Source organism: Trifolium pratense, linkage group LG3 (genome assembly GCF_020283565.1).
Source record: "Trifolium pratense cultivar HEN17-A07 linkage group LG3, ARS_RC_1.1, whole genome shotgun sequence".
Taxonomy (NCBI): Eukaryota; Viridiplantae; Streptophyta; class Magnoliopsida; order Fabales; family Fabaceae; genus Trifolium; species Trifolium pratense.
Window position 1 is genome coordinate 34,198,953 of NC_060061.1, and position 70,286 is coordinate 34,269,238.

The window sequence follows — 70,286 nt, forward strand, 5'->3', positions numbered from 1 at the left end:
ATTGTGGTGTGGATTCTATCCCTTTTCGCTTTCTTGGCATACCGGTAGGTGCTAATCCGAGAAGAAAGGCTACTTGGCTACCTATTATTGATTCCATGAAAAAGAGACTTGGTGTTTGGAATAGTCGTCTTTTATCTATTGGAGGGAGAGTCACTCTCATAAATTCTGTTCTTTCTAGTTTACCTCTCTATTTCTTCTCTTTTTTTAAAGCACCGGTTTGTGTGTTGAAGGAAATGGTGAGCATTCAAAGGAATTTTTTATGGGGTGGAGGAATGGATAGATCAAAAATATGTTGGGTTAGTTGGGATAATATTTGCCAACCAAAGGATAAAGGAGGGTTAGGCATAAAAAATTTGGAGTCATTTAATGATTCACTCTTATGTAAATGGAAGTGGCGGTGTCTGAATGATTTGTCTGCTTCTTGGTTCAATCTTTTGCATTTTCGTTATGGTTCTTTTGCCGCTAATTTCTTATATGGGGAAGGGAGGGAGAGTCTCAAACATGCTTCAATTTGGTGGCGGGATATGTGGAAAACAGGAGGAGCGGAGGAAGGGTGTTGGTTTGTTAATAATATTAGTAGCATTCTCGGCGACGGTAACAATATAGCTTTTTGGAAGGAAAAATGGTTAGGAAGGGAACCGTTAAGTGAACTGTATTCATCTTTGTTCCAAAAATCAACTCATAAAGATGCTTGCATTTCAAATATGGGGATATGGAATAACAACATGTGGTCTTGGAAACTTAATTGGATGGAAGCACTTGATGATGCAGATATTGAATCCCTCAATGAATTGCATCAATTGCTTGAACAAGTTCGGCCTAACAGAGCTTCTAGCGACAGGCGAAGATGGTCATCAAATTCTGATGGTTCTTTTTCGGTTCGATCAACGTACATGGTTTTGCAGGACAAACGTGTAGGTACTACTCTTGATACAAATACAGTGGCAGCATTGAAAAGATTATGGAAGAACAATGTTCCATCAAAAGTTAGCGTTTTCGGTTGGCGGTTGTTACTTGAAAAATTACCAACCCGGGAGGCTTTATTTTGCAAAGGTATTATCACGAATAATCATGAGAGAAGTTGCGTATTTTGCTTCAAAGAGGTAGAGGACATACAACACATCTTTTTCACTTGCTGCATTACTTCACAAATTTGGCAGAAAATATTTGTTTGGTTGGGCACTAATGTGATCTCTTTTGAGGACGTCACAAGCCATTTCACTTTGTTTGGTGAATTAGCAAAAGGCAACCATAGCAAGCGAATTCGTCATATAATTTGGCTGGCGACGACATGGAGTATTTGGCGCATGCGTAATAACATTATTTTTAGAGGAGACTGTGTCAACATATCATCTTTAGTGGAGCAAATTGTTTATTTTTCTTGGTTTTGGTTTATAGGCCGAACAGGGAACAATGTTAATTTAGTTTTTTCTGAATGGCGTAATAATCCTTTAGATTGTTTTCAACGCATCTAAAGTGATCTATTCTGAATTGTAAGGGTTGAGTACCCCTTGTACTCCTTATAATTCATTTTTTTGCTTATCAAAAAAAAAAACGATCACCCTTATTTTGGACTGATTTGCACCATTTTCATCATCACCAAATTGCATTTTTTTTTGGGAGAAGACTACAAATTGCATTGCTAGTGAAATAATGAGTTTTTTTGATAAAAAAAAAATAGTGTGAATAACCAAATAAGAAACTCCATTTTAAAACAAACTTAATTAGGAGATTTAAATTTAAAGATGTGATGTAACACAACACATGCCCAGCACTATTCTTTCAACGACATTCATTCAAACAGAATACTGAGCTCGCATATATGTTTTCTTGTCTATATCTATATATGTATGATCGTTTCTTGTCTCTTGAATTGAAAAGCATTTTGATAAAAGTTTAGCAATTATTAAGAGATAGCATTATTATATCTTGGCTAAAATGTTTGTTGTCTATTATCTTTTCTTTTTTGATGTTTGATTCTATATTTATAAAATTTTAATTGAGTTTTTTTTATCTTCGTTTTAAATTTCAATGTCATGTTTACTATTTAAATTGTGTTAAAACAAAACACTATTTTAAAACAAAAATAAGGATTATTGTCAAAAAGAAAAACATAAATAAGGATCATATATCAATATAATTTTTAACCAAAATTCTGGGTTTAGTCCCTGGTTTGGGTATACAAAAGCTTCAAAACTCTTGAGAATTTGTCGTCCATTTGAGTATACAACAAGGCTCGAGGAATTAGTTTGCACAGTTACACGCAGAGGATACCAATTTACAACAAAAAAAATTAACCAAAAATTTTGTGTTTCTATATATGCATGGATGAATATAGACTATTTTAGTAATGTAGAAAATTATGGATTTTAAATGTTTAAAAGACCAAACTAAAACTAAAAGAATAAGATGCGTCAAAAATCTATTTTAGTCTTACTTTTTCCAGTATATATAGCTTTTTTTATCATCTAAATTCGAATTCAAGATCTAGCAGTTGTATGTGTGAGTTTTAATGGTACTCACCACTTCGTCCAACACAAAATAAGGCAAAGAACATGTTCTGATCAGAACTCTCAAGAACAGAACACAAACAATGGGACAAATAATTACTCAAAAAAAGGACAAATAATTAAAATATATAATTCCAAAAAAATAGTTGAGGAATGTTGTTACCAGTTGTTTGTATTAAATTATTACTTTTGGCCAAATAAACCGAAAGATTAGATGCTATATGAAATAATTAATAAAAAATAAAAGTGCTATGAGAATAGATACACCACTGAGATTTCTAATCAAAATGTGTGATTTCATCAAAAGCATAAATATTTCACTCGCATTTGTCGTGCAATATTTCATTTTGGAGAATGGACTAAACAACCAATTTAAGACTATATATATGCACATTATATATTGATGAAAATCATAAGGTTTAACTAATCATTCATATACATTTTCACAGTCAAAATATGGGTGAAATAGGTCCATATTTGGCAGTGTTTATAATACAATTAATTTATTCTGGTATGACATTGTTGTCTAAGGCTGTGTTTAACGGTGGAATGAAAACTTCTGTGTTTGTTTTTTATAGACAACTTATTGGAGCCATTGTTATGGTCCCTCTAGCTTTGATATTTGAAAGGTAGTCTTGAAAATATATATGTTCTTTTTTTTCCTCTAAATAACTAGTTTAGAAATTTATACACATCAAGTACGGAATAAGACTGTCTCCCGTGAAAAATTCACCGGAGGTAGTCCAGTGTTAATCATCGCCATTCAGATCTCACTACAGAGAAATGCCACGGCAGATTTGAACTTGTGACTCGGCATATCAAATTTTCATGCATTCTTTTTATACCATCTAAAATTATACTTATGTGACATATAATATGTTTTTACTTTATATTTGCTAACATAATGTATGGTACAGGAAACAAGCTGTGCCAGTGACATTCTCATTTATGACCATATTCAAGATTTTTATGCTTTCATTATTGGGGTAGGACAATATTAGTAGTACAGTAGTACTCTTCTTTAATCTTTATGTGATACTTCAACAAATGCTATTTTGACAAAGAATCTTAGGACTAATTAGGTCTATAATCCTACTTGGTTACTTTTCAGAATTACTTTAACTCTGAATGTGCATGGTCTTGCTCTTTCTTATACATCTGCTATGTTGGCTGCTGCAATTGTTAATTGCCTCCCTGCTTCTACATTCTTCTTTGCTGTTCTCCTCAGGTAAAATTTGGAAAATTACATTTATTTTCAATTACTCAATCCGTGACAAAATATAAACAAAATTTCACTTTTCAAATTTATTGCATAATTGATGTATCTGGTCATATAGCAAAAAAAAAAAACATCTAACAGTCTGTGTAACTACTTTTAATAAATAATTGATTTTGGGTAGTATGCTAGAGGTCACGAGTTCGATCCTCAGCTCGGTGAAATAGACATGTCTATGAAGATGTGGACTACCTGCATCTAGACAGAAAGACCCTATGAAGCTTCACTGTTCCCTGGGATTGGCTTTTGTAAATCTATGATTTGGGGAAACTTACAATTAATTGGAAAATGTTTCATGCACAACCATACACCCAAATATTATAGCAAATATGATTATGACCAGCTTATGATATATTGTAGAATGGAGAAGGTAAATATAAGGACAAAATCTGGAATTTCAAAGATAGGGAGTGTATTATTGTGCATGGCTGGTGTAGCAATCCTTGCATTTTACAAGGGACCTCAGTTACAGGTTCATCATCTCCTATCTAGATATCATCACAACAATCAACAACATGAAGATCATTTTTCATATGACAAAAAATGGATTTTGGGTTCTTTACTCTTGTTCCTAGCTACCATCATGTGGAGTTTGTGGCTTGTACTTCAGGTACAATATGTGTTTGTACCATTAATTTAATTTAATTCTCTGCCTTTTGAATAATTTAATTCCCACTGATCCAAAAAAATTATTGAAAATAAAAATAGGCTCAGTTACTTAAAAGTTACCCTTCAAAGCTAACATTCATGAGCATTCAGAGCTTATCAAGTGCAATTCAGTCATTTTTCGTTGCCATAGCTTTTGAAAGAGATATTGAGCAGTGGAAGTTGGGATGGAACATGAGACTGCTAGCAGTTGTTTACTGTGTAAGTATATAATATTAATATTAAAGTAACATGTTCTATTTATATGCACATTCTTTTCTACAGTTCATTTTTATGCTGCCAAGAATATTGGTCATGTAATCATGATTGATACTACTTCCGGTTCTTTTTTATAAGAGACAACAAAGTCGATAAAAGTTGATGTATCTGAACCAGATACATCAACTTTTGTTGATACTACCTTAGGAAAAAACATGAAAATGTGTATAGCATTAAATTTGATGATTATGATGTATATTATCCTAAAAATGTAACAGGGGACACTAGTGACTGCAGTTGCATATTACCTGCAAGCACTAGTGATTGGTAAGAAAGGACCAGTTTTCCCTGCAACTTGGAATCCACTGAGCTTTATAATCGCTACCATTGGTTCTGTTTTGATCTTGGGAGAGACACTGTGTTTAGGAAGGTGAGTTGCAATCATAATAGCTCTTAGTTTATCATAAATACTAAGGATACAAAAATGGGGAAGGGAATTTTTTTTACTAATAAAGTGACACTGATGATCATTTTACGACAGTCTGTGGGAATTTGAACTTCATACTTTGAGATTACAATGCTAAGCACTTAGATTGAGCTAGCTCCTTACATGCGCACTAAAAACTAGTCAAATAAATCATAAGTTAACTTATTGACATTGTCTTGATGCTTATACATTTGATTGGTTTGATTTTCAGTGTTTTGGGTGGGATTCTGCTGGTTTTAAGTCTGTACACTGTTTTGTGGGCAAAAAGCAAAGAAGGAATCACTCATCAAAATTCTTTACCTATTCAAGCATATAAAGAATGTGCAGACCAGGTGAAAACAGATGTAGCATGTAGCAAACCACCGCAATGACAACCATAGTTTTTCTTTTTTTGCTTTCTTCCCATCAGAATTCGAACTTTGGTCCGCCATGATGTTGGAGTATAATCCCTTCTACTAGGAAAAAAGATATTACCTAGGAGTTTGATTTATCTTGTGTTTTTACTTACTTTATTACTATATTAGATTACTTTATGTAAAGTTCTTACCAAAAATCGAATTCAGATTCTCCTGAATGATTCGTCCTCGCGGAAGTTCATTAACCACATAAGTGAGAAAAGTGCAGAATATATAAAATGAAAATTGTATTAGAAATGAAAATTATGATTACAAAGAAATTATATACCATGCTGGTAAAATACTATGCTAACTAACTAATCTAATTAATAAAACTAACCGTGTTTTGTGTTTATTAAATTGCACTCATTGGAAACCAATTTTAAGAACCCAATTGGGTTGGTCTGGTGGTATTGACTTGATTGGGTTGGTCTGATGATATTGACTTGAGACTTGAGAGTGTGCTCTTCCTTAAGGTCTCAGGTTCGATTCTATCTGGTGCCAATTTGGATGACTAATTTAGCTTGTTCAAAAAAAAAATTAACCAATTTCAATTTTGAGGATGCTTTCCTTTTTTATCCTCAAATAATTTTAAAAAGAGAAAACTTCACCTTTAAGTAATTGACCACACACTTTCATTGCCATGTAAACTTTTTAATTATTGCATGTGTTTAATTACAATTGTATTGTCTTGCTTCGTTAATTGGGAAGGTTTTGTTGTCTAAGTTACAAGTTTATATAGAGAGCCACTTTTGTAAAAAGAAAAAGGAGTAGCTATAAAACCGGGAAAGATAAATCTAACAGCGTCAAACTTTATGATGATTTTTGATGAGTTACTCTTCCACCCACCTTAATTTAAAAATATTATATGTCGAAATGTAATAACTTTAGTATAGAAAATTGAGTTTTTATTAGGTGGCACGATCAGATTGAAATGCTTGATTGAATTATTGAAAATAGGTGTTTTTGTTAGAAATATATATTATACGAGTTAGGATCCGTTAACACTAGGTGTCAAACTTTAATTTGACACCAAATCTCAATCGTTTATTTTTTATAATCAAAGACTAATAATAGTTTCCTATATTAAAACTCATATGTGTATCTATTTAGCAGATTCCTTATTTTTCGATGACATAAAAATTTGATTTGTTTTACAAAAAAAAAATTAATTTGTTGTTCTACAGGAAAAAAAATTGATTTGTTGTTATTCAATCTCCCCCATAGTGGTTAACTTCAACATCAAATATTTATCTAAAATTTATGCAATCGATTGCAGATGTTGAGTACTACTTTCGTGTTAGAAAACTCTCTGACTTAAATTGAGTTTGTATTCAATTCTTAGGAGTACACAATTTTTTTTTGACGCAAGGTGTACACAATTAAGAGTAGTTTTCTGGGTATGCATAATGGATTGTGTTATGTAGTTAAAGTTAATAATCAATTTTTTTTTGGTAGAATAACAAATTAAAAAAAAAATTGGGAAAATAAATCAAATTTGTATGCCACCGAAAAATAATGAATCTTCTAAATAGATACACACATGAGTTAATATAGGAAACTATTATTAGCCTTTGATTTAAAAAAATAAACGGTTGAGATTTGGTGTCAAATTAAAGTTTGACACCTGGTGTCAACGGATCTTAACTCATATTATATTACTCAAATTGTTTGAAACTTTGAATAAACTAATCTATATTGAATAACAGAACTTAGACTAACCTTCAAATCCGCATATGAACTGAACGGGAAGAATGAATCCTATAAATAAAGGAAGAATGAACTGTTGGGACGCCGGTTGTTCAGAGGATGAATTTGTTATCAATTCTCTTGTGTAAGTTGAGCTTCATGAATTTTTATTTTGAGTCCCACAACGGAAGTAATGAATCTGATGTGAGGATTATATGGGATTGAACAAACTTCTCCTTTAAATCATAAGTTTGAGGTGAAATTAGATCAATCCATATCACAAATACACCAAGATGCATGCTACAAAGCTCTAAACTTTTTTTTTATAATAATAATAATAATAATAAAATAATAAAATAATATGACATAGTTTATATGAGTTTAACTCAGGTGATATGAATATCACATTCGAACTTCAAAATACTTTAGTTTAAAAGAGTGATAGTTCATTTCTTCCGTGAGGAGTCGAGGACCAAGCAAGCAATAAGCCAACACATACCCTTAAATGTCTTATTGTCTTCTACGCCTCCAATGTATATGTGAAGCCAATTTTCTATATATATATATATATATATATGGGATTTGCTAATGCACACCCACTGTTTTTTATGAAGGTGTGCATTAGCAACATACACCTTAAAGTGTATTTAACTACTTTTTAGTTATCATTTGCTAACACACACCTTCTAAAAATTAAGTAGGTGTATTATAGCAAATGCCTATAGGAGTTGCTAACGTACACCCACTTATTTTTTAGAAGGTGTGCATTAGCAACATGCACCCTAAGGTGTATTTAACTACTTTTTAGTTATAATTTGCTAACACACACCTTCTTAAAAATAAGCGGGTGTACGTTAGCAAAACCCTATATATATATATATATATATATATATATATATATATATATATATATATATATATATATATATATATAAGACTTAAATTTAGTTTCTTTTTTTTTTTTGGTACAATAAATTTAGTTTCTTTATTTTGATATTTTTAAATTTTTGTTTTCTTTTAAAAATACTAACTTTTTGATCCATCTATTTTAAAAACCAACATTTTTTTAAGTTTCCTTCTCATTTTGGTGCTGCAATTGCTGAGAGGGGGACTTAAAAAAATATTAACTTTTAAAATAAGGAGACCAAAAATCTGATTTTTAAAAAGGACCAATAAAAACACCAAAAATACAACTTTAAAATGTCTTCCAAAAAATAATAACTCCTTATTATTTAAGAATAACTCCTTCAAAAAAAAAGTTTTAAAATAATAACAAATATTTTATATATCACGATCACCTATCCATCAGCCTGAAATACGACATTTATCAATGAAGCTTTTTGACACCAAAAACCGATCTAATCGAGTCATTGCAGTTCCGTCGACGTCATGAGTAAACCAAGTGAGTTGCTTCCCCACCACTTGAACATCTACTACCTTCATTAAGTCAACAAAAAGAAAGAAATCCACACCCTTTCACTTTGAATGCATCCCCTATTACTACCTCGTCTTTCCCCTACATTCAGAATTGCATTGAAATATTTTTTTAAGTACTTGATAATGCAATTAAATGCATGCACCTAAAAAATTGAAAGGAATATTCCAAAAAAGATTAAAAAAACAAACTCAAGAGACAGTATCAAATACTCCTTTAAATGAACTATAAACAAAAAAAAATCTAGGAAGTCAAATGTAATTTTTTTTTGGGTTCAAAAGTCAAATGTAATTAATTTTATTTGACACTTTTTTTTTTCACCACCAGTTTAATCTGGTTCGGGGATCATTTCTGACACTTTTGTTTTCTAATAAAATTTAACACATGTTTTAAATTCAATAGATTACTTTTTGTTTGTTTCTTTTGCTTATATTAGTAACTTGCTTGAATATGTAATTACATTGTGGACTCCACTCCTTTATATTAGTAACTTGCTTGAATATGTAATTACTTGCTTTGAATATGGAATTACATTGTGGTCTCCACTCCCTCATTGCCTTAAAAAGGAATAACTTGTTTACATATATATATGATAAGTGTATTTGTATATGAACTCATAAACATCTCCTCAAGAAGAAGGTAAAAAATGATTATGAAAGGAAAAAAGCCATATGTGGTTGTGTTTGTGATACAAACTATATATGCAGCTATGTTTCTACTCTCCAAAGCTGCATTTGATCATGGCATGAACAATTTCATCTTTGTTTTCTATAGACAAGCATTAGCAACCATTTTCCTCATACCTTTTGCTTTCATCTTCGAATGGTACGTACGTGTGTGGAAATTAATATTAATGTCTTATGTATTTAACTTATTGTTAATTTCTTGGTTCATGAATTTGAATTATATATTTCTTTGATGCAGGAAAATTGCACCCCCTTTGTCTTTCAGGACCTTCTGCAAGATTTTCTTCCTTTCTCTCTTCGGGTATATACATCAAAATATTAGAAATTATACTTTACTGCTTCGTGCAAAATATAAGTAAAATTTGGGTAAATTATATCAATTTTTTTTTTTTATCAATTTTTGGTTATATTTTAGAAGTACATTTTTACACATGATTTTTTTTAACTATAATTTTTACACATGACATTAATTATAGTTATAAAACAATTTTAAAAGTTTGAATGCATGCACAAATTCGAAAACAATTTCGATATTTAATTTTTTTTTTTTGTTTTTTGATAAGCGATATTTAAAATTTAGTAACATGTATTTTAAAGACACATATTAATGTACGTTTAAATTAACACGTAATATCCCTCTTAATTAAATTTCAGCATTACGTTGAGCTTGGATATAAATGGTATTGGTTTGATTTACACCTCTCCAACTTTGGCAGCTGCTACCACAAATTGTCTTCCAGTTATCACCTTCTTTTTAGCACTCATACTTAGGTAAGGAACATAGGGTTTTATTTTAGTCAATTATCATAATTTAACTTTTTAAGATAAATAGGTAAAAAAAATCGGATTTAAATTCCGACTTTTAAATATCGCAATATTCCTACTAATTAAACTATGTTCATAACGACAACCCCAGACCTTAGTACGGAACATAGTTCTTAATTAAAACATGATAATATATATAGTTTTCCATTTTATTAAATTATAGCTTAAGCATGTTGAAAGATTAGTTTACATATTCTATCCCTTGTTAGAACTAACTTTAATTGATTTCTTCAGTTGATTAACATTCCAGTTTTAGCTATATATTGCACATATTTTAATATTAATTTCTATGCATAAGATTCCGAGTGCACCATCCTTGGTTTTTTTTTATTAATAGGAATTTATGGAAAAGCATGAATTATATATGTAGCTATACTATATATATATATAGATGATTAGTCAATAATATGTAATATTTTAAACAAAAGAACTAGACAGATAGGTATATACTTTAAATATAATATGAAGGTATCTTGATAATTGATACCAAAAGAATAAAAAGATAAAGATATGAGGCAATTGTAAAGTACACATATCAGATTAAGATTTCATTCATATATTTTCAACAGCTCTTTCTTATAAAGTTTTCTAGTGATTCTTACCTGATATAATTTTTTAAAGCAATTTGGTCATGTGTGTTTGTATATTAATAGTTTTGTGCAAAGGCGTGTAACCAAAAAAAAAAAAAAAAAAGTTTTGTGCAAAGGTGTCAAAATGTGTTTATTGTAAATGTGTCAAAATTATTCGCCTTTCCTTATCTAGGTTGATCGGTTACTGTCGTAGCATTTTGTATTGAAATTATAGAACATGTCTAGCTTACAAAGATAATTGTTCCAAGAAATTTTGATAACGATTAGCTTACAAAGAAATTTACTGCAAAAAACCTTGTGAAATATTAAACGGTAATGCTATGGGTTAAGTTACTTGGATATGTGTGGAAGCGATGTTTTGCGGGAAAGGTTAATTCGCATAACTACTTAGTCTATGTTTGGTTACGCGTTTCCACTCCTCAAACTCACGTTTTGACCGCTAAACGTGATTCTTGTCTTTTGCCAACATGTTTGGTTTTGTCTTCAACAATTGATTCTAACTTCTAAACGCGAGTATACCAGAAGCCAGGAATCATAGCTTTCACGGTGACTCAAAATCAATTCTTGATTTGTTGTTGGGTTACAGAGTCATAATTTTTATTATTCCATCATTGCCCTTAACCACTATCATCAGTTACTCAACACATATTCACAACAACACAAATCCTGATGATGTTACCTTTCCTCTCTGAAATTCACAGCAATATATATTCATCTCCCAAATATAGAAACGGTGATGATGGTCCTATTAAAAGCGAGCAAAGACGAGCACAAATCCTGGATCTTGAAATTAGAGAATTGTGAAAGTGAAAATGGTGACTTATTGAGAAATATCATTCATTGATTTGGAAGGGAGATTGAGGGTTTGTATTGAAGGAAAAAGGAGGTGAGAAATGAATATGTTGAAAGCGTATTGAGAGATGAGGGAAGAAGATAATGGAAATGGTAAAGGGAAGGTACTAGAGAAATGGAGATAGTTGGAGTATTTTTTGTTGACAAATTTTTTAAATTGATTTTAATTAATTGGATAAACTCAAAGCGGTTGTCACATTTAATCAAATTAAACATTATATAATTTCGCTTATCAAAAAAAAAAAATTATATAATTTCACTTGGTCTTCATATTTATCTTGATATTGTATATTATACCCTTTTGGTAATTTTCACATCTAAAAGCAATTTTAATTTCAAATTACCAAACAACATTAAAAGTTGAGAATCACTTTTGAATAATATATCCAAACATAAATCAATTCTAACCAACTCACTTTTAACTAAAATCAATTCTGTTAAACTCAATTCTACCAAACTCAATTTTAGCCAACACTAAACCAAACACACACTTAGCATTTATATTAAGTAAGATAAGATAAGATGTGCATTCCAGCTTACAAAGACAATTCTTGCCAGAAACATCTATAATGATTAGCGGCATAAGTTATGGTGCATAAGCAAGGCTTATGCACACCATGCATAAGTATCCCAGATTGCTTAGCGCGCCTCCCAGTTTGCTTAATGCGCCCCCATATTGCTTAGCGCACCCCCTAGATTGCTTATCGCGCCCCCAATTTACTTAGCGTGCCCCCCAAATTGCTAAGCGCACCCCCCAAATTGCTAAGCGCACCCCCACCCCCAACATAAATAACACACAAAACCATTCCACAAGCAGAATGGTTTTAGATTACAACCCTCTAAAACCATTCGACAATAAAAATGGTTTTGGCATTATAAGTACATCTAATCTAAAACCATTCCACAATAAAAATGATTTTGGGGGGCGTGTGAGAAAATTTGGGGGTGCGTGAGAAAAAATTGGGGGCGTGCGAGAAAATTTGGGGGTGCGCTAAGTATATGGGGGGGGCTAAGCAATTTGGGGGTGCGTTAAGCAATTTTCATTATTTATGCATGGTGCATAAGGAAAAAGCTTATGCACCATAACCACTCCCATGATTAGCTATTGATTCACATCTGAGGAGAACGGAACGACCTTTAGAGTATACCTAATTGCCGCGGTTACGCCCCCAACAGATGAAATCACACCTCAAATTATGTATTCCAATCGTCCACACTAACACTAATTAAGTCGATATGGGGATCTTCTCAATTGAAAGATCCCCTAAATATCGATAATATGATTTTTGGGATTTCACTTAAAAGACTGGACTTAAAGCAGCAATGAGAGCAAAGGCAAGGAATTGATGCGGCTCGAAGAATGGGGCGAGTCGTAATTGGTTTAGTTGATATTTTTGTTTATGGTTCACATTCTGGGTTGGGATCATCCATGTAGTAAGCGGATGAATTTTGTTTTCAAAATGTTAAACCGAACGAACCAACTTAAAATATGGTAAAATATGGTGTCGGGTGTCCAAAATCTCAACTTGTTCAGTCTAAATATTGGATTAAGTTTTTTTTTTTTTTTTTTACAAAATGGATTAAATGTATTAACACGTTGAGTTCAATTCAATGCATTTTGTCACCAAAAGTATTTCACTTTTCAAGCATATATAATGAAGGTTACTTTGAAGAAATGATGCTAGGAGATTTTGAAATTGCATTTCTCATTACTAAGTATATGTTGGGATATGAGTAGTAACTTTCAGCTATGTGTGACATGTATATTCAGGGTTGAAAGTTTGAAAATAAAAACACGAGCTGGGATTGCTAAGTTGATTGGCATTGTGGCATGTTTGGCTGGTGCATCTACCCTAGCCTTTTATAAAGGTCCTCATTTAAAGCTTTTAAGCCATCACATTCTTGGATCCAATAAACAACATGATCAAAGTCATATTCCATCTAGTACATGGATAAAAGGTTGTTTCCTCATGTTGCTCTCCAACACACTTTTTGGTCTATGGATGGTGTTACAGGTAACTTTAATTAACTAATTAATTAATTGTCTCCCATTTGGTGATCCATCAACTCTTAATTTTAATTATGCCATCTAATTAATTTTCAATTTCACCAATTGATTGATTAGGCTTTTGTAATAAAAGACTACCCGCCAAAGCTGATCTTTACAACTCTTCAGTGTTTTTTAAGCTCAATTCAATCTTTAGTTATCGCCTTGGCCATAGAAAGGGACATTGAGAAGTGGAAATTGGGTTGGAATATCAATCTTCTTGCTGTAGCTTATTGTGTAATCCTCTCAATTTAATTTGGTTATACTTACTTTTAATATAGTAATGAGTAAATAATATATAATGAATTTGTGTTGGTAGGGAATTATTGTGACAGGGGTGACATATTACTTAATGACATGGGTTATAGAGAAGAAAGGACCTGTGTTTCTTGCCATGTCAACACCACTAGCTCTCATTATTACAATATTCTCCTCTGTAATTCTCTTGGGCGATATAATAAGTTTGGGAAGGTAAACTCCATCCACTTTTCTTATGATTGTTAATTCATAAATTAGAATTTTTATGGATCTATTATTGCACAAAATTACCAATAAAGAATGCATAATTGCGGGTCATCTAATTTGATGCAGGGCGGAGTCAAGACCCAGTAAGACTGGGCAGTTATCCAAACTCTAGTAAAAAAAATTGGTAATTTTAGGGTTTAATTTAGAGCAAAACTGACATTTTTATGGACTATTAGTTTAGGACAAAATTGAAATTTTTTGTTCAAAATTGAAATTTTTAGGGGTTAAAACTTTTTTTTTGTTCAAAACTGAGATTTTTAAAAGTTAGTTTAGGCAAAAGTAAGATTTTTTGTTGAACTATTTATATATTATATCACATGTGAAATTTTGTTCGGACTCTATAATTTTTTTTGAAGACGGATTGCATGTGTTTGATCAGTGTTTTAGGTGGGTTCCTCTTAATTGTGGGACTATACAGTGTGCTGTGGGGAAAGAACAGAGAGCAAACACCAAAAGTTTCGCAAGATTTGGAACAACCATCAGTTTAGAATGAGCTACACAACACTTAGCATAAGACATGCTAAGGTTGGAGGTACAAGTACAAACAAAACTACCACATTGTAGAAAGGAGGGAATGACATGAGACAAGCTCAACAACTGCCAAACAACACCAACACAGAAGGCATAGTTGAAAAACACAGATCAACTATTACAAATAAAAACAAGACAGAGTGAAAGCCTAATAGTATTAAATTGTCAGATATGTCAAAAAAAAAAAACACACACACTAAATATTGTCAGAAAATAAATACTAGTATATGATTGTGGAATTTTGATACTCTCCAATGTTTTTCTCATGTTATCTTTTTTTTTTTTTTAATTCAATGATCAGTAAATGACAAAGAAAAAAAAAATAAAAAGAGAAAGATGAAAAGTAAATAAATAACTATGATTGTGAGATACTATTGATAGGATCGAGATTTACTATAGTAAAGAAAACACATAATTTTAACACGGTTTCAATCTCAACTATTGATTATTGATCAGACAATTTAGATTAAAATAATTATTAAATCATTCAAAACCATCTCTGCCGCACATATTTGATCATATAGTCCAAAATGAGAAAGTTTATTGAAGAAAATCTGCTTCGCTATTGTAAAAAATATTTGGCAAATTGATTAATTTACAAGTGTGCATAATTTTTGCCACATTGATTAATTTATAAGTGCCGTATAATTTCTGGCTTAAAATTACATTTAGTCGTTATTGAAGTATTATTATTGACTATTTTACGATTGTTCTTTAAGAGGTTTTAAATTTGACATCTTAAGATTATTAGGTTAAATTCTTACCAGTGAGATAACACCTCAAATGTAGAACTCGACACTCCTAATTAATCCTCCATTAACTGAATCTCGTTAATAAAGTCAATTCACCTATTGTGTTAGATCAGTCATACAGAATAAAAAGCTTTGACTTTAAATGAACCCCACTAATAGACTGTGGAATTATTGTCTCTCAAATTAATTAATTTTTGGGCCGAATATCAAGTTTTAAAAAAATTGTAAATTAACATTTTTGGATGGAATAAAGTATGTTTAAAAAAAAAGCGCAGATTAGCAAAAAAAAAAATAAAAACAACGGTGTAGGTAACACTAACACTAACCTTAGGTGGCATTTACACTATGGTCAAGTGAACAATTTGTTCACCATGGTAAAGTTGACTTTTGACCTGAGATCAAATATAGAACACTGTTTTATTATAGGGTTAAATATGATTTTGATCTCTATAATTTCACATAATTTTCGTTATAGTTCCTGAAACTTAAGCTGTTTTATATTATTTCTAACAGGCTTATATTATTTCTAACAATTTCAATTTTCAGCTTGTTTTCCATTGATTCATTTTCAATTTTCATGCGTAATTGCTTCAATTTGATTCATTCTTTATTGCTCTTTATGCCTCTTGTGGGGAAAACCTTGCTTATTTGATATCCATATAATTATTGTCATGGTCCTTTACTGATGCTGGAAATGTCCATTTCAGAATCAAAAGCGTGCTGATGCAAAGAAAGCTCTAATAATATATATAGATATAAATATTAGTATATAAGATCTTGTTTAATTTGTTTTGATGGGTATTTTCAAAATATTAAGTTTTTATAATTTTTATTAATAGACTACAATTAAATATATTAGTGATCAAAATTGTGCATTTACGTACGTAACATGGTCAATCTAGATCTTAAAGAAGGAAGGAGTATTCATCTAATTAATATATACACTATACATGTACCAAAAAAATAATATTCACTATTAATCCACTATTCACATGACAACATTGTATATTTCCAGGGTTGAAAGTTTGAAAATAAAGGGGGTGAGAGACCATCTCATATCTTTCACTGGTGCACCACAAGTTTTATGCATTGGATTGAATCTGATACATGATATTATGGTGTATCGTCACTATTATATAATTTCTTTTTTTCTATTTTTACACACTCTTTTGTATATAGCAATACTTTTTTAGGTGAACATTTCCAAAATGTTTTCCCCGAATAAATCAGGAACTTTGTTTCCAAAAAAAAAATTCTCAAAAATATTTAAAACTTTTTTTCCCGATATCCGAATAAAATATTGGAACTTTTTCCAGAAAAAAGATCGGAAACCTTTTTCCGAAAAATATCCGAAACTTTTTTTTCGAATAAAATTTCGGAGCTTTTTTTCCGAAAAAAAATCGGAAACTTTTTTTTCTAAAAAAAAACTCTGGAATTGTTTTTATTTGAAATTGAAACTTTTTTTCCCCAAAATTTGGAAACTTTTTTTCCCAAAAAAATATCAAAAACTCTTTTCAGGAGAAATCGGAAACTTTTTTTTGCCAAAAAATAAAAATAAATATAATACTGACGATACACCATAATATCATGTATCACATTCAATCCAACAGTATTTAACAATTGCTCATGGTATGCACCGGTGAGAGATATGAGATGGTCTCTCACCATAGCACGAGCCTTTATAAAGGTCCATAAAGGTCCTCATTTAAAACTTTTAAGCAATCATCATCACATTCTAGGATACCATAAACAACATGATCAAAGTCATATTCCATCTGTTATATGGATAAAAGGTTGCTTCCCATGTTGCTCTCCAACACATTTTGGGGTCTATGGTTGGTGTTACATGTAATTAACTTTAATTAATTGTTCCTCATTTGCAGGTGATCCATCAACTTTAATTATATATGCCATCTAATTAATTTTCAATTTCACCAATTGATTGATTAGGCTTTTGTAATAAAAGAATACTCATCAAAGCTGATATTTACAACTCTTCAGTGTTTCTTAAGCTCAATTCAATCTTTAGTTATCGCCTTGGTCATAGAAAGGGACATTGAGCAATGGAAGTTGGGTTGAAATATCACTCTCATTGATGTAACATATTGTGTAATCCTCTCAATTTAATTCATCTACTAATTAATTTGGTTATACTTGTTTTTAATATTATATATTATTGCATTGTAACGCCTCTCTGTCCATATTTTATAAATTTATTTTTTGAATAATGCTTATAAAAAGGATGGAGTAGCTAAATAGACCATCTCCAATGGTGATACTTATTTTTTAGGTATTAGTATCTAATATGTACTTCCATTGGAGCAAAACATAAATAAGTAGTACCTAATAGGTACTGTAGGAGGGTTCCGGAGAGTGTTCGAGAGGAGCGACCACACAAGGCACCACAATTTTTGGGGCGCCAATTCTTTTTCCAGTTAGTATGTTTATGTGCATGCGGACAATCGTGTATACATGCGTGCGCACAATCGTGTGTGTGTGTGTGCATCTTTGTGTTAAAATAAATAAATAAAATAATTATTAAAGTAAATTTTAAAATAAATTTAGACTCTTATGATCTTGATAGTAAAATCTATTTGAAGAATTAAAAGTTATCAAAGAGATTTTAACAATTGAAAAATACTATAATATTTAACTTTTCTTTCACATTATATATTTCTAAACGACTTATAAAATAAATGGGGCACCAAAATTATAACTCGTATATAATGAATTTGTGTTGGTATAGGGAATTATTGTGACAGGGGTGACATGGGTTATAGAGAAGAAAGGACATGTGTTTCTTGCCATGTCAACACCACTAGCTCTCATTATTACAATCCTCTCATCTATAATTTTCTTGGGCGATATAATAAGTTTGGGAAGATAACTCCATGCACTTTTTTATGGTTGTTAATTCATAAATTAGAATCTTATTTTTAATTTTAGAATTTTTATGGGTCCATTATTGCACTAAATTACAGATAAAGAATGCATAATTATGGGTCCATCTAACTCGAGCGAAGCTGGGCAGTTGCCGAGGCCAAAAAATTTGGTATTTTTAAACATTAGTTTAGGATATAACTCAGATTTTTAAGAGTTAGTTTAGGGTAAAACTGATATTTTTTTGTTAAACTATTTATATGTTATATCACATAATTTTACTCAGACTCTATAATTTTTCTGATTCCGTCACCAACTTGATGATTGCATGTGTTTGGTGTTTGATCAGTGTTTTAGGTGGGTTCCTGTTAGTTGTGGGACTATACAGTGTGCTGTGGGGAAAGAACACAGAGCAAACACCAAAAGTTTTGCAAAATTTGGAACAGCCATCAGTTTAGAATGAGCTACACAACACTTAGCATAAGACATGCTAAGGTTGGAGGTACAACCGTACAAGTACAAACAAAACTACCACATTGTAGAAAGGAGAGAATGACATGAGACAAGCTCAACACCTGCCAAACAACACCAACACAAAAGGCATAGTTGAAAAACACAGATCAACTATTACAAATAAAAACAAGACAGAGTGAAAGCCTAATAGTATTAAATTGTCTGATATGTCAAAAAAAAAACACACACTAAATATTGTCAGAAAATAAATACTAGTATATGATTGTGGAATTTTGATACTCTCCGATGTTTTTCTCATGTTATCTTTTTTTTTTAATCCAATGATCAGTAAATGACAAAGAAAAAAAACTTAAAAAGAGAAAGATGAAAAGTGAATAAATAACTATGATTGTGAGATACTATTGACAGGATTGAGATTTACTATAGTAAAGAAAACACATAATTTTAACACAGTTTCAATCTCAACTATTGATTATTGATCACACAATTTAGATTAAAATAATTATTAAATCATTCAAAACCATCTCAGCCGGCAGCCGCACATATTTGATCATATAGTCCAAAATGAGAAAGTTTATTGCAGAAAATATGCTTCGCTATTGTAAAAAAAATTTGGCACATTGATTAATTTACAAGTGTGCATAATTTTTGCCACATTGATTAATTTATAATTGTCGTATAATTTTGGGCTTAAAATTACATTCAGTCCTTATTGAAGTATTATTATTGACTATTTTACTAATGTTCTTTAAGAGGTTTTAAATTTGACCTTAAGATTATTAGGTTAAACTCTTACCAGTGAGATAACACCTCAAATGTAGAACTCGACACTCTGCGACTTGAGGCTTTTGTAATAAAAGAATACCCATCTAATTAATTTTCAATTTCACCAATTGATTGATTAGGCTTTTGTAATAAAAGAATACCCATCAAAGCTGATATTTACGACTCTTCAGTGTTTCTTAAGCTCAATTCAATCTTTAGTTATCGCCTTGGTCATAGAAAGGGACATTGAGCAATGGAAATTGGGTTGGAATATCACTCTCTTGTTGTAGCATATTGTGTAATCCTCTCAATTTAATTCATCTACTAATTAATTTGGTTATACTTGCTTTTAATATTATATTATTGCATTGTAACGCCTCTTCGTCCATATTTTATAAATTTATTTTTTGAATAATGCTTATAAAAAGGATGGAGTAGGTAATTAGACCATCTTCAATGGTGGTACTTATTTTTTAGGTATTAGTATTTAATAGGTACTTTTATTGGAGCAAAACATAAATGAGTAGTATCTAATAGGTACTGCAGGAGGGTTTCAGAGGGTGTTCGAGAGAAGCGACCACACAAGGCACCACAATTTTAGGGGCGCCATTTTTTTTCCTTCCAGTTAGTGTGTTTATGTGCGTGCGGACGATCGTGCATACGTGCGTGCGTACAATCGTGTGTGCGTGTGTGCGTCTTTGTGTTAAAATAAATAAAATAATTATTAAAGTAAATTTTAAAATAAACTTAGACTCTTATAATCTTGATAGTAAAATTTATTTGAAGAATTAAAAGTTATCAGAGAGATTTTAAAAATTGAAAATTACTATAATGTTTAACTTTTCATTCTAGGATACCATAAACAACACATTTTGGGGTCTATGGTTGGTGTTACATGTAATTAACTTTAATTAATTGTTCCTCATTTGCAGGTGATCCATCAACTTTAATTATATATGCCATCTAATTAATTTTCAATTTCACCAATTGATCGATTAGGCTTTTGTAATAAAAGAATACTCATCAAAGCTGATATTTACAACTCTTCAGTGTTTCTTAAGCTCAATTCAATCTTTAGTTATCACCTTGGTCATAGAAAGGGACATTGAGCAATGGAAGTTGGGTTGAAATATCACTCTCATTGATGTAACATATTGTGTAATCCTCTAAATTCAATTCATCTACTAATTAATTTGGTTATACTTGTTTTTAATATTATATATTATTATTGCATTGTAACGCCTCTCTGTCCATATTTTATAAATTTATTTTTTGAATAATGCTTATAAAAAGGATGGAGTAGGTAAATAGACCATCTCCAATGGTGATACTTATTTTTTAGGTATTAGTATCAAATAGGTACTTCTATTGGAGCAAAACATAAATAAGTAGTACCTAATAGGTACTGTAGGAGGGTTCCGGAGGGTGTTCGAGAGGAGCGACCACACAAGACACCACAATTTTTGGGGCGCCAATTTTTTTTCCAGTTAGTATGTTTACGTGCGTGCGGACAATCGTGTATACATGCGTGCGCACAATCGTGTGTGCGTCTTTGTGTTAAAATAAATAAATAAAATAATTATTAAAGTAAATTTTAAAATAAACTCCTTCATTGCCTTAAAAAGAAATAACTTGTTTACATATATGATAAGTGTATTTGTATATGAACTCATAAACATCTCCTCAAGAAGAAGGTAAAAAATGATTATGAAAGGAAAAAAGCCATATGTGGTTGTGTTTGTGATACAAACTATATATGCAGCTATGTTTCTACTCTCCAAAGCTGCATTTGATCATGGCATGAACAATTTCATCTTTGTTTTTTATAGACAAGCATTAGCAACCATTTTCCTCATACCTTTTGCTTTCATCTTCGAATGGTACGTACGTATGTGGAAATTAATATAATGTCTTATATATTTAACTTATTGTTAATTTCTTGGTTCATGAATTTGAATTATATATTTCTTTGATGCAGGAAAATTGCACCCCCTTTGTCTTTCAGGACCTTCTGCAAGATTTTCTTCCTTTCTCTCTTCGGGTATATACATCAAAATATTAGAGATTATACTTTACTGCTTTGTGCAAAATATAAGTAAAATTTGGGTAAATTATATCAATTTTTTTTATCAATTTTTGGTTATATTTTGGAAGTACATTTTTGCACATGATTTTTTTTTAACTATAATGTTTACACATGACGTTAATTATAGTTATAAAACAATTTTAAAAGTTTGAATGCATGCACAAATTTGTAAACAATTTCGATATTTAAAATAAACTCATAAACTCATAAAAGTTTGGGGCGCCAATTTTTTTTCCAGTTAGTATGTTTACGTGCGTGCGGACAATCGTGTATACATGCGTGCGCACAATCGTGTGTGCGTCTTTGTGTTAAAATAAATAAATAGAATAATTATTAAAGTAAATTTTGAAATAAACTTAGACTCTTGTGATCTTGATAGTAAAATCTATTTGAAGAATTAAAAGTTATCAGAGAGATTTTAACAATTGAAAAATACTATAATATTTAACTTTTCTTTTACATTATATATTTCTAAACGACTTATAAAATAAATGGGCACCGAAATTATAACTTGTATATAATGAATTTGTATTGGTAGGGAATTATTGTGACAGGGGTGACATGGGTTATAGAGAAGAAAGGACATGTGTTTCTTGCCATGTCAACACCACTAGCTCTCATTATTACAAACCTCTCATCTATAATTTTCTTGGGCGATATAATAAGTTTGGGAAGATAACTCCGTGCACTTTTTTATGGCAAAAGTTAATATGCATAAGGGGATGTTTATGCATGGTGCATAAGTCCAGAATTACTCGCGCGCCCTCAGAAGTTTCTCGCGCGCGCCCCCCAGCCCCCCCAAAGGCTCGCTATCCCCACCCCCTTTCTGCCGATGCACACGTTTTGTTTTTATTTTTAGCCTACTAGGCCTGAAAGCCCATATTGCTACGCGCGCCCCCAACTGCTACACGCCCCCCCCCCCATTTTCTAGCCCCCCAATTTCTAGCGTACCCCCCCAGGTTTTTTTTTAGATTTCTAGCGCACCTCTCAGAATCGAATTTGAACGGCAATGAAGAACGTATGAATTAGAATCGAATTGGGTAGCTTGGTTTTTCTTTTTGTGATGAGGTTTTTTTTAGTGAGAAAATATTTGTGTTTTTGCTGAATGGAGACAAAGTAAGTGATTAATTTTTTTTTTTTTATAATTGTTGAGTGATTATTGGTTAGAGAATCTTGAGATGTTAATTTGGTTCAGTAATAGTAATAATAATGAAGGAATATTATTTCAATAATACAATAAATTCAATATTAAAAACACAATATTGATTTCAATAAACACATAAAACCATTTTATAATATAAATAGTTTCACTTTTTAACTCTCTGAAACCATTTAACCAGCATAATGGTTTCCAGGATTTTTAAAACCATAAAAACACAATATTGATTTCAATAAACACATAAAACCATTTTATAATACAAATGGTTTTACTTTTTAACTCTCTGAAACCATTTAATCAGCATAATGGTTTCCAGGATTTTTAAAACCATAAAAACACAATATTGATTTCAATAAACACATAAAACCATTTTATAATACAAATGGTTTCACTTTTTAACTCTCTGAAACCATTTAATCAGCATAATGGTTTCCAGGATTTTTAAAACCATAAAAACACAATATTGATTTCAATAAACACATAAAACCAATTTATAATACAAATGGTTTCACTTTTTAACTCTCTGAAACCATTTAACCAGCACAATGGTTTCCAGAATAATTGTAACGAAAATTCACTGTTCATCTTCTCTTACGCGAAACAGTGAAAACGTGATCACTGTTCATCCGCGATCACTGTTCATCTTCTTCACCTTCTCTCACGAACTCACACCTTCTCTCACGAACTCCGATTCCAATTCATCTCAGAAATTGCAAAACTCCGATTCCGATTCATCTCAGAAATTGCAATTCGTTCTCGTTTTCGTTCGATTCAAGAGAATCAATTTGTAAGATTCCGATTGGAAAACGAAGATAGCGAGAGCGAAGAAGATTGAAGAGCTTGCAGCGGTTACAACGATGATGGTTTGACATGATTTTAGTTTAAAACTAACTACTAAAATAATTAACCATACATAATACTCTGAAATTTATCCCTAATCAATAAAATAAAATAAAATTCAATCAATCAAAATTAAAAGCGTGATAAAAAAAACCTGAGGGGTGCGCTAGAAATCTAAAAAAAAAAAAACCTGGGGGGGTGCGCTAGAAATTGGGGGGCTAGAAAAGGGGGGGGGGGCGCGTAGCAATTGGGGGGAGGGCGTAGCAGTTGGGGGGCGCGCGTAGCAATATGGGGGGCGCGCTAGAAATTGGGGCTAGAAAATGGGGGGGCGCGTAGCAGTTGGGGGGCGCGCGTAGCAATATGGGGGCGCGCATAGCAATTATGCACGGTGCATAAGCTTGGGCTTGTACTCTGAAACCATTTTACTGGTAAATCGGTTTACTGAAACCATTCTACCAGCAAAATGGTTTCAGAGTACAACTCTTTGAAACCATTCTACCAGCTAAATCGTTTAGGAAACAACAATTACGAATCAACTCACTGAAACCATTGTAATGGTTTCAGAGAGTTGTACTCTGAAACCATTTTGCTGGTAGAATGGTTTCAGAGAGTTGATGTTTAATTGTTGCTTCAAAAACCATTTTACTGGTAGAATGGTTTCAGAGAGTTGTACTCTGAAACCATTTTACTGGTAGAATGGTTTCAGTGAGTTGATTATTAATTGTTACTTCCTAAACCATTTAGCTGGTAGAATGGTTTCAGAGAGTTGTACTCTGAAACCATTTTACTGGTAGAATGATTTCAGTGAGTTGATTATTAATTGTTGCTTCCTAAACCATTTAGCTGGTAGAATGGTTTCAGAGAGTTGTACTCTGAAACCATTGAGTTGATGTTTAATTGTTGCTGCTGGTAGTTGTTTCAGAGGTAATTAATTAATTAGTTAACAATATTAATCAAGATTATTATTATTCTTATCATTTCATTTCTAAAAATGGCAACCATTTTTGTGATGATGTTTGCATACTTTTTTTCTCATTGCATTTCAATATAACTTAGTCACGTGTTACTCTGTTTAAATTACCGTTAATCTGGTTTTTTATTTTAGCTTTGTTGGATAGAAACTCAATGTGTTCAGATATTTTATCGAAGATTCAGAATACTCTTAATTAGTTTTCAATTATAAGCCAGTTTTGTAAGGTTAGGTCTAACTCTCAATTCTAAGAGGTATCAGAGTCTACTTTACAATATAGTAAAGCTTACGAAGAGTTTACAATTACATATTTTTTGTAACAACTAAGTTAACCATAAATACTAGTATGAAAGTATGAAGTGTAAGATTAGAAAAAAATGAAAAAATGAAGTGTAAAGTTAGAAAAAAAAGTTAAATTATTAACAAAATTCATATTAGCACCAACTCTTCATGTTTGTTTACTAAGCAATTATGTTGGCTTGTGGGGTGTATGACGAAATGGGATGGGGTGTACGAAGAAATTATGTTGGGTTTGGGAGGTGTAGGACGAAATGGGATGGGTGTACGAAGCAATTATGTTGGGTTTGGGGGGAGGTGTAGGACGAAATGAGTGGAGGTGTATAAAGCAATTATATTGGGTTTGAGGAGGGGTGCAGGACGAAATGTGGTAGGGTGTACGTAGCATGGGGGGTGCGCAATTTGATTTGGGGGGTGCGTGATTTTTGGGCTGCTCTTTTTAGTGGGCTGGGCTGGCTTATGCACCATGCATAAGTAAAGACTTATGCATATTAACCACACCCCACATAAGGCATAGTTGAAAAACACAGATCAACTATTACAAATAAAAACAAGACAGAGTGAAAGCCTAATAGTATTAAATTGTCAGATATGTCAAAAAAAAAAACACACACTAAATATTGTCAGAAAATAAATACTAGTATATGAGCCATGAATATGATTGTGGAATTTTGATACTCTCCAATATTTTTCTCATGTTATCTTTTTTTTTTATCCAATGATTAGTAAATGACAAAGAAAAAACAAATTAAAAAGAGAAAGATGAAAAGTGAATAAATAACTATGATCGTGAGATACTATTGATAGGATCGAGATTTGCTACATTAAAGAAAACACGCAATTTTAAAAGTTTCAATCTCGACCATTGATTATTGATCAGACGATTTAGATTGAAATAATTATTAAATCATTCAAAACCATCTCAGCCGCACATATTTGATCATATAGTCCTAACCTAAAACTGTGTGAAAGTTTACTACAGAAAATTTGCTTCGCTATTGCCAATTTTTTTTTTTTTAGCACATTGATTAATTTACACGCATAATTTTTGCCCCATTGATTAATTTATAAGTGCCGTGTAATATTTGGCATAAAATTACATTAAGTTCTTATTGAAGTATTTTTATTGACTATTTTACAACCGTTCTTAAGATGGGTTTAAATTTAGCATCTTAAGATTATAAAATTAAACTCTTATCACTAAGCCAACACCTCAAATGCAGAACTCAACACTCCTAATTAATCCCCTATTAACTGAATCTTGTTAACCAAGCCAATTTATCTATTATATTGGACAAGTTCATACAAAATAAAAAGTTTTAACTTTAAACGGACCCCACTAATAGACGGTGAGATTGATGTATTTCAGATTAGTCGTGGACGAATAACAAGTCTTAAAAAATCGTAAATAAACATTATTGGACAAAATAAGTGTGGATTGGTAAAAAAAATAAAACAATGGTGTAGGTAGCACTAACATTAACCTTATAACAACAACAACAAGAAAAACATTGAGGCCCATTAAATTCCCTATGGTTGAGGAACTAACCTCTGCGACGGCGTGTTCGTGTTTTACCTCAAAAATCAATCAAACCTTAGTAGTCCACGCAACGCAACAAAAACTCCAAAATCTGCAAATTCCTTCAATCAAATTGTGATCCTAGGAAACGGTTTCGATATGTGTCTTGTAAATATGCAAATAATAACCCGATGGCGAAACATTTTGTCGATCAACAATCACATTATTCCGTCCATTTCGCATTTTTCTGCTTTTCATTCCACTCCTTGTTCATGTCACAAATGGAATACTAACCCAGTGAGTTTTTTTTTTTTTATTGTTATCAATGTTCTATTGTATTGTGTTCATTCATTCATTCCCAATTGCTAAATGCTAAGATATGGGTAGAATTGTAAATACTTAGAAACAAATTTACATACTTACAAACTCTGTTGGCAAAATTCTTTTATTTTATGCACCTTTGGTTGAGAAGTGAATTGCCACATATTGAGAAAGCTTCTCAAAAATGGCCGCAACAAAACGGTATTGGCAACAGCAGTTGTTACCGTTTTCTCCCATTTTTATAAAATGAGAAGGAATCACACTGAAATGCCGTCGCCATTATGACTGCGACAAATGCAAATAGATAGACCAATTGTTAGTTGGTCCAGTGGTGATTGGTGTCGGACTTAGTAATAGGGAGGACCATGGTTTGATCCCCGCAACTGTGATCGGGAGGGGACTGGAACCACTTGATGTCAGAACTGATCCCGAACCACATTAGGTAGTTGAGTGGGCCGGATACCGGGGGTGAAACCAAAAAAAATAAATGCAAATAGACAGAGAATTCTGTTTTTTCTTCAATTGAGATGGTTAAAAATCACAATTTTTAGTACAAATATGAACATAAATTACATGCCTTCAAAAAAATGAACATAAATTACATAGGGTTATCTCCTTTTAGCTCTTTCCCTAGGTCAAAACTTCACATCTATCCCTAATTTTAGTTATTAATTATACAACATACATGATAGTAAAAATAATTTTAATAAGAATTGTGCAATGTTGTGATTCATTCACACATTGATGATCACAATATGTAATGTAGCTTCCACAATCGCAAAATCCTTAACACAACCGCGACTGCTATTTAAAACCTTTGGAATTATTTTTGCCTTTGAATGAAACCCAAATTTGTGTGCTCCTGTTCTGAGATTGAAGGTTTCTTCCCATTGGGAATTGGCTTTCATGTTTCCCAATTTGGTTTGTTTATGTTTTTCATTTATTGTTGGACGAGGGATTTACTCTTTATATGAGGAAGTGTGGAAATTAATGATGTTTTTTCCCTTGCAGGATACCAAAAAAGGACAACAACCATCTAAGGTATGCATTGTAGTATTTAGCTTTAGAAGAAAAACCATGAATATTTAGCTTCATTTTCTGTAGGTAAAATATGGCATATTTCTTATTGGTTTTTGTATTGTAGTTGTTAAGTACAAGCAATTTATGAAACAAAAGAAATGAAGTATTTTACAGGTCGTTCTAAAGCAGTCTAGTAGACTAAATTATGCCAGGCAGTTTATTGTTGTTATTTAAAGTTTTGTCAGTTAATTTATCTGTCTTCATGTTTGCATCGCGCCTTGACTTTGAATGAGATATTGAAAATTTGAGATCATTATGCATCAATGCATTCTGAAATCTGAATTAGAGAAAAAGTTTTGTGGCAATGCATAGATTGGATTGCACAACAATGTTCCAGTTTTATTGATTTATCATTTCTCAAGCTCAAGCAATGTTTAACTACGATTTCTAATATCCGTTGGAATTCATGGGGAGTTTGGATAGAAATTTGTTTTGCATGCAGCTTAAGGCTGATATAGTTCATTCTTGATTGCTCTTCATGCGATTCTTGTTGGGAAAATCTTACTTATTTGACATCCATATAATTATTGTTATAGTTCTTCGTTGATGCTGGAAATTTCAATTTCAGAATCAAATCAAATTCGTTACCCGTCAAAAGCGTGCTGATGCAAAGAAAGCTCTCAAAAGTCTCCTTTACAATGGTGGAGCCTCGAGATTTTCATTTGCGGTATGCTTTCTAGACTTTAGTTTCTACAAAGTAACTGTCATTTTATGTTGCTATTAGTATTATCTTTTATTTTACTTACTGTTGCAATGATCGCTTAATGAACTCATTTTAATTAATCAACGTATGCAGTTTAAAATTAAGAAATACATGCTGAGTGGCTGCAGATTTATCTCCTTCCCCTATCAATCGAAGAAATGCTAATGAACTCATTTTAATTAATCTAAAAAAATGCAACTTTTATTTTTTTCAGACATTTGTATAATGTTTTTACTTGCACCTAACACCTCATATTGTATACTCTTTTATTTTTTCTGTTAAAATTACTATAAAAAATTGCAAAGGCGGTGTTTTATGGTGTTGCATTCTGGTAGGACAAAGAAACCAAATGGAAACTTGATGGAAACTCTGATGGTCGTTCAAATAGCTCTTCCAATAAAGGTCAACCAAAACCTGATCGGCGGTTTGGTGGAAAACCACCGAAGAAAACTAAAAGTGAGTTCCTTTCAGTTCACATTTTCTTTTTCACCTTTTCCTTCCCCACCGTGTGTCACATTTTTCGTATTGGTAAAAAAAATATGGTTATAAGTATAGGATCTGGTAGCAAATCATTTTGATCGAAAATGCATAAAACCGCTCTTAGAAACATTACAAATACACTCTCTGGCTGGCATTGAGGCTAATTACTAGAATTCTCTTTCTAAAATGTTAAATACTTTCTCAGTCAAAGATTGTCTTGTCTTAGTAAGAATAAGTTTCTCCATTTTGAGTGATATCTGTAACATTTCAAATCATGGAAATTAAGACAAATTCATTCAATTTTTAATTCATATTCTGGAACTTAGGAGAGTGCACACTTCCAGCGAAATATATAGTTTTAGTGAGCAGTCATTGTAGTTAATTTAATTACGATTTGGTACATTGTAATCATCACGCACTTTATTATGTGTACATTCTAGACCAGTAATTCATCCGAACATGAATTTAAGATTTTTTGTTATGCTACTGTGACTTTGTTGTTCCATTGAATGTTTCTTAAATGTTGTTAATTTCGCTAACTATTGATCTCCATTGTATGGTCAGAAAAAATCAAAAGAGAAAGTTTTTATGAGGACACTGATGACGAACCTGAAGAAGTATTTCATGCAACATTTGGTAACAAACACTATACATGGTCCTTCAAGAAGGGAACTTTTTCTGAGCATTCCACATATGGGTTTGAATGGAGGGAACATACAAATAGGACAAACACAAACAAGTGGAAAACCGCAAGTGATGATGAGTCTGATGATAATGATGAAGACTATGCTTCATGCCGTGTAGGATCAATTTCTGATAGAACTATTCTTGGTTTGCCTCCAACAGGTCCATTAAAGATAGAAGATGTTAAAATTGCGTAAGTGCTTTAGGTTTCATGTTTAGTGTTAGGTCTTGTACCAGACATATCATATGCACATTACGTACCGCTGATATCTCTTTATTGCCTTTGCAGTTACCGGTCATCAGCTTTGAAATGGCATCCTGATAAGCATCAAGGCCCTTCACAGGTTCGTTTGAAATATTTGTTTAGCCGAATCTGCTACTTAAATAAATGCTAGAAACAAAAAGGAAATTGAAAGGATATGTTGTCAATTGTGAATCACATAAAATAGCAGTTTGTTCAAATTCTGCTATGCAGCAATGTCTCTAGTGCCACTATTTGACAACATATGAACCTAAATAGCATATCATGGAACAATAGCGATTTGTCCTAATTCTACTGTTATAGCGTTGTATTTCCGTTATAGCTGCTATTTAACAACATTGATTCCATATTATAAAAACTAGATGCGCCGTAAACGCCACCATTCTTGCCCGCCTTTCTTTTTGGTTATATGAACTTACGACTATCTGGTCTTATATATGCACTTAACCTTTCCGTGATTGTAGGCAATGGCTGAAGAAAAATTTAAACTATGTGCAAATGCATACAAGACATTATGTAATGCTCTCTCCCCAGCATAGAAGGCAACATGGCTTCTCAAAGCTTCCTTAATTTCACAGTCACTGCTGGTCACCGGTGTAGTTGCATGTAGGATCAAATTTAATTGGTTGTACTTTATTCACAATAAAGTTAAAAAATTTGCATCTATTTATGTAACTTTAAAAGTGCTCATTCTAACCAGAAGAGTAGTAATGGGATCCGGATTCCGCGCAGTCGAATTTTCCGTGCAATCATGCAGTCGGTCACTTTATGGTCGTCCGATCTTGATCGGACGATCATGATTTAACAACTGTATTTTTTGACTGTATTTATTTAAACCGTCTGATCGTGATCGGACGACTATCAAGTGACTGCACTGAAAATTCAAATGCACCTAATCCAATTCCGTAGTAATGGGAGAAATTCTAATATGGGCACAAACCCAAATAATTTTCTTTTAGGCACACTTACAAAAAAGGTAAAAAAATAAAAAGAAAATGATTAAAGTGATAAGAAGAATTGTATTATTTGAATATCAAAATATAGACATTGTATGCATTTATCATTGGATTATTTTTAGAGTGAGTATGCCAAATCAAATTAGTAATGTCATGTTAGATAGTGAAAGGAAGTGGTTTCTGAATACGTCTGCTTATTGACATCTTGCTGGAAAATAACTGCTAAAAAGATTGTACAAGACAGATTTTCATTTCATAAGTGGAAATCAATTCAATCAAATAGACCAAAATAAAAGTTTCACTCAGTTACTGTCTTGTTTGTTTCTTTTCAAATAGACCAAGCTTTTTTTTTTAAAGGAAAATAGACCAAACTATAGCTTACTAGATTGCTTCAAGATACAACATGATTTTTTTTTTTACGAAACATGTGAGCTTCTGAGCTTCACATCATTGATGAGCAAGAGAGATAACATTATTTAGGAGAGTGCATTTCACGCCCACCCAACTAATAATATCATGTCAAATCGATCCAAAAATAGCACAATTCAAGAATAAATGATTAAAATTTTCTAAAACTTCACAACTAGCCGAGTCATTACACAAACAACCATGAAAATCTAAATTGGACTTAGTGGGTATGTAACGCTAGTTCGATCGAGGATTGGAGAGGAGAGGTGGAAGAAAAGGCTTGAGATGGATTTAGAAAGCCTATCACCAAGAAGCCTCCAAACAAAGAGATTTATTTTTGCTATTCTACTGATTTTCTCACGCTCCTATGAAATTACCAAAATATCCGCTACTTAAAGTAGCAGACACCCATCAAAAACACCCTACCTTAGTACATATTAACTTATTGTCTACTACTTAAATAGCGGAAAGGTAAAATTGAAAAATCGTAGAGCGTGAGTGAGCAGTTCTCTTGGGGAGAACCAGAAGAACAAACTCGGCGTGTTCGTTGGTGTCTTAACACTCTTTTAGCTCAAAATCAAGTCCACGCAACAAAACTTGAAAATCTGCAGATTCCTTCGATGCAAATAATAACCCAGCGATGGCGAAACACTATTCGGTCCGTTTGGCAATTTTCAGGTATGCTTTCTACACTTTTTTTGTTTCTACAAACAAACTATCATTTTATGTTGCTATTAGTATTATCTTTTATTTTACTTACTGTCAAAAATTGCAATGGTGGTGTTTTATGGTGTTACATTCTGGTAGGACAAAGAAACCAAATTGAAATTGAAACTTGATGGAAACTCTGATGGTTCTTCAAATAGCTATTCCAATAAAGGTCAAACAAAACCACCAAAGAAAACTAAAAGTGAGTTCCTTTGGCTTCACATTTTCTTTTTCACCTTTTACTTCCCCACCATGTGTCACATTTTTTGTAATGCTAAAAATTTCTATTTCTGGTTATGAGCATAGGATCAGGTAGCAAATTATTTTGATAAAAACACATAAGATTAAACTATTGATCTCCATTGTATGATCAGAAGAACAAGTATTTCATGCAACATTTGATAACAGACACTATACATGGACCTTCAGTAAGACGAGGGGAACTTTTTCTATACATTCCTCGTATGGGATTAAATCGAGGGAACATACAAATAGGACAAACAAAAACAAGTGGAAAACCGCAAGTGATGATGAGTCTTATGATAATGATAAAGACGATGATGCTTCATGCCGTGTAGGATCAAGTTCTGATAGAACTATTCTTGGTTTGCCTCCAACAGGTCCATTAAAGATAGAAGATGTTAAAATTGCGTAAGTGCTTTAGGTTTCAAGTTTAGTGCTAGGTCTTGTACCAGACATATCATATGCACATTACATACCACTGATATCTCTTTATTGCCTTTGCAGTTACCGGTCATCAGCTTTGATATGGCATCCTGATAAGCATCAAGGCCCTTCACAGGTTCGTTTGAAATATTTGTTTAGCCTAATCTGCCACTTAAATAAATGCTAGGAACAAAAAGGAAATTGAAAGGATGTTACATACAATGTTGTCAATTGTGAGTCACATAAAATAGCAGTTGCTTCAAATTCTGCTATGCAGCAATGCTCTAATGCCACTATTTAACAACATATGATCCTAAATAGCATATCACGGAACAATAGTGATTTGTCCTAATTCTGCTATGTGTTATAATGACTATCTGGTCTTGTATATATGCACTTAACCTTTCCGTGATTGCAGGCAATGGCTGGAGAAAAATTTAAGCTATGTGCAAACGCATACGAGACATTATGCAATGCTCTCTCCCCAGCATAGAAGGCAACATGGCTTCTCAAAGCTTCCTTATAATTTCAGTCACTGCTGGTCACCTGTGTATCTGCATGTAGGATCAAATTTAATTGGTTGTATTTTTCCATCTATTTTTGTAGTATCAAGAAGAATTGTATTATACCATCACCCCCAAGAAGAATTGTATTATTTGAATATCAAAATATAGACATTGTATGCGCTTATCTCTATCTCTCAAATCGATCCAAAAAAAAGTACAATTCAAGAATAAATTATTAAAATTCTCTAGAACTTCACAACTAGCTGAGTCAATACACAAACAACCATGAAAATCTAAATTGGACTTGGTGGGTAGCCTATCACTAAGAAGCCTCCAAGCAAAAGTATTAATTTTTAATAGAACAAACTTGTTCAAAACCAACTCATGATCAGTTGACAAAATAACTTGATAATACGCCCCTCCAACAAAATAACTTGTGTCTGGATCAGCTAATCATACCCAAGAATCCGATAAAGAGTCCTCAAAACAATGTTAGCCAAAGAAAAACCATGAATTAATATTTAGCTTCATCTTCTGTAGGTAAAACCTTGCTTATTTGACATCCATATACTTATTGTTATAGTTCTTCATTGATGCTAAAAATGTCAATTTCAGAACCATATCAAATATATGAAACGTAGAAGGCCTTATTATGCAAACAAAGGTCTCAAAAGTCCCCTTTACAATAGTGGATCCTCTAGATTTGAATGGAGTAGTAAGACAAACACAAACAAGTGGAAAACCGCAAGGGTAGGATCAAGTTCTGGTAGAACTATTCTTGGTTTGCCTCCAACAGGTCCATTAAATATAGAAGATGTTAAAGATGCGTAAGTGCTTTAGGTTTCATGTTTACTGCCAGTTCCTCTACCAGACATACTTATATCTCTTTATTGCCATTGTAGTTTCCGGTTATCAGCTTTAAAATGGCATCCTGATAAGCATCAAGGCCCTTCGCAGGTTCGTTTGAAAATAGTTGTTTGTTCAAATTCCGCTATGCAGCGGTGCTCTAGTGCCACTATTTGACAACATTTTATCCTGAATAGCATGTCTCAGAACAATAGCGATTTGTTCTAATTCTGCTATGTTATAGCGTTGTATTGCCGTTGTAGGTGCTAGTTAACTCGACCCTTATAAAAACTAGGTGCATGTAACCTTTTTGGTTATATGAATGTATGCGTTATCTGGTCTTATATATATGTATTTAACCTTTCCGTGATTGTAGGCAATGGCGGAAGAAAAATTTAAACAATGTGCAGATGCATACAAGACATTATGCAATGCTCTCTCCCCATAATAGGAGGAAACATGGCTTCTCGAAGCTTCCTTAATCTCAAATCAATGTTGGTCACTGGTGTAGCTGTGTAGGATCAAATTTAATTGGCTGTATTTTTATTCACAGTAAAGTTAAAATATTTGCATCTATTTGTTTAACTTTGCTCACTCTAACACAAAGAGTAGTGATGAATGATCACTCAGAAAAGCACATTTTTTCAATGCAAATTTTAAGTAGCTCCCATTCGAAGAGATTATATCAGAAAAATCGTATTATTTGAATATCAAAATATAGACATAGTAGGCGACATTGTATATGTTTATCCATTTTAGAGTGAATATGACAAATCAAATTAGTAATGTCATGTTAGATAGTGAAAGGTTAAGTGAAAAAAGTGGTTTCTGAATACCCCTTTGCTGGAAAATGACTATTAAAAAGATTCTACAAGACAGATTTTCATTTCAGAATGGACACTTGAATGAACAAGTGGAAATCAATCATTCAATTTTATACATACAAACAAAAACAAGCTATTGCTGCTACTATTAATCATAACTCTTTCTCTAACAAAATATCATAACGTTACAAAGCATTTAAGCCTATGTTTGGTATCACGTTGAGTATGCCAGAATTACGACGACCTACCGGAAATTTACTGAAGCTACAGAGTGTAGCTTCTGTTAAATTACGGTAGATCATTGTGATTTTGACATATCTATATTGAACTAAACACACACACTAAATTGAACTAAAACAACCCAAAATGGTAAACCTTAAAAACAGAGAAGAACAACAGAGGAAGAGATCATGAAACCATAGATCAAGATCAAAAACCCAAAATGAAGAGCCCAATTTCTCTTAAACTTACCAAAATAACTCTCAGGAGGTTCTTGATAATGAATCTCAAATTCTTCATCACCAACAGCATCATAATCAGCACCACCACCACCACTACTCAACCTCATCTTCATATCCCTAAGCTTCTCAGTTGCTAAACCAAGTGTAAGCTTATGACACCTTCTCTGATACTTGAATCCATTAATGCATCTAAGAGTTTGTGCTACTGAGACATAGAAGATAAGATGTGCCATGGAAAGAAGTGTTATTGGGATCCAACAATGGCGACATTGAAGACGAGGTGACATTGATTGTGCCATGAAAACTAAAGAAAGAAAGATGAAGAAGATTTGGAAGAGTTTGTGAAGTTCCTTTTTTTGAAGGTCAATGGCTCTTTTCTTTTCAAGGGTTTTCTCAAAATGGAGCTGGATGATTGTGTTTAGTGCTTGAAAAGCTGTTTCTCTTGAAACTACTTGTTGTTGGTGTTGATGGTGGTGGTGGTTTTCATAGTCTGCCATGGTTAGAGAGAGAGAGAGAGAGAGAAGGGTGATGTAGTAGCTGTAGTCCGGTGTGAGTGTGACTGTGTTTGTTGTCTCGTTCCGACAATAACGTTTGTTTGTTGGAAGAAGTGATTGCTACCAAATTTAAAAGGTGAAATTAATATTTACACTCAAAAGCTGGTGTTGAGTTTGTCTTTTTGTCACAGTAATTATTTTTCTGTTGTTGGACAGGGTGTCACAGTAATACTAGTAGGAGTAATTTAATGTGAGTTTAAATTTGAATTTGAATGAAGTTTAACTTTGAGGATGGATCCATCATCCATGTCTATTAGTAGTACTAGTAGTATGAAATGTTATAATGAATTTTACAAAATTTATCATTGAATTGACAAGTTTATATTATATAGTCATTAAAAAAAATAAAAAAAATTAAAAATCATTTGATATGTTATAGAGAATCATCACATTTTTAGAGATTGTTTGAACTCCATGATGATTTGGGATGCTTTGATTTTCAACAAGGATGTTACCTTCAATTCTCCGGATTTTCGTTTTCGGTTCAAACATCATGCTCTAACTCTTAATGGTATTATCTTCATTATAACATGTTGGATCTTATGGAAGTCTCGAAATGATAAAATTTTCAATGGCAATGATTGGTTGAATTGGAATTGCCTTCGCCAAATATATTCTCTTCATTCTGATGTGTTGCATCTCCTCTCTAAAGAAGACATCTACAAAGTGCAAACCTATAGTAGATAGTATCATTAAAGTCAATGTTGACGACAACTCTCTATCTAACCGAGTGAGATCATGTTTTGGTGGTCTTATGAGAAATAATAATGGTGATCGGTTATTGGGTTTCTCTGGTTTTTGTGGTATCTCGTTCATGACCTTCGTATTGTTTACGGTGTTGGTCATGAGAATTACAAAATTTATCTAAGAATTAAATAATTTTAACAAAAATATTATTATTAGAATATTATAATCAGAGTTCGCTTTAAGACTCGTTTAATGTTAGGTTGGCCTTATTACAATATGACCGGACCAGGTTCCTAGTTCGGTCGCAGATCAATTTTTAAAAGATTGATGTCATAGTTTTTTTTTTATAGAATATAGGTCACAATCGTCAATATTTTCGTCAATAAATATAGAACAATTATATATGAATGAAAGACAAAGAGACAACAAGTTGTGCCGCTAATTCTTTTTGAACGGCAAAATCAATTTGGTGGGGATACAACATTGTTATTCATAACTTTTTGAACTCTTTGCAAAATATTCACAATCTCGACAAAAGTGTCAAATATAAATGGTATGAAAATGAATTTTAGAAGTTTAAATTTTTGTCCTTGGTTTATTTTTGGGCAAAACAAACTATCCACCACCAATTGAGAATTTGCTTTTTCAGTCCAATCACTATATTGCATGGGGACCAAATTATAAAAAAGTAAAATAAATCAGAAAAAAAAAAATATAACAAACTGAAAATAAAAACCTCGGTAAAGAGAAAACAAAGGTGGTTGCCAGCTTCATAGAGAAGAAAGAAAGACAACAATGGCGACAAAAGCTTTGTCCTTCACCCTATCTCTCAACGACCTCTTCGGTTCCAAGTCTCCAAAAACCGCTTCAAAAGTTTCCGTTTTCTCTGTCAGATGTTCCGCCGGTAACCCTCTTTGCTTTTCATTTTGTTGTTATGAGCTTGTCACTCACTGCGCCGTTTATGCTATTGTTATGGTTTTAGATTTGATTAGATTATTATACATTTTGTGACTGTTATTATTCTTTTTCATAAAAAAATGATTCTTTTTATTGTTATAGATGATGGGTCTATTAGGATATATCAATTTTTTGATACTATATAGATTTCTTTGCATAAGAAAAGTGAAGATGAAAAGTAAAAAAATTGATTCTTTCTTCAAGAGGGAGCAACAATTGTGTAAATGTTAGCATTAATTAAGGTTCGTTTGGAAAATGAGGTTGTGTATCTAATGCTTGTATGCCTAAAATGTTAGCCTTATTTCAAGAATATTACTCCTATCTCAATGAAATTCTACATGCAGAAGAACAAAGCATTTTTTGTTTTAAAATGATAGATTTGCGAAAGAAATAAAATTGGTAAACGACTTGGTGTCCCCAAGTTTTCTGTTCAAGTTTTGCCGCTGGTTAGGGTTTAAACAAAGGAATAAATGAATGTATAGGTAATGGAGAAAGGCCTTGGAAGAATTCGGATGCTAGACTTGTGCTAGAAGATGGTTCGATTTGGAAAGCTAAATCGTTTGGTGCTTCAGGAACCCAAGTTGGTGAAGTTGTTTTCAATACATCGTTAACTGGGTAAGCCAAATAAGCCAAATTATAAATCATAGGCTATTCTCTTTTTCTTGTTTTATTGGTTTGCTTTTTACCTAATTGAGTGCGTGTTTCATTTGTTATGTTCTATGTTCCTCAGGTATCAAGAAATTTTAACCGATCCTCTATGTTCGTGTTCCTCAGGTATCAAGAAATTTTAACCGATCCTAGTTATGCTGGACAGTTTGTTCTGATGACAAATCCGCACATTGGGAATACAGGCATTAATTTTGGTTAGTATCTATTTATATTTAATTTTCCTTGTATCCTTGTGCTTCAAAGCCGTTTTAAAACTGCCTTTGTTTCATTGTCTGTCAGATGACGAGGAATCAGCACAATGCTTCCTTTCTGGTCTAGTAATTAGGAGTTTGAGTATCAGGTTCTGTTCTCATGCTCTGGAAATATTTTTCGTTGATTGAGCTTGCTTTACTTTAGTCTACTTACTCTTTGTTTTTCCTGTCTTTTTGCAATGGATATTTATTCAGTACCTCAAACTGGAGATGTGAAAAAGATCTAGGCGATTACTTAGCAGAAAGGAATGTCATGGGAATTTGTAAGTAATTTATGAGAAACAAGAACTCTATGGTCTGTGTAAACTCTGGATTTTTCTTTTGACACAGTACTTTGTGATGCAACAGATGATGTTGATACACGGGCAATCACACGCAGATTACGGGAAGATGGAAGCCTTATTGGTGTTTTGAGCACTGACAATTCCAAAACAGACGAGGAATTGCTTCAGATGTCTAAATCATGGGATATTGTTGGTAAGGATATGACTATTAGAGGAGATTACTCAAATGTTTTTAAACCGGGAATTACATGTCTTTAGTTTCTTATTTTCAGGTATTGATCTAATTAGTGGGGTATCTTGCAAGTCTCCATTCGAATGGGTTGATAGAACAAAGGAAGAATGGGAGTTTAGCTCCAGTGAAGGGCCTAGAGGCACTTTCCATGTAAGTTTATACCGTAGGCTATTTTTTTTTTGACTCCCTTTTGTCGACTTTTGGGTGATTAAAATTATGTTTCATACTAATGAATGTAATTTTAGGTAGTTGCGTATGATTTTGGAATCAAGCATAATATACTTAGGCGCCTAGCATCTTATGGCTGTAAAATCACTGTTGTGCCATCTACATGGCCATCATCTGAAACTTTGAAGTTAAATCCAGATGGCGTGCTTTTCAGTAATGGCCCAGGAGATCCATCTGCTGTTCCTTATGCCGTTGAAACAGTAAAGAATATTATTGGAAAGGTTCCTGTTTTTGGAATTTGTATGGGACATCAATTGCTAGGCCAGGCTTTAGGGGGTACAACCTACAAGATGAAATTTGGTCACCATGGAGGAAATCATCCTGTTCGTAACCTTCGAACTGGCCGTGTTGAAATTAGTTCTCAGGTATGCAAACTAATGAGATTCTTTTCTACACCTTTTGTTTCTTAGCATTCCACCAATAGTCATAGTAATTACTCTCTTTTCTACACCATTTGTTTCTTAGTTTAAGATTCTTTTCTACTTAAATCTATTTGAATCTATTAAGTCTGATGGAAAAGGGAAAATATATTTGTGGTAGACCTTGCCTCATAGGGGTCAGGACCTGGCCCCTTTTATTAAGGATCTTAAACCAAAACTCACTATGATAGTGACTGGTGGTAGAAAAACAATGTAACTGGTTATATACAGCAGCACATAAATTCTGTATATAGCAGCAAACATGTTGAAGTGAAGGTATCATGTGCAGTTCTTTATGTAGTCAATTTAGATAGCCTGTGTTCTTTTTAATGTTCCATGTCATTTATATTTTTTATCAAGTGTTTTCATTCAAGTAGTATTTGTCCTTTTTTATGGCCTTCGGATATAAATTGATATCTGGATTAATTGATATATAAATGGGCAGAACCACAACTATGCGGTTGACCCTGCCACACTACCCGAAGGAGTGGAGGTTACTCATATCAATCTTAACGACAGCAGTTGTGCTGGTCTTGCTTTCCCTGCTCGAAAGATTGTGTCTCTTCAATACCACCCTGAAGCATCCCCTGGACCTCATGATTCTGACAATGGTGAGAGACTTCAAACTTGCAGCACTGTTTATTAAAAGAAGTTTGGTGTGGTCGTCAATCTATTAACTTGACCTTTACAGCGTTGAAACATTTTAGGTTCAAGTTCAGGATAACGTGTTTTGTAGGATATAATCATTGATCCAATATGCTTCTACTGTTTCGTACATTGAATTGAATTTGGATTTGACAAATAACCACTATTGTGATTGTTGATAATGCAGCTTTTAGGGAGTTTATAGAGCTAATGAAGCATGAAAAAAACAAAACATCGAATGAAAATCTACACCAACTACAATCGGTGTAAGTCATTAAAGCAAGCTGCTATTCCCACCGGACTAGAAGATTAAAGTATTAAAGTATGTGATAAAAGCTCAAGTTCTTAGTAGTTTCAATCTATGGTTTGTATATGAATAAGGACTTCCTAGGGGTCGATCAAGATTTTCTTGTGTCCATTTTCTGTATGAGGGCTGGCAGCCGATCATCATAGGCTACTTCATCGAAGGTTAATGTACTCTAAATGTAGTACCAATAACTGTGTTTTAGCTAGCTATTTTTGAAACCCGGTACCTGGTTTATTACTGCTATGACTTGGGATGTGGAGAGTGAAACTTATAATTTATTTATAATTGACCCTTGCTTTATTTGTTATCAACCATGAAACCTATTAGATGGAGACTGGTGTGCAACAAACATTTTTTTAGATTAGGCTCCTAAATAATATTTTTTTATATCGACTCGTTTGATGAACAAATTAGTAAATAACCGTTGGATGCATATCTGCGGCCTAGAATAAAAAACACAACTGTAGTCACTCCGTATATTAATAATTTACTCTGTCTCCTTCGTTGCTTCTGTTATGTTTATTTGTTGGTGTCAAATCTCTTGCCTGCACTTATATTCTGTCTCCTTTTTAACAATTGCAATTTTAATTCATCTTTCAATTGCGATTTTAGACACTCATGTTTTGATCACTGAAGATAATTTTGTTGGGGAAAAAAGAAGGGGTTTATTCAATTTTTTTATTTTTGGTAGAGAAAAAAAGAAGCTTGATTTCTGTCAACAAAAAAAAAAAGAAGCTTGTTCAATTGATTTGAAAAACCACATCATCCTGAACGATCATGAATATTAACACATCAAAAGCAATCAAATTGAATAAGACAAAATTGGTTTTGTGGGAAAAATAAAATGTGGAAATTAAATAGGGAGTGTAGAGGGATATTTAATTGAACGTAGAAACACTGAGATTAGACGATAACCAAATGTGTTGAAGAAGTGGGCGTCGAATACACTGAGATGGCGGAGAAGAAGATACAAGGTCGACAGTAAATTGTTAGTATGCAGAGTTACTACAGTTATGTTTTGTGTTCTCACCGTAGTCATCTCCTATATCCATATATGCATAATAAATATAAATATGTTGTTTAAACTATACACTCTTTTTTTAGTTGTTATTTGTCAAATTCATATTTTTTTTCATTCTCTAAGAGCATAAAAAAAAATGGTGAATGCTAGGGTGATGATTAAAATTAGAAGAGGGAACATGTACAAACTTTTCATTATCTCTTTATCATTCTATCACGTGTAATTATGTTATGAAGTTGTTATTTTTTTTATAGTTATGAAGTTGTTATTAGATCACAAGAAATATCACTCTCATTCTTGGTCACTATCCGTATCTTATATTTGGTCACTATCCGTATCTTATACGTGCCTTAATTATCCTTTTCCTGTCATTCAATGCTATCATGATTCCCTCCCATGGCATATCAATTTCAATTCCATATTTTTCTAACTTTCCATTTAATTCAACTCAATCTCATTCCCCCAACCCATACACATTAGAGCCGGTTAAAAAGTTCAAAGAATAAATTGTTGAGAACGAAGCATCGCCTAAAGACGGTTAAAAAGTTTAAAGAATAAATTGTTGAGAACAAAGCATCGCCTAAAGATGATGAGGGGTTATTGGTACTGCTACCATTTGAGGGACATGGTGATGGCATGATCAATTCCTCTCTTATCCCAATCTGCTTTCAATTGGATTGGTTTTCAAGGTTACCGAGACTTTGTGCGACAACAATCCTTCTCATGAGTTTCCTCTTACAGATAAAAAGGATCTAGATCTGAATTCTGAAACTCTTATAACTCCTCCTGGTTATGCGTCTAAGCTCGTGAGGTTCGCGGTACCAACCATTGTGTGATCGTGTTGGCGACGACAATGAACTCAATTTCTACATTGTTGTTACAACACTTTCAGTCTATCTACGACCCTAGTGGATTTTGTGTTAAATCGAAGCTAAAATAATTTTGAGTAAAATTAGAAGTCAAAACGAGTTTACACGATAAAACCACTAAAACTCGCATGTTTTCACCAAACGATTCAAAAACTTAATTATTTTAGTCAATTCAAAAGTTTAATTTAATCATATTAGTAATAAATACAATATAATATATAGAGACTCACTTAATTTTATAATAATATAGTAGATGTTAATAATTATATGAGTAATGATTATTTACACTTGTGAATATTTTTTTATAATTGTATAATAGTATAAATTTTCTTGTACCAAAACAAAATTATAGTATAAAAATTCATAGATGAATAATTGATTATTTGGTTATATTTTAGACCAAGTACTTCAATGATCCTAACAAAAGAATTTTTGCTTATAAAGGGGACGGAGAAACGAGATATATTAAAAATTAGATAGATAATAATTTTTAGTACTTGTGTGTTACCAACAACCTCTCCAATTTTTATGCACGTGTGCGCGAAAAAATTGATAAAATAATATAATATTGCAACATTTTATGCGATTATTTAAATATAATAATTTTTTTTAGATAGACGAAATGATATCCTACCTAACAATTTCGATATTTCTGTTAGTTGAGCTAAGATTTGTGGACATTTCAATATAATAAATTATTTAATAAATAATAGATACATGAACATTGTAAAAAAAAAAGATACATAATATAACGGGGATTTCGTAAAAATAAAAATAAAACAATAGAGTTAAAATATATAAATACTTTGTAATTCAATCATATGTAATATATTCAATCTCACATGACATGCGTGTTTCTAAGAGTCATATTTAATAGGCGGAAAAAAAAATGAGAGAGATATTATTTCTTTACAAGATATATTGTTGGGCATATAGTTGTATTATTTGTTATTGAAATGCATGACTTTTTCATATTTAACTAATGAGAATGAGAGAAATTCAATTAAGTGTGAATTATCTAATATTTAAATTTATTTTTAATTAAAAATTAATAATATATTGATTTTGTCATATTTTCTTTAATTAATATTCATAATACCTAAATTTCTAAATTAAAATTGCTAATTTTAGATTACATTCTAAATTAAACAAGTTAAAATATATATTATATGTTTATTTTAATGAGGTAAATTCTACAAATTTATGAGTTGAATTTATGTTTCGCTCTGAAGAAACATCAGGTAAAATGCTTTGGGATAACAAGAGAATGAGGCACCACAAGAATACTATGTAGCAACATTTAACGCTCACAAATACTATGTAGCATGGTTAGCCAATTATTTTTTGGGTACATAGACAATGATAAAGTCATTATAAACTCACACGCACAAGTGAGAGTCAGAGCTCGAACCCATGCATGGTTAGTCAATTTATAATTGGTCAAATTCTCTATTTTTATGGGTTCTTCTAATTCCACTCTTAAGGTGAATACGTGAAATGATCATGATTCGAACCCGACCCCTTGCATATATAATGCAATGTCATTGTCATGCCAACTGAGCTAAACTCTCGAGATTATTTAAATGATTCCCACTAAATAACAACATTCATTAATAAAAAAACAATAAAAAAAATCAATAAATGAATTATGTAATTTAATTTCTGTATTAAATTGTGATGAAAAATTAAATTTATTTTGGTAAGAACTTTTTGACGATATAATAAGTTATATTGAAATAACAAAAAATTATTTATGAAGTTTTTTTCTTTCTTATATTCAAAATTAAATATGTCTTTTCAAATATAATAACCAACATTCTCCCCTTTTCATGTCTCTGTTTTCTTAATATCTGAAAAAGCATTTAAATGAAAATAGAAGACGAGATTTTTTTTGTCACCCTACGTATTTCTCGCACACCATATGTCTTTCACGTTTTATCCTTTCGCTATTTAAGTAGTTGACGATATAAAAATAAGAATTTTTTTAGAAATTTTGAAATTATCATCCGCTACCTAAGTACCCTTCTGCTACTTATATAATAATAGTATACTATTTTCATCCCAAGTTATAAACAAAAAAAAAAATTAAGAAAAACAAAAAACATAATAATATGAAATATTTTTTGTAAAAATAGTTGCATAGATGTAAAAATAGTTTTTATTAATTGAAAAAGAGAAGAGAGAGTAAATTAAATGCAGTTTATATTTAATTTCATGAAAATAAGCAAAAAAAATAAATGTTAAGTTTTTCAATTATAATTTGGAAAAAAAATGAGTTTTTCTTCCATTTTTTTGGGGACGGAGAAAATATTAACAAAATAGAAGAATTAAGTTATGTCTTAAAATAGTTAAATATAAATAATTTTATATTAAATTTTCCAATACACATTTTTTTTGTTTTGAATGTGTACCGATACATTCGTTGTAACTAGCCACATATTTATCCACATGTTGAGTTTTTTGTTTTTTTATCCGCATGTTGAGTTGACGCACAGAAAAGTAATTGGAGGTGAAAATTGCTAATTACCAACTAGTTGAGCTAAGGATGGATGAAAGAGCAGGAGGTCCAAAATTCAAGTCCTAAAAAAACTAACATAACATTGCTTAAAAAAAAAAATACAACTATTATAATAGCACCAGGGTTCTGTATAACTACGTGTAGGATAGGCAGAGAAATGTAATTAGGTGGTAAAAATTGAGGATAAAAAATGGGCTTAGAAGGACTGATTAATTAGTGTATTCTGCACGGTAGAATTAATTATTAAAGAACATACTTGGTTCGTGGAAGGCCACTAATATATCATTTCATTTCATTAGGTCCCCAATAAATGACATATCCCGCACATTATGCTTCATTCAAATTTTTGTGGTCCTTTGCATTTGTTCCACATGCAGCGACAGACAATATTTTGCAGTTATTATAGTAATACTTTCTGTCACTAATACGCATTATGTTTGGATGTGTGGGATTAACATCACTTATATAAAAATAACATTTAAAAATCATCACTTCACTTGGATCATATCAAATCGCATAGTTAATGACCAACCCTTTCTGAGAACAATTCTTTCGATCCATGTAAACCGATAATGTTCGCAATTTGCATGACACTTCACTAACACCATATATCAATTAATGAAAGAATGTCCTGCTAATATGAACCCTAAGTTGAGTAACCTATAAAACAGAAGGCCTCAATTGAGAATAAAAACTCAATTTATTAATAATTTTTTAAAGGTCTCAATTTGAATAAAACTTTTCTAGTGTTAATTCCTTTAGAAGTTTGCCTTAAAGAATTTCAGCATAGGAAGCACTCCAAATTTAACGAGCACATAATTCATGTATAAATTCAATTCAAAATTTTTTTTTGACCAAATTCAAAATTAAATTGCGCAAATTGACGATATTGTAAAATAATCTCGATACATGCTAATGTGCTATAGACATAAACATGAACGTTCCAAAAGGGGGGGGAAACCTTCAAATGTAAACTCTGAAAAAAGGGAGAAGGGAAATAAAAATTAAAATAAGCATCACTCCTTACTACAGACAGCCTAATTAACAAGGCATGGAAGAATTCAAAGGCAAAAAATGCCTCTTAACTCCTTGCCCTTGACATTCAGCGGGCTGCCATAGAACATTTGATAAATCAATCTCAGAATATACCCTCCAATGATCCTATCTCACCTCTTATCCACCAACATAGTTCACATGACATGACAGAGACACCAAAAAAGCAACCACAGCAAAAATAACTTACCATTATTGCATCATTTTGGACTTAGAAGCACTTTCTGTGGACAATGGATGGGCCAGACTCATCGTATTCACCCTTGGATATCCACATCTGCAAAACAAAAAACATGATTTAGAAATCAAATATAATTGGCATTACATGGCAATGTGCTAATTTGTGGTAAAATAATCACCTGCTGGAAGGTGCTGAGGGATGCAAGGATTGATCCTCCAATCCAGACACTGTACTTTCTCTCTGGTGGAGCCACAACCTTAATCTTCATGCTGCTAGGAGCCAGGGCAGTGATCTCCTTGCTCATACGGTCAGCAATACCAGGAAACATAGTTGAACCACCACTGAGAACAATGTTTCCGTACAGATCCTTTCTGATATCCACGTCACACTTCATTATAGAGTTGTAGGTGGTCTCATGAATTCCAGCAGCTTCCATTCCAATCATAGATGGCTGGAAAAGAACTTCAGGGCAACGGAACCTCTCAGCTCCAATTGTGATAACCTGTCCATCAGGAAGCTCATAGTTTTTCTCAATTGACGAACTGCTCTTTGCAGTCTCAAGTTCTTGTTCATAATCCACAGCAACATAGGCAAGCTTCTCCTTGATGTCACGAACAATTTCCCGCTCAGCTGAGGTGGTGAACATGTACCCTCTCTCAGTAAGGATCTTCATCAAAGATTCAGTTAGATCACGGCCAGCAAGATCCAAACGAAGAATGGCATGAGGAAGTGCATAACCCTCGTAGATTGGCACAGTGTGACTCACACCATCACCAGAGTCCAAAACAATACCTGTTTCAAATATGATTTATTTAGGAACAGGCTAATGGAATATCAGATTCAAAAGTATGTTCTAAGAGAGATGGATAAAATACGAACCAGTTGTACGACCACTTGCATAAAGGGAGAGGACAGCCTGGATGGCCACATACATGGCAGGCACATTAAAGGTCTCGAACATGATTTGGGTCATCTTTTCTCTGTTGGCCTTTGGGTTGAGTGGAGCCTCAGTTAGAAGCACTGGGTGCTCCTCAGGAGCAACACGCAATTCATTGTAAAATGTGTGATGCCAGATCTTTTCCATGTCATCCCAGTTACTGACTATACCATGCTCAATGGGGTACTTGAGAGTAAGAATACCTCTTTTTGATTGGGCTTCATCACCAACATAGGCATCCTTTTGGCCCATCCCAACCATAACACCGGTATGACGTGGTCGGCCAACAATACTTGGAAACACAGCCCTAGGAGCATCATCACCAGCAAATCCCGCCTGCACAAAGATTACAGATTGACAAGTTGTTCAGTAACAAAAAAAGAAAGAATAAAAGACAAAACATGACAAACAAAAAAATTCAAAGTACTACTAAATACTAACCTTCACCATTCCAGTTCCATTGTCACAAACAAGGGGTTGAATATCCTCAGCATCAGCCATCTTTTACTGAACTACATTATGCAGGAATAAGATTGTCAGTACTAACAAGTCAAAATGACCACCCACAGAATTCAGCCAATTACAAATTCGAAAGATTCGTTTTGCTTCAAATACTAACCATTTCTACATAAAACATCAATAATTCACATTGTATATAACAAGCACAATTATCATTTATCAATAGCACAATTATCATTTATCAATAGCATTGAAATTACACAGTCATATCCAAATTTCTTCTTCAAGAACTTAGATTAGATAATTTTAGGTTTTCAAAGAAAGAAAGTAGAGCAGGTACATAGTCCAATAAACAAAAACTGAAAGATTGAACTGTATTCAAAATGTCATAAAATAAACATAGAATGAAAGCATGTGCAACCTATAATCTCAAGTTCCTCATCACAATAAGTACTAAAATCTTCAATTTACTATGAATCAGGTTGTTTAAAAGTTCAAAATTCTAAATGAAGTTCTATGAAGGAAAAACCACGACTACAAAAAGAAAAGAAAACAGAGAAATTCACACATAAAAAGCAGATCAGACCATAAATCCAGTCAACAAAACCGAAACACTTCGAAAGTAACTGCAAAATATGGAATCTATGAACTATACAAACACACAATAATCATCAACACTAAAATTGAAGTTACAAAAAAAAACTCCAGATCCAGCATCTAAAAGATCAGAATCAAATAACACGATGCACCATAAGCAACAACCAGATCACAGATCAGTTACTAGTTATCCACGATCTACTCCATTTCAGTTACATAGATCAAGTTATAGCAATCGCAATTCACAATTACATAATAAAATACTTAGATGATTCCGATTAAGTACATAAACAAGCATTGTTAAACAAATCTAAGCATAAACTAGTCGAAATTGCAACAACAAATCAGCGTATTATGAAGTAAATCTAGAAAGAAAGCAAGAAGAATAAACCTAACTGATCGATGAAGTAGAAGTAGAAGAAGAAAGAGAAAAGGAAAAAGATACCGTGAAAGTAGAGAGAGAATGGATCTCGGCGGTGTGAATGAGGAAGAAGAAGAAGAAGAAGAATAAGAGAGAAATGCAATGAAAATGGAAGAGGGGTATTTATACTGAGGAGAGAGTAGTGTGGGTGTGGTTGTGGGCGTGACTCGTGAGAAATAAAATGTGAGAGTAATTTGAAAATTGAAATTGAAATTTTGGGGTTAAGACCAAAATTGAAATCGAAGATACTAGAAAGAGAGAGAGGGAATCATTTCAACCACGAGAAAGGGAAAAAGGATAGATAGGGTGTGACCTGGTTGACAGCCTTTCCTTCTATTCTTTTCTACCACACCTCCGTCTTTTTTCTTTTCAAAACCATTTTTTAAGTTCTAAATTTCAAACTTTTTTCTGTAAATTATTTTTTTTTTTGACTAAAATATTGTTAATTTGTATTTAAAGTTTACTTTTCAGAAAAAAAAATAACTAATTTATCATTCTATTATAGTAGTATTTATTACGAGTTAGTATAAAAAATTATATATTTTAAGTTAAAAGTAATTAATGTTAATAAAAATAAATTATTTTTGGTCAAGTAAAGATAATAAATATTATAAAAGGATAATAATTTATTTATTTTTTACTAAAACAAATTCGATATCATTAAAAATATATAAAAAGTATAAATTTTTGCAAATAAAATCGCAACATTTAAGTTAATTGCATATATGACACATTCATGCTTATAAATAATGTAACAAAATTAAAGTGACTGAAATACTCATACTTTTGAATTTCCATTGTTGGCGGTTTATTTATTAGTTGAATTTGAGGTTGATTGAAATTGATGTTAACTAAATAATCGCAACGCTGAGAAAGAGGGGTTATTTCATATCTAAAAACACCCAAAGCTACCCTTTTATGTGATATGATAAAGAAAAATATAAGTTACTATGTGTTCTGGGCCGAGCGTCGAGCTCGAGCATCAGAAGGTGTCGAACATACACGATCCGAGCAAGACTCCAACGGTCTGATACTCTTACGTATTGTAACGGCCGTAAACTGGAATGATGAGCATTTACTGCACATCAAGGCCTCCAAGCCGTTTTCCGGCAGCCACTTGATGGCCATTAATGCCATCAAGGGTCTTGGCCCAGCGCTGGGGGCTATATATATGCATCTCCACTTCATTTGCAAGGTACGCATCATTTTAGCTAAGAAAACCTTCACAAACACAAACTGACTTGAGCGTCGGAGTGCCTGCAGGTACACAACCCCCCTCCGCTTCAACAGGGGTCTCAACGCTCTCAACCACCGCAAACGCCGGCGAGGTCGCATCATTCTGGTCAACACGATCAGTGGCGCCGTCTGTGGGAATCATTAGTTTCCCTGTTTAACCAAACCAAAAACTAAACTTCCTTCAAAACACCTTCTTTCACGACCAATGGCTGGCGTTAACAACCACCAAATCCCGGAGCACGTGGCGGAGAACCATGGATCAACAATGGACTACGCGACGTACCACCCAGGGGACGGCCAATTCGCCTCCGTAACGGAAAATGGCCAAGGAGGGCAAGATGAGCATTACGAGCCCTACAACCCAGAAGAACCGCAGATCCCTGTGGCTACCCCGCCACAGGCGACTCCGGCAGTGGTTATCCCTCCGGGAGTCCCCATGCAAGAAATGATGGCTGCGCTGGTCAATGCAATCAACCGCCAGTCGGACTTATTACTGCAACAGAACCAGCGATACGAGCAGCAGAATCAAAGGCTCGAGCAGCAAAGCCGTCGCATCGACGCAATTGCTGAATCGAGGATCACGGCGCAAGCTCGCCCAGCTCGCCGTTCACCCACACCTGTGAGGAGCAGAACCTACTCCAGGTCACGCTCACCACCTCGCCACAGAGGCGAAAGGAGGTCGAGCCCAAGGAGAAACGAGGCAATATCTCGAAACTCCACCCCACCGAGGAGACATTCCCCTAGAAGGGACAACCCTCCTCGCCGCCAAAGGAATCGATCCCCGGAAGAAAGGGACAGTCACCAAGGCCCCCTCTCCCGAAGGATCCGAGAACTCCCCCTGTCGGTCGGACTCGAGAAACCACCGGCAATGGATACCTACGATGGCTCGACAGATCCGGACGAGCACATCGAAAATCTTGAAGCTCTCCTCGAGTACAGATATGTACGAGGCTCTATCAAGTGTAAGCTCTTTCCCACAACTCTGAGGAAAGGCGCTATGGCTTGGTACAAGAGCTTGGCGCCAGGATCCATAGACTCTTGGTCGGACCTGTGCGCCCGCTTCCGGGCTCACTTCACTTCCTCGAGGCGTCATCCAAAAACTGAAGCAACCCTCGAAGCCATTATCCAAGGCGAGAACGAGCCTCTAAGGGCCTACCTCGAACGGTTCAACAAAGCAGCCGTAGAAGTGAAGATCGAGGAGAGCATGAAGCTGTACCTCCTCGACAGGGGACTACATCCGGACAGCGACTTTGCTAAAGCTGTCGGTATCGAAGAGCCGAAGACGCTGGATGCATTCTTCGGAAAGGCGAAGAAGTACATCGCCTACGAGGAGAAACAGAGGGCCAAAGATCTAAGGAGGCCTAAAGGTCAAGAAAAAACCAGGAACCACGAAAAAGATGAAGCTGGAACCTCGCGGAGAGGTAGCGAAAAGCAAAAGGAGGAAAGGATTAAAGATTCCAAACCTCCTCGGGGAAAATTCACAACATACACTCCACTAAATGCGTCAAGAGATCGCATTTTCGCCGAAGTCTCCGCTGCGGACTTCAAAAAGGCTGGGATCCACTTCCCAAGACAGCAGCCCATGAAGGCAAATACTGATAGGACGAAATTTTGTCGCTATCATAAAAGCCATGGACACGTTACTGAGGACTGTGTCCACTTAAAAGACGCTATCGAAATTCTGATACAAAAGGGTTATGCCCGAAGATACGTTCAGAACGACGAACAAGCACAACAACAACAACAACAACAACGGCGGGAGCCTCAAGAGGTCGCAATGGCCATTGATGTTCCCGAGCAGGAAAACAGAGGCATCGTCCCTCAGGCACTGGCCATCTCAGCACCTGAAATTCCACTTCCATCCCCGGGGTCGGACGAGGGAGCGCTCATGAGGCATTTCAACGCCCACCTGAATGGCTCATGGGAAAATTTCCCAAAAGCACTGGTGATAACAGGGGGAGGCCTAAACAAAATCACCCTCGGATCGGTAAAAAGAAAGTTCGAGGAGCTGGAAAACGTTTGCTCGGTAACTCCCATCACCGTCACCAAACCTGAGGGAGACTCCGACCCGCTGGCCTTCTACAAATCAGAAGTTCCTGGGGGCTCGCCAAACTACCAGATACCACTGTTGGTGAGGGCTCGCATGGCAAACTTCGACGTCCACCGCATCCTCGTAGATCAGGGGAGCTCGTGCGACGTAATGTACTCGGGGCTTTTCAAAACTTTACAACTGTCGGAGAAAAATTTGGTTCCTTATGTAGGACCCGACCTTCAGGGGTTCAACGGGTCGACTACCAAGCCTTGGGGATACGTGGACCTCATCGTCACCTTCGGCGAGGAAAAGGCTATGAAATCCGTGAGGACACAATTCATGGTCGTCGACTGTCCCTCGCTGTACAACTGCATCATCGGCAGAACTACTTTAGCAGAGCTGTTTGCTGTGTCGTCCACCGTTCACTTGAAGCTGAAATACTACACACTGGACGGCCAGGTCGCCACCATCAACGGCGACATAGCTGCTGCGAGGAGATGCTTCGAGGCCGCGGCGAAAAATCTGAGCACCGTGGCAACCCCCAAGAAAACTGAAAAGAAAAATTCGGGGGTAAACACTATTGGAGGTTCCGTCGACATAGATGCTCGACTCATAAAAAAGGAGCATCAGGAAGAGAAGCTGAAGGACCTCACCAATGCTGAAAAGAAAATCTACCGCCCAATTCCGGAAGGAGATTTCGAGCTGGTGCCCTTGGGCGAAGACCCCCTCAAAGGGATCAAGATTGGAACTGGGCTCCCCGACTTGGTCAAAAAGCAGCTGATCGCCTGCCTTAAGGACAATGCTGAACTGTTCGCCTGGAGCGCTGCAGAGATGCCTGGTATCGACCCTGAGGTCGCTTGTCACCAGTTGACTTTAGATCCTAGGGCTAGTGCCGTTGTTCAGCGGCGTAGGAAGCAGTCTCCCGAAAAAGCGGAGGCTGCTGAAAAAGCTGTAAAAGACCTCCTCGAGGCAAATTTCATTTCGGAAGCTAGGTATACCACCTGGCTATCCAATGTTGTACTTGTTAAAAAATCGAATGGAAAATGGCGCATGTGTGTTGACTATACCGATCTTAATAGGGCTTGCCCTAAAGACGCTTACCCTTTACCTAACATAGACAAATTAGTAGATAATTCATCAGGATTTAAATTACTATCGTTTATGGATGCGTACTCGGGTTATAATCAAATAAAAATGGCTGAAATCGATAAAAAGAAAACAGCGTTTATGACCGAATCCGGTAATTATTATTACAACGTAATGCCTTTCGGGCTTAAAAACACAGGCGCCACATACCAAAGGATGATGAACAAAGTCTTCAATAATGAAATCGGTGACATGCTCGAAGTCTACATGGATGATATGATCGTCAAATCCGAAGAGGAAGTCGATCATACAGCCCATCTAAAAAGAGTGTTCGACCAAGCGAGAAAGTACAACATGAGATTCAATCCTGAAAAATGCACATTCGGCGTAAAATCTGGGAAATTCCTCGGGTTTTACTTAACCGAAAGAGGAATCGAAGCCAACCCCGATAAATGCAGAGCATTCTTTGAATTCCCTACGCCGGACTCAAAAAAATCAATCCAATCATTAAACGGGATGCTCACAGCCTTATCTTGTTTTGTCGCAAAATCCGCTCAACACGCGCTACCTTTATTCAAATTACTTCGAAAAGAATCTGCATTCGAATGGACAAAGGAATGCGAGGATGCGCTACAACACTTAAAACGAGCACTATCCGAACCTCCAGTCCTAACGCGACCCAACGAAGGGGAAACCCTATACCTTTACCTCGCCGTAGCATCGGAGGCCATCAGCGCCGTTCTCATAAGAGAAACTGAGCAAGGGCAAAAACCCGTCTACTTCGTGAGTAAGGCTCTGCAAGGACCAGAACTCCGATACTTACAGATTGAAAAAACGGCCTTAGCAGTAGTCACGGCCGCGAGGAAACTAAGACACTATTTCTTAGCTCACTCAATCGTTGTCCGAACTGATCAACCGATTAAGCAACTCCTTGCGAGGCCAGATATGACAGGACGAATGCTAAAATGGTCGCTCGAGTTGTCCGAATTCGAAATCTTTTTCGAAAGCAGAAAGGCTTTAAAAGCCCAAGTGCTAGCAAACTTCATAGCTGAAATGACCACGTCATCTACCCCGGATAAAAACAAATGGACCATCTTCGTAGATGGATCCTCGAATCCACAAGGGAGTGGTGCAGGTATCATACTCGAAAGCGGTGAAGGAGTGCTCATAGAAGTTTCACTCGAACTCGCTTTCCCAACCACAAACAACCAAGCCGAGTACGAAGCTTTCTTGGCAGGATTAAGGTTGGCTCAGGATATGGAAGCCGAGGAAATTAAGATATTCACGGACTCACAGCTCGTCGCATCACAAATAACCGGGGAATACCAAACAAAAGACGAGCGACTCACGGAATACTTAAACTTGATCAAAGAAAAATTAACCAAATTCAGACAAACCGAAATCAAGCACGTTCCTCGCGAACACAATGCAAGAGCAGATATCTTATCAAAGCTCGCAAGCACGAAGAGAAAGAAAGGCGGAAATCAATCGCTTATTCAGGAAACGCTATCCAAACCAAGCATAGTGAAACCCACCGAGGTATTCCTGATATGCGAGATCAACGCCAACAGCTGGATGACACATGTGTTCGAATTTCTGAACACTGGAAACCTCCCACTTGATAAGAAGGAGGCAGCTAAGGTTAAAAGAAGAGCCTGCGCATACGTAATCCTAAATGGAAAAATGTACCGCCGAGGATTTTCCATCCCTCTACTAAAGTGTGTCGAGGAAAGCGAGGTAGCCTCGATCCTCGGCGAGATCCACGAAGGAATAAACGGTCAGCACATTGGTGGACGTTCCTTGGCCAGAAAGGCCTTGCGAGCGGGATTCTATTGGCCTACCATGCAAGCAGACGCGAAAGAGCATGTCAAAAAATGCGACAAATGCCAACGTCACGGGGATATGCACTTGGCCCCTCCAAACGAGCTAAAAACGCTTTCGTCCCCGTGGCCGTTTTCTTGGTGGGGGATGGACCTCTTAGGACCGTTTCCAACGGCAGCAGGACAAAATAAATACTTAATAGTAGCTGTCGACTACTTCACAAAATGGATCGAGGCCGAGCCTCTCGCCAATATCACTATATTCAATGTGTTGCGATTTTTCAAACGCAACATACTTGCAAGATTTGGGATCCCTCAAGTTGTCATTACAGATAATGGGACTCAATTCACAGACAAAAAAGTGCGAGAGTTCATGGCAAAGATAGGTACAACCCAACACTTCACCTCTGTCGAACACCCTCAAACGAACGGTCAAGCCGAAGCTGCAAACAGGGTCATATTACGAGGACTCAAACGAAGGTTGGATGAAGCAAAGGGAAAATGGACAGAAGAACTACACAGCGTACTCTGGTCCTACCGAACCACTCCACATTCTACAACGGGAGAAACGCCTTTCCGACTAACATACGGAACAGAGGCCGTAATTCCAGTAGAAACCGGAGCATCCTCCTTCCGAACGGAAGTACCCCTCGAAGGGGAAGACAACCACGAAATGCTCAGAGAGGAGCTCGACCTCTTGGAGGAACTCCGAGACGGCGCAGCCCTCCGAGAAGCTACTTTGAAACAAAAAATAGCAAAACGGCATGACAAAAAGGTCATCAAGCGAGAATTCGATGTTGGGACACTAGTACTACGACGTAACCAAAAATATTCCCGCGAAGGTAAACTCGCGGCAAATTGGGAGGGACCTTATCGTGTCCGAGCCAAAACCGAAAACGGTGCTTATTATTTGGAAGATCTTTACGGAAAAGAAATTCCTCGACCTTGGAATGCCGAAAAGCTCAAACAATACTACAGTTGAGGGGAGCTCAAAGTCACCCCTCGACGAAGGCTGTGTCTTCGCCCATGAGAAGCACGCCTATACAACGGAGGAGTGCTTAGGTACGGGCATGAATCTTAAAATATAAAACAGAGTCGAGACATTAGGAGCTCGATGATGTTGGCGAGGAAAGCTCTAGACCACGGAGCACCATCGTCATAGTAGACGCCCGGTAGAACCCCAGCTCGCGATGGGATGTTCACACCCCGAGGAGGAAAGCTTAAACAACAGCCCCTCTCCTCGTTGTTAGTTTGGATAAACATCTCCAAACACTTGGAATGGTTCCCCACACCTTCTAAGCCCGGCATCAAATGGTACCAGCTACCAAAACGATGACCACCATCCAAGCACACACTAGCGCGAGGAAACAAGTAGTTCGGCGTATAGAATGTTTGGAAAATCCCCAAGTTAAAAACCTCAAGGTTCGTCGAGCACAAACGAAAGCATCAAGCATACAGGTCGTCACACGAAAAGATAATCAAAGTACGAACCTAAAAACGCTGAGCATACGAACGATCGACTCGACATTCAAAGGAAATTAAAAGCATCACCACACAAACCCTAAATCTAGATGAGATAAAGGTAAAAGAGCAGGTGGATAAATAGAAATACTGGAATTATAAAAACCTCAAAGGGTCATAATTGTCGGTTACATCAAAAGGGCAAACGCCCGAACAAATAAAAGAGAAAAATAAATTTACACTTCATCATCAGGAGTGACAATAGCTCCATCCCGTACCTCTTTGTCCTCATCCAAACCTTCCTCGATCAAGCCGGGGTTGAGGATCCTGAGCTGAGCCACTGCATTGTTAAAACTAAAAGTCGCAGCAGCAACCATGTTGGACTCGAGCTCCTGGATCTTGGCGATCAAAACAGCACGAGAGGAGGAGGCATACTCCCCTTGAGGGTCGAGCTCCTTCTCCCCATCTTCAATAACCCCGGTGACTTGGAGCCTCCCCAACTTCCCTTCCAGCTCGCCTATCAAAACCTTCTGCTCATCAACCCTCTGCACAGCACTATCCCTCTCCTCCGACACAGTCTTGAGCCTATCCTCCGCTTCCTTGAGGTTGGCCGAGAGAGTCTTGCGCTCCTCCCTGTACACCTCGCAGGAGGCCTCGGATTCTGCCAACCTCCGCTGCAACAGAGGCAATTCCCTGCGAGCTTCATCCCTCTCCTCCAGGTACTTGCACTCTCGTCCGTTCAAAAAAGTCGCCACTTCGACTAATTTGAGCAGAGCCATGGATTGGGCAGCTATTTCGGTCCGAAGAGCCTCAGGACCCATATCCACGAGGATGGCCTCATCTGCTGGATCAATTTTCACTTTGGTCTCTCCGGTCAGCAGTTTATCATGAGCATAGAGTGGAGGAAGGACGAAATCGTCGGCAGGAAGACCAGCAGATAACCTATGAGGACCGGGGCGAGGAGGATCATCCTGACCAGAAAGATCTACCACCTCACGCTCCCGATGAGAAGAGGTTTCCTCCTCCAGACGCATCCTCTTCGAGCGATCCACATTAGAGGCCGTAGGAGATTGAGGGGCAGAAGAAGTTGTGGCAGCACTGCTCGCCTCCCTCTTGTTCTAAGCAGCACGAGCTTTCCGGAGAGCAGCAGATCCACTGGTCATTGTACCTACACAGATCAGTGTAACAGTTAGCAAAACACAGGCGAGCAAACAAAAGAAGCGGAAACAGTTGGTAAAAAATAAATAAAAGAAAGCTACGAGCATACTCCAAAAAGCGGTCAATTTCTCCGAGGTGTCGCAAGCGAGCAACTCTTTCGTAGCGATCACCTTCGGGCAGGTCAACCTTCGACCATCTACCCCGAATAAAGGTTCGCCCGCAGGGTCACTCAGAAGGTAAGGAGGCAAGCCCTCCACGAACTCCAATAATTTTTTGTAGTCAGCCCTTTCCTCAGCTGACAACGCTCCCAGCGTAAACACAAATTCCTTGGTCGACATGGAGTAATGATCCCTGCGCCAATAGAACGGGAATCTGGCGAAATCTTCCTCTATAGGAAGCCCCCGTTCATCGAGCACTTCTTGCCCCAGCTCGTCAATTCGGTGCCCCCTACGAATGAAATTGTTCCAACCTTTCGTCGTTATGGGCCTAACCCCATAGAAAACAGACTTGAAACCCCGTACCAACTCGTCGAACATATCAAAGAGGCGTTTCCGTTGCCTCAAAGAAACCCATCCATGTTTGGTGTCCGGTACCGGGGCTCCTTTCGCGAGCTTCCCTTTCGCCTGTTCCCCCCGAGGGCAGCTCCGTTGAAGGCCAAAATGGTAAAAGAATAAAGGCAAGGTGGGGCCCAAACCCAAATACTCAGCAGTCTTTTCGAAAGCCTTGATAAAGGCCAACGAGTTTGGATGAAGTTGCGAAGGGGCCAAGCGAAGATGACGAAAGATGGACACCTCCAGATCTGTGAAGGGCAGCCGAATTCCCAGGTGCTTAAAGGCAATCTCGTACATGGGAATCGTCCCCCAAGCCCAAGTACTGCAGATCCTATGACGAGCAGTAGGAATCCGCACCTCAAAATCTTCAGTGGGAGGAGTCTGTATATCCGTGCACATCGTCTCTGGGATGTCACTCTCGCAATTCTGATAAATCGACTCTGTCTCTCGAGGTTCGTCCGCCACCCATGAAAGGTCGGCTCGGACACGAATTGACAAGGACAGCTGTTGATCTATAAACGAGACTTGACTTTGAGATCCTTCAGCCATCTAAAAGAAAACCTGAAAAAGCAGAGGAAGGAAAAATGAATTCGACATTCAAATCCACCCTTCCACCGCCAAATCAAGTGAAAGGGCGAGGATCTCAACAAAAGACTACGCGAAAACTGAAAGGGATAAAATACTCTCTCCGGGCGCTAAGTTCATAAAATAACCGAGCACGAAACGCATGTGGTGCTCGACACTGTTCTAAGCCAAAACCCAACCGTCAGTTGGTAAAAACGGCGATTTCTCGCCTGAAAACCGCGAAAAACCCCTATTTTAGGGGGAAAATGGTGCTAATCACCACCTACAACCTTCAAAGGGACTACCCAAACTACACAGGAAACAAAACTACAAACCCCTACCGCGCAACTAACTACATAATCAAAGTAAAATCCAAAGCAAAATCTTCAAAGATTAAAAGGGATAAAACACTTACTTGTTGATTAAATGAAGATAGGAGTAAGGAGTTTGTAGTAGAAGAACGGAAGAGGAGCAAAACCACCAAAGGAAGCTTGAAACGGAAAGGCCAAATGATGGAGGAAGTGAGTAAGAAACTGTAAAGTTTCAAACGAAAAACCTCCCTCCTATATATAGGCCAACACGTCCGTACAGAAAAACCCGCGCCGCTTCCATCTGACCCACAGGATCGATCTAACGGTCCGGATCAATCACGATCAAGTGGCTCAGATTTGATCTCAGGAGAAACGAAAAGGCGCGAAAATCCAACGGTTCAAGACGACCTCGAGATTCAAATCTCAGTTAATAGCCACTCGAGTACTATTTAATAGTCTTTACACGTGGCGAGAGGAAACGAAGCGACTCGTCCTTTCAAGTCACATCCGTCTGCTCGCGTAAATCTCGCAGAATCCAAGACACCACATCCCGAGAAAATCGCAACCGAAAAAGGAAATGCAAGATCCTCGGAATCCATTCCCCGTATTTCTTTGCTGAAAATACGGGGAAGGCCGCAACCACCGAATAAAAACACCGCGCTACATCGACAAATTCATAAAGTCGAAAACATGCTCGAAAAAGGAGTACGGTTTTTCGATCGAAAAGTCCGCTCGGAGTCATTTGGAAGGTCCACGACATTATTAAATCAAGAGCATACATAAAGCGTGAATGCAAATAAAGTGTGCTCGAAATACTTAAAGCAAAAACGTTCTTTATTAATTGGAAGCCAATACAAGGAAAGGAAAAGTTACAAAGGACCCGAGCATCTAATCCTCATGCTCGGAATCCGAATCAATTGCGGAGTCCGAATCGGTTCCCAACACCTCCGCTGGCCAAATTTTGGACTCCTTCCCATCCCGAGACCTCCCTTCACCAAAGGGGGGGGGGGGGGGGGAGGAGGATAGAGATGAGGAAACTTGTGGGCCCTCAAGAACTCCTCAAAAGGATCCTCCGACTCATCGGAGCTTGAAGTGTCAGAAGTTTCTGAAGAGAGGATCATCACCTTGGCCTCCTTCCCTTTCTGAGAACGAGCCACCGCAGCCTTGGGAGCCTCGGCTCTTTTCTTTCCCCTCTGTGAATTGAAGCTCTCAGCAACAACCTTTTTTGAATCCTTGTTATCCATCGCTGACACTCAAAGCACAAAATATGGGTGGCGAAGAAAAAGCAGCAGGTATTTACAGAGAAGCCTGCCGCACAACAAGCCTATCGTCATGTCTGACACCCCATAAATGCGAAGAGGCGGCTACTGATACCTAGGATTGACCACTTGGAAAAAACGTTTTACCTTTTCCCAAAGCTTGACTTTGACCAAAGGGAAACTACGAAAATTCGTCCACGTTCGACAAATCCAACTCGAAGCAGTAATGTTCGACAAATCGAAATGAGTCAGACTTCAAGTTATTATCCTCGCCTACGGGCATAACAACTTGGGGGGCTCCTGTTCTGGGCCGAGCGTCGAGCTCGAGCATCAGAAGGTGTCGAACATACACGATCCGAGCAAGACTCCAACGGTCTGATACTCTTACGTATTGTAACGGCCGTAAACTGGAATGATAAGCATTTACTGCACATCAAGGCCTCCAAGCCGTTTTCCGGCAGCCACTTGATGGCCATTAATGCCATCAAGGGTCTTGGCCCAGCGCTGGGGGCTATATATATGCATCTCCACTTCATTTGCAAGGTACGCATCATTTTAGCTAAGAAAACCTTCACAAACACAAACTGACTTGAGCGTCGGAGTGCCTGCAGGTACACAACCCCCCTCCGCTTCAACAGGGGTCTCAACGCTCTCAACCACCGCAAACGCCGGCGAGGTCGCATCATTCTGGTCAACACGATCACTATGATACGTAGAAAAGAGGATAGAGAAAATCGTGAGGTACAACGTCGGGATTTTTTACTAAATACGTAGAAATGGGGTCGGACTGTTGCATGCCCAAATACATTTTATTTAGTGTTGTGCTTAGGCTGGTATTTCTCTGTAAATAAATGTGTGGGTTATCGCAATGGATGATAAATGAAATTAGTAAAAATAAATAAATAAATAAATTTGGATTGAGGTGAGAATTATAGTAGGGGACAATAAAATATACTCACTAGTGGACATGCACTCAATATTATTCATAACGTTCTCCCTTAAATGTTTATTAAGGATGTGTTTCGTTAGAACCCTATAAAAGAACTCGTGGAAAAATATTCTTTTTTTTTGTACATTCATAATATTCTACTGAAGAAAAAAAAAAGTACAATATCATTTTGCGGGAATTACATGATATATAATTATTTCTTCCCCTTAACCAAACAATTATCTCTGAGACGATGAAGACCAATGCTTTTTACTAGTTTATCAAAAACTCTTCTTGAGAGTGGCTTCGTGTAAAGGTCTGCAAAATTATCGCACAAATTTGTTGAATGCTTATATCATCATTCTTCTAAAGATCATTCGTAAAAAAGAATTTTGGAGAAATATGTTTTGTTTATTCTTTTTAATATACCTCTCTTTCAATTGAGTTATGCATGCAGTATTTTCTGGAAGATACACGACAATTCTTTGTATACGTTGAATCAAAGATCTTAACCTAACACATTCTCTATTTGCCTCATGTAGTGCTAATTGTCCTGCATTATTTGATGATGTTGTAGTTATAGCCCATTTCACTTATCACCATAAAATGGTTGTATCTCCGTTTGTAAGCAAGTAACCTGTTTACGATCTACCATTGCACCTTAATGAAGATATGGCGTTTTCCTCTCTTGTGGTCCTTTTATAGATGAACACATGATGGTATATTTAAAGTGCTCTAGATTTTAGGGTGGAATAATCCCAGCCAATATAATTTCTGGATTACCACTCTCCCTGATTGGTCTTTAAAGTATACAAGTATTAAAAATACTAGAGTCTCTATAAAGTATTCTTCCTTTTGCCGGAACTAAAACTCTCATAGACAACCAGCACACCATCCAGGATTTGCCTATTAGGAATATTGAGTTGTTTGACACTATGAAATAATCTTCCCAAAGCACACTTCTCAGCTTTTTGCGCCAATAACTTGGAAATAATCTTGTATATATAAACTACCAATAAGAGATATGTATGTATCCTACTCAGGTTATACTTTTTTTTGGAAGGAATTTGAATGGAAGTCTTGAATAAATCCAACCACCACAACCGGCATTTCTATATAAGCCGTGTTGTGGTCCGGGTTAGGCATGATGTGTGGTGGTGTGGCGGTGCATATACACATAGATAGAAGTGTTGTGCGGGTGATTGGGTAAGGGATGAGGTTGAAATTCAGCAGTTGAGTGTAGGTAACAATGAACTATCAATTGGGATTGGGACAGTAAAATGTTGGTAAGTAACAAACCGGATATGAAGTAAATAAAACAACTCAATATTTTGTTTTATAAAGACAAAGTTGTGCATAGAAGCAACGACTTTGTTGCTTTTTTGTTTAAAATAAAATAAATTGAAGTTGTTAATGGCATGAACAACTTAACTATATTTGATTGGTTCTCCAAATGATGGTGAGAAGAAGAAATTAGATGGTTATTGAGCTGATTTGCTAGCCTTTTTCCTCATACCAGTTCAATGATCACACTATGCATCCCTGATTTGATCAGAATATAACTAGCCAGTGTTGAAGGGGTGCAAAATCTAAAACACACAAGGTGATGGAATAGTGAGGGGGACAAAAATATTAGATTTTTATAAGGTTAGCTAGTTAAAGTGTGAACTTAGTTCGTACTTTAAATAGCGAACTGTGTTTTTTTAAATCTTGCGCGCGAGAAAGGTAGGTGGCGCAAAATAAACCCCCTATTGTTGTTCTGTTCCATTTTGTGAAGATGAACTATTATGTAAACAAGTCTAAGGCCTCACATTATATGAGCTTATTCGTACTGCATACTCTAAGCAGATGACCCGGGTAGACGAAGCCACAAATACCATTGAAATTCATACACACTGAGGTCACGGGTTCGAACTTGAATAAATACGTTCAATTTAACAATATCAGCATTGTCAATTGAATTATGACTTATGTAACATACGCATTGTTTGAAATTATTCCAACTTTAATTTTGGGTTTATGTGTCACTATTTTGTTAGTGGATTGATATTTCCCTATGTGTCATTATTTTGTTAGTGGATTGATATTTCACACAATTGCTTGGAGTAAAAGCATAACAACATATGATAACGGGCATGTCTTGAAATTTGATTAGGTGAAACCTCAAATGATTTTTATGATGTTCTTAGTATATATATTCTAGAATTGGAATGACCAAGTCAAGCAACAAAGAAGTTAATTTTATTTTACTATGAAATTATTTGACACTTAAATTCAAACCAAAGTTTAAGATTGTAGAAGTACTAAAAGGGAGAGGCAAACCTAATTAATTTAAACATCATTTTAATTAACCAAATTAATTAAAAACCATTAACAGCAACAATACAGAGAAATGTGGTATATTATCAAGGAGAAGTTCAATACATTTCAAAGAGAACAACACTAGGCAAAGAAAATGTTGTCATTTTTCACCATTTCCAGAAAACATTAGAACCACACTTGTATTTGTCCTTTCCTTCACATTCAAGTTCCAAATCTTCAGAAATGAATGGTACTTTCTGCATAATAGTATGAATGATGAATTAGTAAATGCTAAATTGGAAAACTTGGCATTTAAGAAAAGTTAATTAGTGAAATAAAAAGAGGTTTAACTTAAAGGTTAGAGCTAGACCTTCTGTTTGGCAAGATCTTGACAACCAGTGAAATTCTCAGGGAACTTGCAAGTACCAAATTGCACTGTGTATGCTCTTGCAAAGTTTGCTCCACTAGTAGCTAATCTTTTCTTGTCATTCAATTCCTACACCACATACATACAATCAAATAAAATTAATCTTACATTAGTAGCTTAAGTGTGCTGAAAATTATGAAAGAAGAGTTAAACACATTCATATAAAACAAGACTATATAAGCTATCAACTATATATAAGTTAAGTGGGTTTAACCTTACCAAATAGAGCCAAATATACTACTGATTTTCTTAGTCTATGTTTAGTATCACGGTAGGTATGTCAGAATCACAATCATGAAAATCCACTATGATTTTTCAAAAGTTGCAAACTGTAGCTTTTGTGAAATCACCTTGGATCACTGTGATTCTGACGTATCCACGGTAATACCAAACATAGGCTAATATAAGATAAAATTGCAACAATAAAAAGCTTCTAACAAGGGAAGAAAGATAAAAAAGGAAGTAAAATTAATTGTGGCAAAGAGTAAGGATTGATTAGAGTACCTTGTTGGCCTTGCTCTTTTCAAGGTATTCATCAAAAACACTAGCATTAGCAGATGAATTGGAAGCTGAAACAGCAGTGGTGAAAAGGGTAGCTGCCAATAAAGCAATAGCATTTCTCCTTCCATCACTTCTTGATTCTTTGGCTTCAGGAACTCTCACTTGCTGAGCTTTGATCACTGGCAACTTGGAACCTGAAACCCCTACAGGTGATGCAACAGAAGGCATGGAAATGAGCTTTGCATTGAGCTCAGAAGAACCAGATAAGGCATAGCTACAAGCCAATACACTTGAGTTCATGGCAGCCATGTGAATTGAATTGGTAGTTTTGATCTGTAATGTGTATCAGAGTCCAAAGATGATGAGAAAAATGAAGTCAACTTAAGTTGTAAGGAGGAAAAGGTGTAATTAAAGATTGTGGTTGGCGTGTGGATAAGGTGAGATTGCATTGCTTTCCTATTGGCAAATGTTGTTCTCTTTGCTATATTTGGGACACTTCAGGACCCACCTGCAACTTCATATGCAATTGATATGCCTACTTGTGAAATTTTTTAGGATTATGTTGCCAGGAAAATAGTCTTGGAACATGTAGAAGTGTGTGTTTTTTTAGCTAGTTTAATGGTTAGAAATTTCACTCTTAAATGGATAAATCAAGTGTTCGGGATTCATACTCCAATCTCCACATATAAAATATGATGTTTCTACCGATTGAGTTCAACTCATCAGACATGTACAAGTGTGTTTTATAATTGGATTAATAAATGTGAAATTTAATAATTTAAAGGTAGGAATTGATTTGTGTATGAGGCAATAATTAGTTAGTAAATCTTTTTAAGACTTATTTTATTTAAACTCTTAGAATTAAAAATTAGGTATAATTCATTCATACAAAACTAACTTATAAGGTAAAATTATCTCTACTTAAAAATTTATGTTCAAATCAATTCGAATTCAATGTATGATTTCTTAATATAAACATTAAAATAAACATTGTACATTTGTATGTGACATTATATTTATTTATCTGCATTCTTTTTTAGCAAATTTATCTTATCTCTTTAAAAAAAATTATCTTTAGGTAATTTACATTTTTTTTTAAAACACATAAATACAAAAAGATACCACCAACAATAGACATATTTGATCAAAGTGGTAAAAAAATTGAATCCCTTAACAAATGTTCGAGGGTTTAATTCCGATAAAAAATTCAGTTCCGAGAAGAAAATGCATCTTACGTGTCTAACACATTTTCCGAAAAATATTAGTCATTACAAGTACCAGGATAGGGTACTTCATTAGTTTTTGTTAAAAAAAATTATCAAATAGTTTAGTGGTTAGAATTCCATATTTTAAAAGTAAATAAGTGAAGTATAATGGTTTGAACTCCTCATCCCTATAATAATTTGCAATGTTTCCTGCCAATTGAAGTATATTCACCAGGACGATAAATTTATTACTGTTATGACAAAAATTCCTCAATATTGGGCTTTAACCCTCTTTTTCTATCAAAAATAAAAATTCCTCAATATTTTTCATTAGAAGAATACAGGTCAGCTACAATATATTGAATAATCATGGATTCATACGTGATTTCTTTTTTATAAATGTTTTTTTTCCCTCTTAAGATCGACTTTATGTGGATGATAAGGAGAGATTGTGGTTAGCATGTGGATATGGTGAGATTATCTTTATCCCATTGGCAATTCTTGCTCTCCTTCCTATATTTTGGGCACTTCAGTTTATATGGTTGAAATAGCTATAGACCCCACTTGATTTGTTTTTCTTTTCTGGCTGAATTAGCAGCTCACTTGATATGTGATTGAGAAATAATTCTATGGTGATCAATATTTTCTCTTTTACTGTAACAATTTAACTATCATTAATCAAAATAGTCTCAATATAAGGAAGGATTATATTGAAAATACAGCGATTAAATTAAGAATAGACCGTCATATATGAATAGGGACGTTTTCGAGTTTTTGGAGGCTCTCTGCAAAATGTAAAAGTAACCCTTAATAAAAAAACATAACTTTTTTTAAAAAAAAAGTATTATCAATTTAAATTGCAAATAATATAAAAATAATAATATTTTTATTCTTGTAAACATATTATACTAATTGCATTAAACCAAATAAAATTAGAAAAATTGTCATGTTGAAACTAGTAATAAAACATTTTTTAATAAAATTGAGAAAAATTGGGTTGGGCCTTACTATTCCTATTTATTTATTTTTTTCCTTTAGAAAAACTGGTCCGGGTCTTACGTTGTTGTAAAAAAATTACTATTTACACCCTTAACTTACTAATAATACTACCCTATTAATTGTTTTTTAGGGCCTCATTTTTATGAGGCCTTATGCCATGGCCCATGTTGCACATGGACTTGGGCCGCCTGGTCATCAATATTTAGACACTCAATTTAGTCATGTATACACATAATTGAAAAAATAAACAAGCATTAGACGAAACAGAAGAGCTAAAGAAATCTTTTACGACTTACGTCTCTAAACAATAGCGTAAGAAGAATAATAATCAAGCTAGAAGTGTTGGGATACCAATTATCACACTCATTTTAAGAGTGTTCCTCCTCATCATTTATTTTTATGAAGCTCTTTACTTCGGGGTAAGGCCTAGTCCCCCCTTATACATATATTTTTCATTCTATTTTTATTATAATATTTATGAGATATAGGCATGATATGGAAACGACTAAGGATGGTAACATTGTTGTGATATCTAGATGCTCTTTATTTAATAAAAAAAAAATCAACCTTTTTAACAATATTGAAAATGTGCTTTTTATTTTTATTTTTATAAGCATATTGAATATGCTTGTTTCATGTAACGACCCATTTTTCGTATTCGTATATTTTATTAAACGTTATTTTATTTATAAATTGGCTTTTATTATTTTAGTGAGCGACGAATAATTATTTAGCCGAGCGTAAGTTATTAGACGCGAGAACCTTTGTTTTGGGCTTAATGGGCGTGAGAGGCATTGGGCCTAAGCCATTTGGGCTTGGTTCATGACAATGGAAAGTAGTATAAGTAGCAAGTCAAACACATGAATAGTATCACAATTCATTTCTTTGAGTTTTGAGTGAGTAAGAGCAAGAGCAAAACTAAGCTAGGGTTTTGGCTAGGAGAATCACGAGCAAGAGAGGAGAGGAAAGGCTTGGATCATCATCTTTGCTTAAGGTAAGAGATTAGAATTCATGATTCTTGAGTGGCAAGGAGAGGGGAGATTGTCTATGTCTCCATTCCCGAACTCTCCCACTCAATTTCTTTTAGATTTTTTATTAAGCTTTTGTATATGAGTGTGATGTTCTTCATCATCACTTTGTATGTGTTAATCATTAGCTTGATTTCATGAAAGATATGTATGTGTTTGGATCATGTTGAAAAAGTTTATGAAAGTTGCTTAAAACCCAAGAAATTGGCATGATTTTGATTGTTTGAGGTATTTGGATGTTTGGAAGGGATGATTAATGTTCCTTGATACCATATATGCTTGAAATAGCTGTTTATAAGAATTTATAACATGTTTGAATGAATTTTTGAGTTGATTCAATGTTAAACCGCCTTATTGAAACTCAAGAACAGATATTTTTCTGGTATAGTTCGCTAAGCGACCAGGAGTTCGCTGTAGCGAACATGTTCGCTGAAGCTCGCCAATGCTCGCCATGAGCAGGTGATCCCCTGGTGATGTTCGCGTAGGCTCGCTAAGCCTTCGCTCAGCGAATAGTTCGCTGAAGCTCGCCAATGCTCGCCATGAGCAGGTGACTTACTGGTGAGGTTCGCCATGTCTCGCTGAGGCTTCGCTTAGCGAAGGCCTCTGTGACAACAATTTTTGTTGATGTTTGTAAGTGTGATTAGGCACTTGTAACATGGTTTAAGAGTATCCTTACATGATTGTTGATACATGTTGATACTGTTAATGCTTATTGTTAATCGTTATATGATTGATAAACGCGTATGCAATAAGTTGTAGCTTAAAATGAGCAATGTGATGTTTTGGCATTAAATTGTAATGTTAAGTGAATGTGTTAGGATTGTGTTCCCGCATTCATAAAAGAGTAGCTTCGAGCTAGAGAATATCATATGGTTGATATGTGTATGCATACATGCATTCATGATTGTATGTGAACATTGGAAACTTGGGTTCCAATAACGAAAATGGATTATGTGTCCATAATGAAGTCGAGGATCGGATGAGATGAATCCATGAGTCCGGAGTTGCTATCCAACAGGATATAAAACTGTGTTGGCTTATCCAAGGGAGATAAGATGGTTCGGTAAGTTCCGACATATCCAGCAAGATATAAAACTGTTCTTGGTCCACCGTTGGTGAGACACCTTGGTACCACATGCATTTAGTTATGTCTAGGGATGGCATGACAGTGAATTAATTGGCATTAGATACCTTATGGTAAATGCGCATATATTTGATAAATGGTATGTGACATTATTTGGTTGAACTGTGTTGAACTTTATTAATTGATAATCGTTTAGTGCGATGTTTTGGCGTGAGTTAGAATATGTATGATGTAGTTCGAAAGTGTAAGAACTTTCTTATGTTCGTATGTTATACGATTATGTTTTTCTAACTCTCTGCTTTGTGTTATTTGCTGGACCTTTGGGGGTTCAGATATTCAGGCTGAGGACTGTGCCGACGTTTAGACTGCTGTTTTAGCTGGGTGTTGAAGTACCTTTTGGTGAGGAGACTTAGCATAGATTTCTCCTTTTAGTGCTAGCTTTTGGCTAGAGTTTGTAAATAGTAAATGCTCTGGTAATGTAACATCGAGTCGGGGGTTACGCTTGGATTTCATCGTATATCGGTGTTACCTTTTTGATATGCTAGTTCTTGTATAAGTGACATCCTTAGGGATGAATATGGCTTATGTATATATATATGTATATATATGCATGCTTGGTGTGATTGAATCCGCTGTTGCTTTTCATGTTAAACTTCATGACGCTCTGTGTGTATGCTTGTGTTTTAATTACCGCGTGGCACTCTGCCTTTACACTTGTTGAAAAGTTTTTAAAATTACGTTTTTAAGGGTAGTATGGGTTAGGGTGTTACAATAGTGGTATCAGAGCATGTCGGTTCGTGTGAACCAATTAGGACTTTTCTTTTCCCCGTATGAGCATGTGTAGGGAACACTGTTAGTACTTTCTAACGTCTAGTTGTGATTCGTTCAGGAATCATGGCTGCTGCAAGAACGAATGCCCAGATTGCGGAGGCTTTGGCCGCACTCACCAACATAGTGGTTAGAGATCATCAACCTGGAAGAGAGGTAGAGATGAGGTTGGAACGGTTCATGAAGCAGAAACCGCCAACATTTACCGGAGGTTACAACCCGGATGGAGCTCACAAGTGGCTGGAGGAACTTGAAATAATTTTTGAAGCAATGGATTGTTCCGAGGAAGGGAAGACAACCCTTGGGACATATGTGTTGCGTGAGGAAGCGAATGTGTGGTGGAAGAACGCCAAGTTGAGGCTAGGACCCGGTGGTATGGCTATACCATGGGCAATGTTTAAAAGAGAATTTTTGGTTAAGTATTTTCCTGTAGATGTGAAGAACAAGAAAGTGGTGGAATTCATGGAGTTGAAACAGGGAAATATGACGGTAGCTGACTATGCCGTCAAGTTCGAGACTTTGTGTGCGTTTAGTCCGCATTACAACACTTTGGAAGCGGAGAACGACAAGTGCGTGAAGTTTGAAAGTGGTCTACGTCCAGACATTAAGCATATGATTGGATTTTCACAGATAAGGGATTTTGCGACCCTTGTGAACAAGAGTAGGATCTGTGATGAAGATGGTAGGGCAAAGGTGAACTACTACAAAGCTGTGAACGACCGAAAAGGGAAAGGACAAGAGCGCGGAAAACCTTATGACAACCGTGGTAAAGGGAATACAAGTGGTGGTAAGAAGCCGGTGAATGGAAATTGTTACAACTGTGGAGAAAGGGGTCATATGTCTTATGATTGCCCGAAGA

The 70,286-nt window shown here is 35.3% G+C and overlaps 8 protein-coding genes and 1 pseudogene across 12 annotated transcripts; 6 read left to right on the forward strand and 3 right to left on the reverse strand.

Moving 5' to 3' along the window:
• The first annotated feature begins 2,891 nt into the window (after positions 1-2,891).
• On the forward strand, positions 2,892-5,580 carry LOC123912716 (WAT1-related protein At5g64700-like). 2 transcript variants are annotated; one of them, XM_045963271.1, is made up of 7 exons: positions 2,901-3,139; positions 3,428-3,496; positions 3,622-3,738; positions 4,147-4,396; positions 4,495-4,653; positions 4,929-5,080; positions 5,349-5,580. In XM_045963271.1, exons 1-7 carry the CDS (start codon positions 2,967-2,969, stop codon positions 5,506-5,508), a joined length of 1,080 nt encoding a protein of 359 aa, XP_045819227.1. In that variant the 5' UTR covers positions 2,901-2,966; the 3' UTR covers positions 5,509-5,580. The 2 variants fall into 2 exon arrangements, with proteins under 2 accessions (XP_045819228.1, XP_045819227.1); XM_045963272.1 differs by lacking the exon at positions 4,929-5,080 and having other exon boundaries at positions 2,892-3,139.
• Positions 5,581-9,229: 3,649 nt separating this feature from the next.
• Positions 9,230-14,915, forward strand: LOC123912718 (WAT1-related protein At5g64700-like). Of its 3 annotated transcripts, none has more exons than XM_045963274.1 (7): positions 9,230-9,481; positions 9,581-9,643; positions 9,997-10,113; positions 13,381-13,624; positions 13,786-13,893; positions 13,976-14,127; positions 14,561-14,915. In XM_045963274.1, the coding sequence occupies exons 1-7, from the start codon at positions 9,303-9,305 to the stop codon at positions 14,667-14,669; spliced, it is 972 nt and encodes a 323-aa protein (XP_045819230.1). In that variant the 5' UTR covers positions 9,230-9,302; the 3' UTR covers positions 14,670-14,915. The 3 variants fall into 3 exon arrangements, with proteins under 3 accessions (XP_045819230.1, XP_045819229.1, XP_045819231.1); XM_045963273.1 differs by having other exon boundaries at positions 9,231-9,481; positions 13,735-13,893; XM_045963275.1 differs by lacking the exon at positions 13,786-13,893 and having other exon boundaries at positions 9,231-9,481.
• A 2,352-nt stretch (positions 14,916-17,267) lies between these two features.
• On the forward strand, positions 17,268-18,845 carry LOC123912719 (annotated as a pseudogene).
• Positions 18,846-26,448: 7,603 nt separating this feature from the next.
• LOC123918064 lies at positions 26,449-30,843 on the forward strand. Its single transcript, XM_045970003.1, has 7 exons — positions 26,449-26,751; positions 27,787-27,816; positions 28,424-28,522; positions 28,894-29,014; positions 29,603-29,915; positions 30,012-30,066; positions 30,449-30,843. Exons 1-7 carry the CDS (start codon positions 26,614-26,616, stop codon positions 30,521-30,523), a joined length of 831 nt encoding a protein of 276 aa, XP_045825959.1. The 5' UTR covers positions 26,449-26,613; the 3' UTR covers positions 30,524-30,843.
• Positions 30,844-32,352: 1,509 nt separating this feature from the next.
• On the forward strand, positions 32,353-33,403 carry LOC123914992. Its single transcript, XM_045966152.1, has 4 exons — positions 32,353-32,368; positions 32,431-32,707; positions 32,804-32,858; positions 33,141-33,403. The coding sequence occupies exons 1-4, from the start codon at positions 32,353-32,355 to the stop codon at positions 33,213-33,215; spliced, it is 423 nt and encodes a 140-aa protein (XP_045822108.1). The 3' UTR covers positions 33,216-33,403.
• Positions 33,404-34,940: 1,537 nt separating this feature from the next.
• Positions 34,941-35,966, reverse strand: LOC123916273. The gene has a single exon (XM_045967693.1). It carries the CDS (start codon positions 35,854-35,856, stop codon positions 35,275-35,277), a length of 582 nt encoding a protein of 193 aa, XP_045823649.1. The 5' UTR covers positions 35,857-35,966; the 3' UTR covers positions 34,941-35,274.
• A 1,208-nt stretch (positions 35,967-37,174) lies between these two features.
• On the forward strand, positions 37,175-40,903 carry LOC123915844 (carbamoyl-phosphate synthase small chain, chloroplastic-like). The gene is made up of 10 exons (XM_045967107.1): positions 37,175-37,504; positions 38,040-38,172; positions 38,332-38,420; positions 38,506-38,566; positions 38,673-38,740; positions 38,826-38,954; positions 39,034-39,143; positions 39,239-39,586; positions 40,086-40,251; positions 40,473-40,903. The coding sequence occupies exons 1-10, from the start codon at positions 37,396-37,398 to the stop codon at positions 40,553-40,555; spliced, it is 1,296 nt and encodes a 431-aa protein (XP_045823063.1). The 5' UTR covers positions 37,175-37,395; the 3' UTR covers positions 40,556-40,903.
• Positions 40,904-45,871: 4,968 nt separating this feature from the next.
• On the reverse strand, positions 45,872-48,999 carry LOC123913322 (actin-7). Of its 2 annotated transcripts, none has more exons than XM_045964029.1 (5): positions 48,673-48,999; positions 47,613-47,683; positions 47,114-47,507; positions 46,413-47,026; positions 45,872-46,330 (listed from the first exon to the last, which is right to left on the reverse strand). In XM_045964029.1, the coding sequence occupies exons 2-5, from the start codon at positions 47,670-47,672 to the stop codon at positions 46,265-46,267; spliced, it is 1,134 nt and encodes a 377-aa protein (XP_045819985.1). In that variant the 5' UTR covers positions 47,673-47,683; positions 48,673-48,999; the 3' UTR covers positions 45,872-46,264. The 2 variants fall into 2 exon arrangements, with proteins under 2 accessions (XP_045819985.1, XP_045819986.1); XM_045964030.1 differs by having other exon boundaries at positions 47,613-47,678; positions 48,673-48,978.
• A 14,438-nt stretch (positions 49,000-63,437) lies between these two features.
• Positions 63,438-64,790, reverse strand: LOC123916497 (photosystem I reaction center subunit N, chloroplastic). Its single transcript, XM_045967965.1, has 3 exons — positions 64,287-64,790; positions 63,726-63,851; positions 63,438-63,612 (listed from the first exon to the last, which is right to left on the reverse strand). Exons 1-3 carry the CDS (start codon positions 64,590-64,592, stop codon positions 63,523-63,525), a joined length of 522 nt encoding a protein of 173 aa, XP_045823921.1. The 5' UTR covers positions 64,593-64,790; the 3' UTR covers positions 63,438-63,522.
• Between the last annotated feature and the right edge of the window lie 5,496 nt (positions 64,791-70,286).

Excerpts from the sequence above, each read along its gene's own strand:
- LOC123912716 (XM_045963271.1), top strand. The coding sequence starts at position 2,967 with ATGGGTGAAATAGGTCCATATTTGGCAGTGTTTATAATACAATTAATT. Across the intron at positions 3,140-3,427 it reads CTAGCTTTGATATTTGAAAG|GAAACAAGCTGTGCCAGTGA; the intron begins GTAGTCTTGAAA and ends TGTATGGTACAG. Across the intron at positions 4,397-4,494 it reads GTTTGTGGCTTGTACTTCAG|GCTCAGTTACTTAAAAGTTA; the intron begins GTACAATATGTG and ends AAATAAAAATAG.
- LOC123912718 (XM_045963273.1), top strand. The coding sequence starts at position 9,303 with ATGATTATGAAAGGAAAAAAGCCATATGTGGTTGTGTTTGTGATACAA. Across the intron at positions 10,114-13,380 it reads TTTTTAGCACTCATACTTAG|GGTTGAAAGTTTGAAAATAA; the intron begins GTAAGGAACATA and ends ATGTATATTCAG. Across the intron at positions 14,128-14,560 it reads GATATAATAAGTTTGGGAAG|TGTTTTAGGTGGGTTCCTCT; the intron begins GTAAACTCCATC and ends GTGTTTGATCAG.
- LOC123918064 (XM_045970003.1), top strand. The coding sequence starts at position 26,614 with ATGTGTCTTGTAAATATGCAAATAATAACCCGATGGCGAAACATTTTG. Across the intron at positions 26,752-27,786 it reads ACAAATGGAATACTAACCCA|GATACCAAAAAAGGACAACA; the intron begins GTGAGTTTTTTT and ends TTTCCCTTGCAG. Across the intron at positions 28,523-28,893 it reads CCTCGAGATTTTCATTTGCG|GACAAAGAAACCAAATGGAA; the intron begins GTATGCTTTCTA and ends GCATTCTGGTAG.
- LOC123914992 (XM_045966152.1), top strand. Across the intron at positions 32,708-32,803 it reads ATAGAAGATGTTAAAATTGC|TTACCGGTCATCAGCTTTGA; the intron begins GTAAGTGCTTTA and ends TTGCCTTTGCAG. Across the intron at positions 32,859-33,140 it reads AGCATCAAGGCCCTTCACAG|GCAATGGCTGGAGAAAAATT; the intron begins GTTCGTTTGAAA and ends CCGTGATTGCAG.
- LOC123916273 (XM_045967693.1), bottom strand. The coding sequence starts at position 35,856 with ATGGCAGACTATGAAAACCACCACCACCATCAACACCAACAACAAGTA.
- LOC123915844 (XM_045967107.1), top strand. The coding sequence starts at position 37,396 with ATGGCGACAAAAGCTTTGTCCTTCACCCTATCTCTCAACGACCTCTTC. Across the intron at positions 37,505-38,039 it reads CTCTGTCAGATGTTCCGCCG|GTAATGGAGAAAGGCCTTGG; the intron begins GTAACCCTCTTT and ends ATGAATGTATAG. Across the intron at positions 38,567-38,672 it reads ATTAGGAGTTTGAGTATCAG|TACCTCAAACTGGAGATGTG; the intron begins GTTCTGTTCTCA and ends ATATTTATTCAG.
- LOC123913322 (XM_045964029.1), bottom strand. The coding sequence starts at position 47,672 with ATGGCTGATGCTGAGGATATTCAACCCCTTGTTTGTGACAATGGAACT. Across the intron at positions 47,508-47,612 it reads ATGGAACTGGAATGGTGAAG|GCGGGATTTGCTGGTGATGA; the intron begins GTTAGTATTTAG and ends ATCTTTGTGCAG. Across the intron at positions 47,027-47,113 it reads TGCAAGTGGTCGTACAACTG|GTATTGTTTTGGACTCTGGT; the intron begins GTTCGTATTTTA and ends TATTTGAAACAG.
- LOC123916497 (XM_045967965.1), bottom strand. The coding sequence starts at position 64,592 with ATGGCTGCCATGAACTCAAGTGTATTGGCTTGTAGCTATGCCTTATCT. Across the intron at positions 63,852-64,286 it reads AAAAGAGCAAGGCCAACAAG|GAATTGAATGACAAGAAAAG; the intron begins GTACTCTAATCA and ends TATGTGGTGTAG. Across the intron at positions 63,613-63,725 it reads AAGATCTTGCCAAACAGAAG|AAAGTACCATTCATTTCTGA; the intron begins GTCTAGCTCTAA and ends ACTATTATGCAG.